Genomic DNA, 72,089 nt, shown 5'->3' with positions numbered 1-72,089 from the left:
AAAGCAGTATTTTTTTGGTAAAAGTAAGTAGTCTTGTCAAATTTGGGGTGCTTGAAAATGGGTGCTAGCATCTTTTTATGTCTCAAAAGTGAACTTTTAAAAAATTTGATAAACCACCCTCATACATGCACCTGCAATCCCAAACACACTTCTTGCCCCTCCTTACAGCACCCCAATAAGGCTAATTCACTAGTTTTTATACTTGTCCCCCACATTTTACTTTTTCACCCCTAAAATGAAAGTATTTTTTTAGGGTGTTCCTATGTTTTTCCTAGTGATTTTTTTTGACACAGTTGTCCTTTGGGGGACTGTCCCAAGGGTTCTGAGTGGTTTTCTCACCTTTGCACCCCAAAAATAAAATGTTGCACTTCTTTTCTCCTGCTATTCTTAGGTGAAACTATTACACCTATTACCGTGTAGGCGAAAACCCGGTGGAATTGAATTTGGAGTTCCGACCAATTCGAAAAGCCCCGATCTGCAATACGTTTCTGCTGAAAATGGCTTATCGCTCCTAATTGAATATGGCCCATAATATAGCCCTGTCACCGAAGAGACCTATATAGCAGGGGAAGTGAATGTTCATGAAGGACTAGTTATAAAGGAACCAGCTGTCAGATTATTTTAATGATTTATCATTAACTGTCGCTAAAAATCCCTGCTCACAAGAACAAGTGAGATCCTAGAAGCAAAGCTGGGTACACATTACTTGACCTGTGTACCCAGCCGACCCACGATGCGATGGACAACATATTGTGGTGAATAATCGCACAATATGTCGTTCACCAGACGCATCCAAAAGCATGAGGTCATTCATTACATTGACAGACTGACTTGCATGTACGGCAGATCTGTCGATGCGACGAAGGACCCTGTGAGGGAGCGCATGGGCCGACAAAGTGTGTACACACTTGATGTCGATGATATATCATCCTGATCCACCAGATTGGGTGACATATTGTCTAATGTATTGTGTCCTAAGCATAGCTAGGGTAGTGCAGATGGTGCCATCGCACAGGGCACCACAGGTCAGGGGGCACTGTTTGGGCCTGTCAAATTTCTGTTTATTATCATTCTTCTTGTAACTTCCTCTTATTTCATCCTCAGCATCTCCTGGCCTCACCTATCTCTTCCCTGGCCCTTCCCCATGAAGCCATGGCCCTTTTTTGGGTGCATTATGTCCCTTTGAAAAATGAGGGGGGCGCCAATGCTCTTTTTGGCACAGGGCACCAAAAAGTTTAGTTACGGCTTTGTATTGTGTACCCACAGTTTGTGCTAATAGGGCTTGTCAGTGAATGGATAAATCTGCCTGGAAAGAAGCCTTTTAGATAAAAACTATACTTCAGAGAACTTATTTCTGGTCAGATGAGAATAAATATGTATGTGCCAGTTCAGCTTCATGCTTCAACAGAGGTAGAGAGAGAAAGTTAAGCAAGATCAGATAACTATCTCCTACCATGCTTCAGAAGACTCAGTTGATGGAAATAACCCTTAGGAGTGAGATTCCTCATTAAAACTAGTGTATATTAGTTCAACACAGGGGCATATCTATAATGGGTGCAGGGTGTGTGGTGCACACGGGCCCCCGAGTCCAGGGGGGCCCACACTGCACACCCTGCATCCATAATTTGTAATACTTACCTCTCCGAAGTCCCACATCGGGTCTCCCAACGCTGTTCAAACGCCGGAAAATGGCCATCGCGGCCATTTTCCGGCGTTTTGCGCATGCACTGTGAGGAGATCTCTGGGATCTCTGGGATCAGTCGGCTGCTGGCCACTGGAGTGAGAGGAGGGGGCCGGTGACAGGTGATGCACACGGGCCTGCTCCTCTCTAAAGACGCCCCTGGTTCAACATCTTAAATTGGAAAAGTGTTCACAAAGTCCAAGGTTGTTTTATGTATGTTAAGTGCTTAAGACTTTGAGGTAACTATATTGCTGTATTTGTATTGATATATTAATTGTAAAGGTACTAGTGTGACATAATACTCTAGGTCAGGGGTTCTCAAATTATTTTACTCTGGGATCCCATCTGACAAAAAAATTATTGCAGGACCCCAGCAAGTTATTGTAGAACTTGGCAAACATGCATGGTCAGCAGACTGCATATGCACAGTTGCACAGTGGAGATACAGAGAGAGGCAAAGGGTGGCAGGGGAAAGCTTAGGAGGCAGAGGGTGACAGAGGAAGACAGGTAGAGGCAGTGGCTGAAAGAGGGAAGCAGAGGGTGACAGGTAGAGGCAGTGGGTGAAAGAGGGAGGCAGAGGGTGGGTGTATGGGCAGAGGGTGGGCGGTAAGGGCAGAAAGTGGCAGGGAAAGTCAGTAGGAGTCAGAGGGTGTCAGGAGGAGGCAGTTGGTGATAGAGAAAGAGGGTGACAAGTAGACACAGAGGGTGGCAGGGGAAAGCAGAGAGTGACAGGCAGAGGCAGTGGGTTTCAGAGGGAGGTATAAGGTGGCAAGTAATGGCAGATGGTGGCAAGTAAGGGCAGATGGTTGCAAGGGAAGGTAAAGATTGAAAGGGGGAGGCAGTGGGTGACAGGTAGAGGCAGATGGTGGCAGGGGAAGGCAGTGGTAGGCAGAGGGTGATATGGGGAGGCAGTGGGTGACCAAGGGAGGCAGATGGTCACAGGGGGAGGCAGAGGGTGAGAGTTCAAGACAGAGGGTGGCAGGGGAAGGCAGAGAGTGACAGGGGAAGCAAGAGAGTGGCAAGGAGAGGCATAGGCTGACAGGGAGATGCAAAGGTTGACTAGGGAGAGGCAGTGGGTGACTAGGTAGAGACAGTCTGTGTTTAAATAATGTGTCGTCCCCCCACATCCAACACTGCATGTACTCCCCTGTTCCCCCTCCACATCCTACACTGTATGTGCTCCCAGTCCACATCCTACTCTATATTCAGTGCCTCCCATCTCATTTTCTACAGCTTTGCCCTCCACATTGATCATCATCCGACATTTTATGCCACTGCCCCTCTTTCAGCAGCTATTGCACCCCCCTGCTCCTATTCTGGTAGACAGGGGCAGGCTGAGCACTGGTGTGAGGGCGGAGCTACCTGATGACTCCTTGGGTCTCTCAGCCAGTGATCCGAGGAGTCTGAAGTAACATACAGTTATACCCCTTTTACACTGCAAACCAGGGTCGCACCCGGGATTTGTGCAAGGTTTCATCATGGATGGTACCCGGCTGAGACCCCTTTCAGACTGGCAGCCCGACCCGGCTTATTGCCATGTTGATGACATCACTGCCATCACGTGCTGAGCCGGCGCTTGGAGATGTGTAGGCTCTGTGTAGGTTCACCTAAGCTGACCTCATTTACCATGGATGTTACTGTAGCTGCACAAATCTACCAGTACCTGGGGCCCGTAGAGAGAGAGGCATGTACAAAGTGCCTGGGTCTGCCTTAGATTACTGGCCTGCTAAGAAACTGAAGCTACTCTACAACCCCAAGATAGTGAGGCCGCCCTGCAGAGGGCTGATATTTATATAAAATAATTAAATAAAATCTTAAATACTTTCACAGACAGAGATAAATCTGTATTTCTGCCATTCACCAAATGTCTGTGTTAATATACAGAGAAAAATCTGTAAAAAAAAATATCTGTCTCTGTTGCTGGCACCCCAATGTGTCAATGCTTTAGACTGTAATCTAAAATATATAAAGTGAATATTTTTAGTCTGCTTTCTGGTGTAGATACTGGTCAGTACCCATACAGCCTGCTTGTGTCGGTCAGTGTTAATGCACCACATATCAATCACATCTTTTATAGACAACTTGATGCTAACAACCAGAGGAAGGAGCATTTATTCAGTGCAGGAGAAAAATGATATTGGGCTTGTTAGGGAATCTAGGTGGGTCGTTAAAGCAATTAACATAAATTATCAGGAGTTAAATGACTGGGTATCAGAGGTGCAAATTTTTGCCATGCTGTTACATTCACACTTTGTTCACACTATTCCAGAAGCCATAACAGTGTGGGGGTCCATCTTTACACATCACCTCAGGACTTTCTTACTATTACTGTCCTTGGAAAGAGATGTGTGAAAGCATGAAGCAGTACGAGTAAAGTAATTGATTTTGAAGAAGGATACTGACTAAATTTTAACTTTGTTACACTTTGTTGGATAAAATAGCTTCTACAATTTCAGCATAACTCCACAATCAATTGTAGAAATAATAATTCATAAAAGAGTGATTGCAGATATATGTGCAGGAACGGAAATGTAATATACTGTAATTAAGATAAACCTGTGGTGGTGGGTGAAGCATTTTTGTTATTCCATTGTTAAAATACTGTACGGTCAACTAAAGATAAAAAGGGAATGCACTTGAGTTCAACAGGCCTGATTCAGCAAGGATCGCAGTTGTTAATACGCACGTAATCAGCCGATTGTTGCGTTCTGCGTATGCATCGCAGTGTGCATCTGTGATCCGGCCACTGCAATCGGGACTGCAATTGCAGTGACTGTGCAGACCAATTGCAGATTGATTGACAGGAAGTGCTGTTTGTGTGTGGTGACGGGGGGGGGGTCGGGAAATCGAGGCGTGCCAGTGCGTTTTAACGCTGTTGCATGGGCGTGCATAAATTAGCCACTGCGATGCCCTACACAGCCTGAGGTCTCATAGCGTGCGATGAAGTTAGCAATTTCTGAGTAAGGTCAGAGCTTGCGATGGTCCTCAATGTTTCTGATGGTTTTGCAGTCTTGCTAAACATTATGGACGTGTGTGAGGTAAAGTGGACGTCCTTATGTTGAGCTGCGACGGCATAGCTCTTTGATAAAGCTTCCATTGGAGGGAGCGGAAATGGTCAGAGGACTGTTATCATTTGATCTGCTACTTGGTGGGACTTTGGGCCTGATTCAGAGCCGAACGCTCTGACCAGAGCGCTCGCTCTGAATCAGTGCCCTTCTCCCTGAAAATGGAGCGGCCTCCTGGCCGCTCACATAGCTGTGGGTGACCACCCACAGCATATGCGAGCGGCCAAAAAGATGGTCGCGATGGTCAAGACCATCGCGACCATCGGGCTTGTGACGAGACCCTTGTGGTAGGGTCTCGTTGCCGTAAGCCCTGGAGTGATTTTGGCTCTATCAGAGCCAAAATCACTCCCACTGACATCACTAGTGATGTCAGTGGGGCCGGACTCAGATGGTAGGCGTTCCCATTGGAACACCTCCGTCTAGCAACCACGCCCCCGCCACGCCCGCTAAAGGGGGTGTGCTGTCAGTCACCATCGACAGCACGCCCCCTTTAGTGCGAGACCCATAACGATGGCTTGGCCGTCGTTATTCGGGTCTCACGCATGCGCACGACGGAGCTCCCTCCACCGTGCGCATGCACATTGGGGGAACATCGACCCGCTTGCGAGCGTCCTGCGCTTGCGAGCGGGTCTGAATGACCCCCTTTGTGCGGCCGGTCCCTGTATCTCCAGCACTCACCTTAAAGAGGAGAGAAGACGGAGATGTAAACTGGCATATTCAGCAAGCCAAGAGAGTGCTCTTTCTGCAGTGTGGTGAAGGGTTGTCACAGACTGACAAAATTACTGCCCAGGAGAACCACTTGCACACTTTAGCCCGACGGATCTCCAAATATACCTGAACCGGAGCTTATTAAACAGAGGAGCAGACATTCAAATAACCTAACCTTTACAGTCTTCTGTGGTGAGATATTAAAGTGACATGCTATGCTCCATTAACATTGTATTGAGGAAAAGAACCGGATATTGGACGCACCCACCTCTGCATATAATTGTGCAAATTTTTTAGCATGTTATAGTGTATAGTACACCTGAATATGTTTGCTTATTATGTTTTTTATAAATTAGATTACGTAATGTAAAAATATTTAAAACTATTCTGTTGTCTTGATCTTATTTGGTTCTGCTGCATTTGGTAATAGTATTGAATAGCATTATTATATAATTTTTATATATATCAAATTAGCATAAACAACCCGTTCATTTTCTAGTTTGGTATATTACCATTATTATTATACACAAGGATTCAGCCTTTTTAGTTTTTCCTTGTGTGTTGCTCATTTGTCCAAAAATTGCATTACCTTTTGTTTTTCTGTTAATATAACATATTCATTCATTTATAATTATATTTGTTATTCAAATATAACATCACAATATTTTTTTCATATATTATTATTTGAAAAGCCCTGTTTGATTTGGAGGTGCTATATAAATGATAATAAACAAAAAAAATAATAATAATTCACATTAAGGAAATTGCAGCACAGAACTGTGGACCTCATTCAAAGTCGGTCGTTGCGGCAGCACGGTCGTACGGCCAATGACCGCAAATTCCGATCGTACGGCAGGTCAATCGTAAACAAAGTGATGCCCATTCGTTAGCACTGCACCTCCTCTAGCTACCGACTGATCTCATCGAACGAACAAAACAATCGTAGTAGGGGTGTGCACCGGCCACTTTTCGTGTTTTGTGTTTGGTTTTGGATCTGGATCTTTCTTCGTGTTTTGGATCTGGATTGGTTTTGCCAAAACCACCCTTCCGTGTTTTGGGTTCTGGGTTTTGTGTTTTGGATCTGTATTTTTTTTTTAAAAAGCATAAAAACAGCTAAAATCACAGAATTTGTTGGTTTCTCTGCTCCTATGCTATTATTAACCTCAATAACCTTAATTTCCACTCATTTCCAGTCTATTCTGAACACCTCACACCTCACAATAGTGTTTTCATGTCCAAAAGGTTGCACCGAGGTAGCTGGATGACTATGCTAAGCGACACGAGTGGGCGGCACAAACACGTGACCCATCTAGGAGTGACACTGCAGTGGCAGACAGGATGGCAGTTAGAAAAACTAGGCCCCAAACTGTACATAATGCAAAGAAAAAAAAGAAGTGCAAGATGGAATTGTCCTTGGGCCCTCCCACCCACCCTTATGTTGTATAAACAGGACATGCACACTTTAACAAATCAATCATTTCAGCGCCAGGGTCTGCCACACAACTGTGGCTGAAATGATTGGTTCGTTTGGGCCCCCACAAAACAAGCTGGCAATTAATGTGTCCCTGCACAAACTGGCTCTACGGAGGCAAGATGTCATCCTCATCCTCCTCATCCACCGATTCCTCACCCTCTTCAGTGTGTACATCCTCATCCTCACAAAGTATTAACTCGTCCCCACTTGAATCCACCACCACAGGTCCCTCTGTACCTTCTGGAGGCTGGTCTCCCTGGAAGAGCTGATAATTCATTTTGATGAACATCATCTTCTCCACATTCTGTGGAAGCAACCTCCTACGCCTTTCGCTGACAAGGTTCCCGGCTGCACTAAACACTCTTTCGGAGTACACACTGGAGGGGGGGCAACTCAGGTAAAATAGAGCCAGCTTGTACAGGGGCCTCCAAATTGCCTCTTTTTCCTGCCAGTACAGGTATGGACTGTCTGACATGCCTACTTGGATGCTGTCACCGATGTAATCCTCCACCATTCTGTCAATGGTGACAGTATCATATGCAGTGACAGTAGACATGTCAGAAATTGTTGCCAGGTCCTTCAGTCCAGACCAGATGTCCAAACTTGGTCCTGCCTGCCCTGCATCACCGCCAGCGGGTTGCTTAGGATACCTAAGTTTTTTCCTGGCAGCCCCAGTTGCGGGAGAAAATGAAGAAGGAGCCGTTGACGTGTCACGTTCCGCTTCAGCTGACAGTGTGTTCACCAGCAGGTCTTTGCACCTCTGCAGGCTTGTGTCGGCCGGAAAGAGAGACACCACATAGGCTTTAAACCTAGGATCAAGCACGGTGGCCAAAATGTAGTGGTCTGATTTCAACAGATTGACCACCCTGGAATCCTGGCAAAGCGAATGAAGGGCTTCATCCACAAGTCCCACATGCCGAGCGGAATCGCTCCGTCTTAGCTCCTCCTTCACTTTCTCCAGCTGCTTCTGCAAAAGCCTGATGAGGGGAATGACCTGACTCAAGCTGGCTGTGTCTGAACTGACTTCACATGTGGCAAGTTCGAAGGGCTGGAGAACCTTGCACAACACGGAAATCATTCTCCACTGCGCTTGAGTCAGGTGCATACCCCCTCCTTTGCCTATGTCATAGGTGGATGTATAGGCTTGTATGGCCTTTTGCTGCTCCTCCATCCTCTGAAACATATAGAGGGTTGAGTTCCACCGCGTCACAACCTCTTGCTTCAGGTGATGGCGGGGCAGGTTCAAGAGTGTTTGCTGGCGCTCCAGTCTTCGGCACGCAGTCGCTGAATGGCGAAAGTGGCCAGAAATTTTTCGGGCCACCCAAAGCGTCTCCTGCACGCCCCTGTCGCTTTTCAGAAAATTCTGCACCACCAAGTTTATTGTGTGAGCAAAACATGGGACGTGCTGGAATTTGCCCAGATGTAATGCCCGCACAATATTGGTGGCGTTGTCAGATATCACAAATCCCCAGGAGAGTCTAAGTGGGGTAAGCCACTGGGCGATGATTTCCCTCAGTTTCTCTAAGAGGTTGTCGGCGGTGTGCCTCTTACTGAAACCGGTGATACACAGCGTAGCCTGCCTTGTAACGAGCTGGCATTTCTGAGATGCTGCTACTGGTGACGCTGCTGCTGTTGCTGCGTAAGGTGATACATCTACCCAGTGGGCTGTCACAGTCATATAGTCCTTAGTCTGCCCTGTTCCACTTGTCCACATGTCCGTGGTTAAGTGGACATTGTGTACAACAGCATTTTTCAGGACACTGAGGACACTTTTTCTGACGTTTCTGTACAGTCTCGGTATCGCCTGCCTAGTGAAGTGGAATCTAGACGGGATTTGGAACCGGGGACACACTACCTCCATCAATTGTCTAAATCCCACTGCACTAATGGCGGATACCGGACGCACGTCTAACACCAACATAGCAGTCAAGGCCTCAGTTATACGTTTTGCTTCAGGATGACTGCTGTCGTACTTCATCCTCCTCGCTAAGGACTGTTGGAGGTTCAATTGTTTAGTAAAAGTAGTGGTGTTCCTACTTCCTCTCTGGGATGATGAACGACTCCCAGCAGCAGCAACAGCAGCAGCGGCAGCAGTAGGCGTAGCAATGCAGGATCCTCCAGAGGAATCCCGGATAGGAGAGTCAGTCATGCCAGTGACATGGCCTGCAGGACTACTTCCGATCCTGACTAAGGAGGAAATTGACGAGGAGGGAGTTGACGGTGTGGTTTGCAGGCGCTTGGATACAACAGGACAACGGGATTTAGGTGTCCCTGGACTGCTTACGGTCTTAGCCAAAGTTTCTGAACTTGACAGTAACTTTTTATGAACGCGCTGCAGGTGCCGTATAAGGGAGGATGTTCCTAGGTGGTTGACGTCCCTACCCCTACTTATTTCACCTTTACATATGGTACATATGGCAAGACAGTTGTTGTCCGGATTTGGATAGAAATATTGCCAGACCAAAGAGGTGGAATGTTTGGTCTTCTGCCCAGGCATGACCGTGATGGGCTTTTTCATCCCACGGACAACAACTGTCTCCCCCGGAGCCTGATTTAAACAAACCACATCACCATCAGAATCCTCCTCGCCAACTTCCTCCTCAGCGCCAGCTACACCAGTATCCTCATCCTGTTGTACTTCAACAGTGACATCTTCAATTTGCATATCAGCAAGTGGACTGTGGGTGCTCCTTTCAGCACTTGCAGGGGGCGTGCAAATGGTGGAAAGAGCCACCTCTTCCCGTCCAGTGCTGGGAAGGTCAGGCATCGCAACCACCACCACACTTGGACTCTCCTTGGGGATTTGTGATATCTTCTTAGAAAGCACAGTTCTTCGCTGTGCTTTTGCCAGCTTAACTCTTTTGATTTTTTTAGTGGGAGGAGGGCTTCCATCGTCATGTGAAGCTGAACCACTAGTCATGAACATACTAGGGATCGACCTTAGCCGTTCCTTGCCACTCCGTGTCGTAAATGGCATATTGGCAAGTTTACGTTTCTCTTCAGCTGATTTAAATGTCTTTTTCAAGGTCATTTTCCTGAACTTTGCCATTTGGGATTGTATGTGCCCTCTACTATGACATTGGGCATCGGCCTTGGCAGACGACGTTGATGGCATGTTATCGTCTATGTCATGACTAGTGGCAGCAGCTTCAGCACTAGGAGGAAGTGGTTCTTGATCTTTCTCTATTTTATTTTTATCGGAGAAAGTTTGGTCCTCCATTTATGTTATATCGATTTGATATATACGTGCGGCTAAACACAGAAAATAATTTTTTTTTTGGTTTGGACTGGAGTGTACTTTGTGGGTTACAGCACCCTTTAACGGTCAAGCCAGCCGGCCCTTTACTTATGACACAGGCGCACTCTTGGCACTACTTTGTTGATGCACGTGCGGCTACTGCGCACACAATTCACAAACACAGAAAATAATTTTTTTTTTGGTTTGGACTGGAGTGTACTTTGGGGGTTACAGCACCCTTTAACGGTCAAGCCAGCCGGCCCTTTACTTATGACACAGGCGCACGCTTGGCACTACTTTGTTGATGCACGTGCGGCTACTGCGCACACAATTCACAAACACAGAAAATAATTTTTTTTTTGGTTTGGACTGGAGTGTACTTTGGGGGTTACAGCACCCTTTAACGGTCAAGCCAGCCGGCCCTTTACTTATGACACAGGCGCACGCTTGGCACTACTTTGTTGATGCACGTGCGGCTACTGCGCACACAATTCACAAACACAGAAAATAATTTTTTTTTTGGTTTGGACTGGAGTGTACTTTGGGGGTTACAGCACCCTTTAACGGTCAAGCCAGCCGGACCTTTACTTATGACACAGGCGCACGCTTGGCACTACTTTGTTGATGCACGTACGGCTACTGCGCACACAATTCACAAACACAGAAAATAATTTTTTTTTTGGTTTGGACTGGAGTGTACTTTGGGGGTTACAGCACCCTTTAACGGTCAAGCCAGCCGGCCCTTTACTTATGACACAGGCGCACGCTTGGCACTACTTTGTTGATGCACGTGCGGCTACTGCGCACACAATTCACAAACACAGAAAATAATTTTTTTTTTGGTTTGGACTGGAGTGTACTTTGGGGGTTACAGCACCCTTTAACGGTCAAGCCAGCCGGCCCTTTACTTATGACACAGGCGCACGCTTGGCACTACTTTGTTGATGCACGTGCGGCTACTGCGCACACAATTCACAAACACAGAAAATAATTTTTTTTTGGTTTGGACTGGAGTGTACTTTTGGGGGTTACAGCACCCTTTAACGGTCAAGCCAGCCGGCCCTTTACTTATGACACAGGCGCACGCTTGGCACTACTTTGTTGATGCACGTGCGGCTACTGCGCACACAATTCACAAACACAGAAAATAATTTTTTTTTTGGTTTGGACTGGAGTGTACTTTGGGGGTTACAGCACCCTTTAACGGTCAAGCCAGCCGGCCCTTTACTTATGACACAGGCGCACGCTTGGCACTACTTTGTTGATGCACGTGCGGCTACTGCGCACACAATTCACAAACACAGAAAATAATTTTTTTTTTGGTTTGGACTGGAGTGTACTTTCGGGGGTTACAGCACCCTTAACGGTCAAGCCAGCCGGCCCTTTACTTATGACACAGGTTCACGCTTGGCACTACTTTGTTGATGCACGAGCGGCTACTGCGCACACAATTCACAAACACAGAAAATATATTTTTTTTTTAGCACTTGGGGGGAGCACCCCTGATGGACAGAGCACCCCCTGGACAACACTACAGCACTCCTTTAGGACTGGGACACTGCACAGGACTTTGGAGTGGACACAGCCCCTATGGAGAACTGACTGCACAACACAGCCCCTATGGACTTTGAAGTAGTGGACACAGCCCCTATTAACAACAGCAGCACAGCACAACACAGCCAGCCCCTATGGACTTTGAAGTAGTGGACAACAGCAGCACTACACTACACTACACTACACAGCCCTAACTCCCACCCTCCCTCTTCACTGTCCACAGCCGAGTGAGAAAATGGCGCCGACGCAGGTACCTTATATAGGATCCAAAACCCGCGAGACTCGGAAGGCGGGATGATGACGTTTTGCCTCGATTTCAGATCCGAGTCAGGCGGGAAAAGTCGAGCCTGACTCGGATTGGACTCGGATCGGGGGGGCTCGGGGGGGTTCGGATTTCAGAAATCCGAACCCGCTCACCCCTAAATCGTAGTCAGGCGCTGTCAGTCGTTGTATGCTAATTATGTTCTGATGTTTGCGGCCGTATGTGTTGTTTTGATGGTCACATGTCATGTTTTCATTGACTATCGATCAGCTTGTTATGAGCTTGTTGTCATTTATCTAATTAAGAGCGTTTAACTCTTGCTGTTCTTGAAAACTAGTTTTTTATCATGTGTCAATAAACTTTACTGTTCATTTCTTGGTTGTTTTCTCCGTTCGGTTTTTTTTAACACAATTTAAAAAACAAAGTAAGATTTCTTATCTGTGAATGTACTGTTGATAAGTGTGTTATCTTTAAAAATACATGTGCATATTGCGTTAGGATCATTTGCACTCTTATGTTTGCAATTGCACACTGCGTCTTGTAGCCAATCAAATGTGACCTTATTTTTCGGCCCACATGATTAAAGGATTGGCCAATAGTGTTTTTTTATGGAAACTGTGTAAATATTTTAGCCAATCATATTTTTTTTAGCCCATGTATATTTCATGTTTTCTGAAAAATCGGCCATTGTCATCATGAGAGCCGCCGCTTTTACCAGGAGAGAATTGCTGATCCTGGTGAATATACTGGACAGGTGGATTACGTCAGCAGAGCCACCCATTTCCAACCGCATAAAGCGGGCGGCCTATGCGGAGGTGAGGCAAACCCTGAGAAGTGCGGGATACAGGTGCAATATTGCGCAATTAGAGAGGTGCTGGTCTGCTCTGCGCCGCCGGTCGCCTGCACTTTTGATGAATTTGCAGGCGCAAATACGCAGACGTAAGTATGCATTTGTTTAAAAGTAATAATTAGTGGACTGTTAAAAATGTATGTTCCTTTGCCAATTATTTTAGTCAATGTTAAAAAACCCTCCTGTATGTTGCCCCTATTGTCCTGAATGTGTAAAGTGTACTTGTATAGTGTAGCCAAAATTGAAAACTAATTTATTTTTATTTTTTTATGTTTACATTTTAGAAGCACAGCGGAGACAGAAAAGGGCACACAGAAATCAAAGAAATGCAGTTGCCAACCTGCAGCCCTCACCCTCACATTCACCATCTGCTGAACCCAGCCCTCCCTCCCCACCACCATACTCCCCCAGTAACAATCCCTCCCTCTTCCAATACTCCACGAGTATTCCTCCCTCCCCTACCCACTCATCCCAAATTTCCCAAATATCCCCTCCCTTGGATATTTCCAGCTCTATTTCCCCTTCCACCATTCCCCCAACTCCAGATTATTCCCCATCTCCTGCAGCATCTCCGGTGACATCTGGGGTTGTGACACACCACTCTGAGGGTATGTGTTTTGTAATATGTTTTTTTTTTTTTGGTGTTGTTGTTATCCATGTATTTGTAAACATTTTTGACCGTTGGTTTTTTTTGGTAATTTCAGTATTGGGGGTCAAAATCATTGCGCAGTAATGCTGTTTTTCACAATTGCGACCTTATGTTTTGTGCCTGGGCCTTTTTATTTATTGGGGACCACAAAAATGTAGGTCTGTTGGGCTTTAAAAAATGTTTTGTATTTTTTGGAAATAATGATTACATTAGGATTAGTATTTTACAATGTAAAAAAAATGTCACACAACTTGGCAAGGTGCTAGAAACCAGACTACCCTTGTTGATGTTGTGTACACTGTGTTTAAAATGTACTAAGATGTAACTTCATTAGGAAAAGTGATGTTTGCCATAGCAAACAAACACATTGTATTTTAGGATTATCAAGAACATTCTAGAAGTGAATACATGCATGTGTTTTAAGGATATGGCCATCATGACTTAAGAATACACCTCCCATTATTTTTAACATCATCATAGGGGTTTTTGGCTTATGCCACATAGTTAGGGTTTCCAATTATTTCTAGTTTTTTTTATCATATTTGACCATTTTTCGAAAAAATATTTTCTTACATTAAAGTTTTTGTTGTTCAAACATTTGTCCTCTTTTTTTGAACACATTAAAGTGTGTAATTCTGCATTTCAAAAACTTTGGGAACAAAGCTGGGTGCCTTTCCATAGTGTAAGCACTGCAAGAATGTATTATTAAACCTTAAGAACATTTGCAGTAATGTTGTATCATTTTTTTTAGGGATTGGCAAACATTATCCACCTCAAAATGGCTTTCCATAAAAAAAAAAAAAAAAAACATTTGTATTTAATTGAAAAAATGTATTAAATAACAAACATGTTGCCAACAGCTTTTTACTTGTAAAAATAATTTCATAACAGATTCACACATAACAAATGTCCTCAGGGTTTGGCCAAAGAAAACATCTGGCTTAGTCAGACATAAACAACAATAGTAAAAAGCAAACAGATTTTTTAATGGAAAACATAAAAATTAATAAAACAAAAGGCAAATTAACAAAACATTTTGGTGTATATCCGTGCTAAATTTGTTAGTTGTCCAAAAACATACAGAGTATTGCCAATGGGTTCCATTAGTTTTGCAGTTTTGGAAAGTGTTGTGATTTTGTTGGTAGGAAAAAAAAGGTACACATTAAAATACATTTGCGATAAGTGTTTAGATAAAAAAACAAGTAAATATTCTTACCTAAAAAAATGTGAAACAACATAATCGTGTCTGGCCCCCCGACAGCATCACAACACCTTCCTCCGGGGGGCAATCCTCTGGAAAGGCCTCCTCTGGCTGCATGGATACTCGACTCCTTATTGCAATGTTGTGTAAAATCCCACACAGGACCACAATGTGAGAAACCATATCCGGTGAGTACATGAGTGCACCACCAGAGTGATGACCCTTTAAAAGGCCGATACAGCACTCCACCACATGCCTGGTGGCAGTAAACGCGGCATTATATTGAGTTTGGGGCCTGGTGTGGGAGTCAAATAAGGAGTCAGCAGCCAGGGCGTGCAAGGATATCCACTGTCACCTGATGGAAATGGGACATAAGAGGAGTTAATATAATATAAATATAATCTTCATGACCCTTATGGGAAACACTACAACAGAGGTATAACACACTTATCATATAAATTGAGGTTTAATATGCGATGTACACCATTTAGCACAAATGTTAATGCTTTTTGATTGATATATTATTAACACTTCTCAATATAACTCTTCTTAGAGACTATCAATCCTATTAATTTATATGATTGCTGCAGTTGATTGTTTATTTCTTAACCCAATAGGCGACACAAAGATTTGTATCAGGAACTGTATACATGTTCCCATGTGACAATATTCCATGAATACAAATAGGTGGCCCTTATAGAGGACATTGTGCATAATATAGCACCCATTAAATCAACCTGGTTTCTTTTCTACATTTAATAGCTAAAGGTGTAATGGCATACCATAACCAATAGATGGCAGCATAATATCACCAATGGAATTTATATCTTGGTTTAGTTTCAACACAGCATATCTAATTACAATTGTGGGTAGTATATGCAGGGCCAATTGATTTCAACTATATAAATATATGTTATGATTAATGACACTGGAGACAACAACATTTAATAGAATCTTTACTCAGAAACATAACTGAAAGGGACACAGAGACAAATGAATTATTAATAATTTAATATCAATTGATGACACACATTTGTTTCAATGTTTTTATTATATTTTTTTCTTGGAATATTTCATTAATAAGGCGAAACATTTTTTAAATAATTTATTTAATAAAAGTTATATTTTATATACAATTATCCTCTATGTGCGCCAACAAAGAGACAATACCCTTTTCTTCTCTTTTTTGGAAATGGGACACCAAAAGATACATAAATTTACCATGAAAACATGATTACACTATTACTATAGATACATACTGGATTTTTGTTTACCAAGAAGCCACGCATCACCAGCTTGCAGTGTGCTTAATTTTGGCAAAATCCCTGACTGCTGGATCACGTACGCATCATGGCTGCAGCCTTGGAATTTGGCATTCAGGGAGAGGATCTGGAGGAAGGCATCACATAGCACCATTACATTTAGGGAATGGAAATGTTTTCGGTTCCTATATATTTGTTCCCTGCATGCAGGGAGCTGAAGTGCTATGTGAGTGCCATCCACTACCCCTATGACGTATGGAAAGCCTGCAATTTCAAAAAACTTCTGCTTTACCACATCAAGGGCTTCTGTATCCAAAGGCATACTAATAAAATGTGCTAGATGATTGAAAAATGCATCTAGCACACGCCTCAGGATCCGTGAAAATGAGGGCTGGGAGAGGCCATCCACCAGCCCCACAGTGGTTTGGAAGGACCCTGAGGCGCAGAAATGTAGCACCGCCAACAACTGTGTAAGTGGTGAGATTGCTGTTGGAATGTGAATCTGACTTTCTAGATCATTCTTTATTGTTGAAAGAGTGTCTAGGATAATATTTGGAGGCAGGCGATTAGTGATTACAACCACATCATCAGGCTTTCCAAAAAGGGTGACACTGTTCTATATATCTTGGCCCTTGCACGCCTCCTATGCCTACGCCCAGTAGGAGGCTGAGGAAGGTTGGTGGGGGGCAACATGGCCACTATTAGCTGTCCAACATCGCTCTGTAAAGTTAAATTTATATTTTAAATTGGTTCTACCGAATGGTTTTTGATTATTTGTTCAAAAATACTTAGCCTTATAATAATGGTGCATATTCTTACAGGGTTGGGCAGTGCCATCTTTGGAAATCCCTACATGTGTATTTGTTGTACACTTGATTTTTTTAGGGAAGAAAAAAATGTATTTTATTTTTTATTCAAAACCAATATTACTGCTATTATTGTTAAAACAAACCTTAATATTTAAATTGGTCAATATGAATTGTTGTTAAATGTATGAATTTACATTTACCAAATAGCAAAAAAAACATTATTAAATGATAAAAAAACACACAAAAAAACAACAATTAAAAAAACATAATTTTAGGTTTGTATAAATAGACACTTACCTGATTCAAGTACAAAATGGACTGTTAAACATCTTTAATAAATTTTAAAATACAAAAAATAATTATTAACAAATAATATAATTTTTTTAGGCTTATAGAACAAAATAAAAAATAAAAAAAATGCATTAGGCTGGCACACTTACTTGAGTCTTCTAATAACGTTGGTTTTTTAAGGCTACAAAAGCACGAGTCAAACACAACAAGTAACGAGTTTTTGTAAATGTCTGCACCAAACAAATATGAAAACCAAAAACCCCACCAAAAAAAAAAAACACCATAAAAAAAAAGGTACAAAAAAAAGCCACCACCAAAAAAAAAAAGCAAAAAACCACCACCAAAAATAAAGGTACAAAAAAAACACCCAACAAAAATAAAGGAACAAAAAAAACACACACCAAAAATAAAGGAACAAAAAACCACACACCAAAAATAAAGGAAAAATAAAAAAAACACCAAAAATAAAATACAAAAAAAACCCCACCAAAAAAAAAGGTACAAAAAAACACCACCAAAAATGTAAAAAAAAAAAAAACCTAAAAAAAACCCCCAACAAAAATAAAACTAATAAAAAAACCACCACCAAAGATAAAGGCAAAAAAAAAACCTTCAAACCCTGCATGATGGTTCAATAACCATCAAAACAAACGAGAAAAAAAAACAAGACACAACCAACACTCAAACAACACACACAAGCAACACTCCAAAAACACATACAAGCAACACTCAAACAACTCACACAAACACCTCTCAAATAACACACACTAGCAACACTCCAAAAACACACACAAGCAACACTCAAACAACTCACACAAGCACCTCTCAAACAACTCACACAAGCACCTCTCAACCAACTCACACAAGCACCTCTCAAACAACTCACACAAGCACCTCACAAACAACTCCAAACAATGTAACCACTAACAATCCCTTCCAGCACCACAAATCACTCCAACTACAAGGGAACATTTGGCATTGCCTTAAATAAAGAAAAAAAAATTATTGAATCATGCAGGAAACCCACGCAGTGATTACGGAATGCAGGAAAGGTGTGCATTTGTAGTTAGGCAAATAAGGATGCACGGGTAACCAATCCAGGGATGCGCTCACATCTAGCACAACCCATGCAATGATTACGGAATGCAGGAAAGGTGTGCATTTGTAGTTAGGCAAATAAGGATGCACGGGTAACCAATCCAGGGATGTGCTCACATCTAGCACAACCCACGCAGTGATTACAGAATGCAGGAAAGGTGTGCATTTGTAGTTAGGCAAATAAGGATGCATGGGTAACTAATCCAGGGATGCGCTTACATCTAGCACAACCCACGCAGTGATTACGGAATGCAGGGAAGGTGTGCATTTGTAAACCCACTGAAACCCAAAGTAATATTCCGGAAATCCTCTGACATTAAGATGCAGATTACCAATAATCATATACCACCAAAGAACACCGACTCCACAGGAAACACACTGACAAAGACTTGGCATCTAAAACAACCAGGGGGATCGAGAGGTTTCTTCTATTGTGGAAAATGCAAGGCATGTACCGTAACTAAACAAAGAAGTACCAAACCAAAATTAATTGTGACATCAACAAGCAATAATACAATGTGGAAAATTAGGGACAGTATAACATGCAACAGTAAAGGGGTTATATATTTATTACAATGTTCATGCAAAAAACACTATATTGGAAGAACTATCCGTCCGCTAAAAACAAGACTACAGGAACACCTTTACAATATAACAAAGGGTAACGACAACCACCCCCTCTCAGCACATTTCAAAATATTTCATCAGTCAGATCCAGCAAATCTGGAATTCTGTACATTAAGGCTAGTTAGGCAGAACTGACGGGGAGGGGATTTTATCAAACATATCAACAAAGAGGAACTCAAAACCATGATTCAGATGGGTACCCTATACCCAAAGGGACTCAATCTAGATAATGAAATCAAGTCCATCGTATGTGACTAAATAAGTCAGTACAAACATGTAAACATCTTTTATGCGACCAACTATAGTCATTATTTGTATCCAAATACACAGGGACAATAACCGATTCATCTCTAATCTGATGTTATCATGATAAAGAACCTTATAATCAGGAACTGTAAAGTGGGTCTAATTTCGTTCATTAGGTACACATTGCCTTAGAGCAAGTAATGTCTAAGTGATATCCATCTGAAATTCTGACTATGTATCAATACTAACATTATTGTCCACTTAATTGAGGTTCATTCAAATTCTGACTATATATCACTACTAGTAATGTTGCCCACTAATAACCCTGATGTTTCCAGTTTTATTTCTGTTTTTATTTAAATATTTTTGGTTATGTTTGGGTTTTCATTTTTATTTTTGCTCCTTATAATAAACACAGCCCTCCAGGTCCATTATAGAGAGTATCCCTCAGTGGATTATAACCATATTATAAGTGCCATAATAACAAGGAAACACGCTACATCACCAGTATAAACAATACAAAGCTAACCAGATACTGGCCTACAAAATAGAACTCACATGTGCAGGATTTAGCACTTTATTCAATGATTTATTAAATTACTTAAATTAAAAAGATCAAGGCTGAATGAGAGACGCTGCTATCATATTAAGCTAAAGACCTGGCAAGTTGGCAGTAGAACTAATCCAGGAACACCTAAGACTGATCTCCTGCTAACCAATTAAAAAGCGAGACGTATCCGGAAGTTGTGTACTTAAACAAACCGAGGACTCAGACACACCACCAATCCCGCCCAGAGGAAGACCCCACGTGGGTCGAAACGCGTTGGCCACATTATCGTGAAAGAAATAAGGAAGCAAGGAACTGGACACCAGAAGGACATCACACGTGAGCAGACAGCGCTGAATAGACATCATTTCCAGCAGCTGACTCCGCCGAGAGATACCGGAGAAGAGGAGGATGCGACTGCAATACGCTGGCAAGGGGAAGAGCGGACTCTGCTGAGTCCCTGGGAGGTGAGTCCACAGCGTAGTAGGGGAGACCGTGCCTGGTTACAGTACCACAGCCATCTCTCCCCCTCTTGCTGCATACCTAACCGTGGACCGGCGGGACGCACCACAGACCACCTGGTATTGCCGGGTGAGCTGCGGAAGCAATCTGCGACTACGGTGAGGTTTGGCAACACACCTCCATACACTTGGTATAGGGTCCGTACTACTTACCCCGGGAAGATCACATTAAGAACCGCCAGCTGGGGAATATCCATCAACAGCCCCGATTATTATTTAATCACAAGTGCAGGACGCCGCACCAACATCCAATTACACTACAATATTGACTGTACACTGTAAGGTCTCCAGTTCCTGCTCCACCACTGAAGCAATATTGCTTCCACAGATCCAGAGTGATTGATTTTGCAATTTTTTTCTTGTTTTATCAAACCTTCTATCTTTGCTTTCAGAGACTGAACATCCACTAGACGGCATATGTCCAAGTAATTGACTGTCATATTCAGCCAAGGAACTACCATCCCTTAGATTTATAGTTATTCACCTTTACCCAAATAAAATTCTTTAACAACATATCGAATATCGATTATCATTTATTCACATATCTATAACTGACACAGACTATTCAGTTACAGGTTTTGAGCGCATTATAGTGATCTATGACCATAGATCAAATATTTGCATTCTAATTAGGAGGGCAGACACCCGTCCCAATAGTGCAGCTCACCTGTAACAATTCCTTCTAGAATCCAGTGCGCAATACCTCCCTATATTTCTGCATTTGTAGTTAGGCAAATAAGGATGCACGGGTTACCAATCCAGGGATGCGCTCACATCTCTAAAAAAGTCTGCACAAGCAGTATTCTTCATGCTCTCTCACAGGTTTGAAAAATGTCAAGCGAGGAGCATGGTGAGCAGAGGCCAACTGAGGCAGGTAAGTGCGAATCACATTTTTTAAACAACACAAGAACAGTTCATATTTCCCTAAAAATAAATATTAAAATTTTATCAAATTTAAACAATGTTGTAGGTGCTGGGAATCCAATTCCACCAGTAGAGGAGGAGGAGGCGGGCCCAAGCAGGCCAAGGCCAAGAAACCCTCCGTTTTCACGGATTGAACTTGAGACATTGGTGACCATGACAATGGAGAACCTTGTCCATGCCCCAAGAAATATGGGGGCTGGAGCCAAAGACAGGATTTGGGAGGAGATATCAAGGGCTGTTAATGCTGTGGGGACAATCTACAGAACCATGAAAGTCGTTAAAAAATGGTATGAAAATTATATTGTGAGTGTACTGAAGTCAAAAGCTTGATCTTATTTAAAAAAACTAACCCTTAAAAATTTCAAAATCACATTGACAGATGGACGGATTTCAAGTACCAAATGAAGAGCAAGCTAGGGAGTAGGGTGGACCATGCTGCGGGGACAGGTGGTGGTCCCATCCCTGAGGAGCTGGCCTTGACGAGGTTGGAGACGTTGGCTCTGGGATGTGTGACGGAAGAGGAGATAGTCGGCGTGTCCACTATGGACACTGACATATCCGACTTCAACGCTCCACATGTGCAAGAAGGTAAATTTTTTTTGGTAGCCAAAAAGTATAAAGCTCAAACGTCTATGCGTTTTTTTTTGGAAAAAATAAATATTTTTTTTTATATTCCAGACTCAGAGGAGGTAGTGCCTGCTCCTGAGGTCAGGTCTGGGTCCAGCACAGATGGAGACTCTGCAGGGGAGGATCCAAGTACTCCATCTGGGGACCCTGTGGAGTCTACTCCAGGCCAACCATCAGACCGAGCAGTGCCTCTCCTCACCAGGTTGGTCTCCCAAACTCAGGAGAACAGATGTGTTCTTCTGAGGATGAAGACCACTCTGGTGAGGGTGGCGGTGGCCCTGGAGATCATTGCTGGGGCCCTAGATCGTTTGGCCAATACCCAGGAGCAGGCCAACCGACCTGCCATGATGGAGCGAGACTCCCCTCCTCCCAGGACCACCACTTCTGGGAGCCCAACAGCCACCCCCGCAAGAATGGAGAGCCCTATGCCTAGGCCAGAGGAAATCCCATCTACCTCTGGCCAGGCCATTCGGCGTATTACACGCCAGTCGGCTGTCCGTAGCTTACCTCTTCCTCCGAGCCGGCCCAAATGATGAAAGTAGCCCTGGATATCTCCTCCCTCACCTGTTGTCCAGTCCCCATATTTCTTGTCACCAATGTCTCAAGCTCTTTTTTTTATTTTAAAAAAAAAATTTTTTTTTACTTTAATTTTAGTTATATGCAAATGTTGCGGTCACAATTAATATTTAAATTGTGCTGAAAGGCAAATTTCAAATAAAAAAACATTTTTTACACCAAAAATGTATATCTTTAACTATATCAATGTATACAAGGTTTAAAAAGTATGGTATCTGAAAAGGCTGCTACGCAAAACACAATGCTAGATGTTTTAAAAACTGATTTACCAAAAAAATGCTTAAAAACCACAAATAAACATTTGTGTTACGAATTCCCTAATGCACACGCAAGTGAAATCATTTACAAGGTAATTAATTAGCAGTGTTAATAGTTACAATGCAGCAATCTTAGCTGCTTGGTTTGTGTGGTTCCAAATAGAAACATCGCAGGTAACATCAGATTAACGATTGTACTGTTGTGGCTTACGGACGCTTCTTGCCTACCTTAGCCTGGACGATCATTCTGTTCGTAGAGTGACGTTGTCATGCATCTGCAATTCTTGGTCGTACGAAGCAGTTCATTTATGCACTCCCCTAAAACGCCTGGAAACGCTGAAGAACGCCTCCGTTTGCAGACCACCACCCCCGTATACTCCCTCAAACGGTCTTTCCTGTCTATCAACTTTAGCAATCCACTTCCATGTCGGAAGACCTACGACCGTCAGTAGTTTTCATCGGTAGAGCTCGTACGCACATGCACACAGCTAGCCGTGCGCAGGTGCAGAAAGAAAAAAATCCTATGCGTACGACCGTGCGGCCGCAACGACTGACTCTGAATGAGGTCCTGTATACCTATAAATCTTTCCAAAATATAGCATAACAAAATTTAGCAAACATGAACATTTCTGTATTTTCTACTATAACTCTGCAAAAAATAATTTAGATTCAATGAAAAATCTGCAGTTTTTGCTTTAAAATTTACAGTGGAGAATCTATGAGTTTGCCTTAACCCAAAAATACATGTATCCACTGCCCTTTAAGTAATTTTAAAGATATCATGTAATTTCCTGCTGGTATCTTCTAAAAGGATATTAATGTTGCTGTCTGGATCTATCTGCTGCCATCATCTAAGCTATGCTGTATTTATGTCATAGTGTGCTAATATTAAAAGTTTGTTTTTCTTACTCTTGCTAAAAAAAAGTAGATTCTTGTTGGCACAATAAACATGCAAAATACTACTTTTTACTTTATTTTTATAATGTTATACAGAATTTTAGAGCTAAATTAACTTTTGTTTAGCATAAAATAAGCAAATTTGCTCCTAAAACTCAGTGCACACATGCACGTACGCAGATCTGTAGCTTCCAGCGCTAGCAATTCCTTCTATTTAGAGAGGAGGGTCAGTGAAGGGAAGGGGCAAGTAAGCGTAATACACTAAGGAAGTACAGTATTGTCATAACTGTGCCTGAGCCATGGACACAGGTGCATATACATATTTAGGAATTGTATCTCTTGATGCTGCTAGATAGTTGGTACAATGATCCATACTGGTAATGATAAACATCAGCATGGACCTTTGAAATGCAATAAACACAGCTCACTCTCGCGTCAATGTTTCAATGCCCCTTTTATTTTGGCATTTTCATCAGGACAATAAGGTAACTAATGAACATCTTACCTTATGTAAGCACAAGCACCCAGTGAATGCACCAGAAGCCGGGGGTGGGACAGCATGGTCACATCATCACAGCAGTCATGTAGGATGCAAAGATGGATGATGTACCAGTCAGGGCCGTAACTAGGGTAGTGCGACCAGTGCCATGGCACAGGGCACCGCAGGGCAGAGGGTGCTGTTCGGCCGTGTCAATTTTCTGTATATTATTATTCTCACTTGCAGTTTCTCTTCTTTTATCCTCAGCATCTCCTGGCCTCCCCTATCTCTTCCCTGGCCCTTCCCCATGAGGCCATGGCCCTTTTTTGGGTGTGCATCTCATGTCCCTATATGAAAAATAGGGGGGGGGGGGGGTGTGCCAATGCTCTTTCTGGCACAGGGAACCAAATAGTCTAGATACGGCTCTGGTACCAGTGTTACCTCTCACCATAGTAACAGTGTCTAGAACATAAACAAACACCAAATGTTATAAGAAAACTAATACAGTACATAGTATATATAAACGAACACCATGGCTTAAACTGTTATAGTACAGTGTCCTAATGTGATGTGATGTGCTATATACTATATCATTTATTTTTTTGGTTTATTTATATCTCAAATCAGTTTTCGTTTGATGTATCTTATCCTGGATTTACATTCTGATGTGGTCTCAGTATTATACAACCCATTTAGTTTGTTAAAAGGTGTTGCCAATGCTATTACAGATTGTTTATTCTGGGCATACACTGCCAGATAAAATGCCTATCAGATCAACAGACATTTTATCAGACAGCCTAATACCCAACAGATATGGCGAGCATACACTTTGAGATTTCTACGCTCTGTCCCGGGGCAGAGATATTTCCCCGTTCCTTCCCTGTGAGGAAACAGGGGAAATGTCTGTTGGTCAGTCGCGGCTGGGCATACACTGCCCAATTCGACCGACATTGAACTTACAAAATATTGCATTGGACGGGCATGCTGGATGAGCTGGTATACCCGATCGATCAATATTTTACCCTTGGTCGCCCGCACAAACAGTACAATTATTGGTGCGATCCGCTGACTTCGGCTGGATCGCCCCGATAATTGGAAAGTGTATGCCCAGCATAAGAGATTTAGGGGTATATTTACTATTGTTTGATTTTGATTTTAGTGTGATTTGACATTCGATTTACAGGGCCGGATGTACTACACATCACATTTTGGAGGTGGCACTTCATAGCGGTGTTAATTAAAATGAAAAAAGAACAGCTCTTCCGAAAAGAGCTTGGTGCATACTGAGAATGCGGCCAGAACTCGGAAAACGTCTGTTTTCGTAATTTTGGCTGCTTGTTGTTTTTAGTACAGCCTGTCCACAGTATTAAAGGAAAATAGCCCATGATGTTGTATGACTTGTACTTTACTGTGTTGTATAAAGCATAAAGAGTTATAATACCAAAACATTTGAAGAAAATTAAAAAAAATAACAGGTTTTATAGTGGCAAGTATAAATGCGATAGAACGACATGGTTGGAAGAGATATTTTCATACATGAAACCATATACTATCGATTCACAGCAAAAAAATATACAATTGTCACACTAAGCATCTGAGAGGAAGGAGCAATAAATAAATGCATGCACTATGCATACAAACTGGCCTGACTCACCTACAGTAATACAATGTGCTATTTTTGAGCATTATAAATGATCACAGTATATTTGTGCTAAGATGTATTTTATTACATATCTTACAGTATTTTGTGGGTTATTCTAGAGATAATCTAATAAACATAAATAATAATAATAATAATAATAATAATAATAAAAAATAAAAATAATGTTCAGCATATTACAGAAACATGGACTCAGGTGCATGGAGTATATAATAAAAGCCTTTCTTTAGTTATACAAATTAAGAAAGGTAAAGTATGGTGTACTTAGATATGCTTCACATACTGTTGCTTTGAAATGCATTAATAAATTTAATGTACTGTAAAGACACATGAAGGTCAACCAGGAATAAATGGAAAGTGAGAGAGTAGGAGAGTGGGGGAAGGGGATGAGAGAAAAGCAAGGATAACAAACTCAGTGATAGTAAACTTGGTGCGAGGTGAAACCAAAAACTTGCTATGGGACATAAAATGTATTATTGCCAATTAGCCAAATTAAGTCCATCAGTTCAGACATGAAGCAATAATCCCTCAAAACTTCTGCTGCAACAGCGGCAAGTAGCTAGTCCCCGAGTAGGGTAGACAAGAGGAAACAAGACACACAAGACAGCAAAGACATGGCAAACAAAACTGATAAACTACAACACAACAATATTAACATTAGACACAGGCCTAATGTAGTGTTTGAAACAGGCCAATTTTTATCATCGCAAGGCCTTGATTTCTGAAATGGAATATCCTGCAGATGTGATGGATGTAGTTGCTCCAATCTGGAACAAATGTGTATCATGAGCCCAAGGATAGAGGCCGACACAAGAGAGGTTGTGCTTCATAAGTCAGCCAAAATTATATTTGGTCATTGGTGAACTATCATTTTGTAAAAGCCAGGGACCTGCAGCAGCAGGTCTGATATCAAAATAATGCTTGGCCTGGGTAACCATGCACATTTGCAAGTCCCCCAAAGGAACTAATTAAAACCAGCATCACCTACTGTACCTAGATGATCAGCTTTTGAGTGCCTGAGTCTGCAAAGCAACAACCTTTCTCCAACCAGAACATCTGACCATAGCAAAGCTCCATCCAGCCATTTGGAGGATGCCACCAACTCCAAACTTCGAAAGGCCCAATGAAAGGCCATCGAGAAAGCCAATCTAAATAAAATAGATTCGAAAGCTGAATCCACCACAGTCGCAGGGATCAAAAGAAGGAAAGAATGTTAATAGGATGCCTTTCGTTGGGTGCAACCGGAACAATGCTAGCCCAGCCTTTCAAGTCCTTCTGATTCAGAAAACTCTTGGTAAGGTTGGAAATGCTTTTCAACTTACAGAAAAATGAAATTCTCCCAAGTAACGAGAAACCATGGCTCTAGATCTGCCAGAAACATAGAGACACCAAATAAAAGAAAGCACCAACTGATGCCTGCTCTTATCTCCATGTCTAGAGCTATGGGAAAATTCTGCCATACAAAAGAGGGTAAGGCACACCCATAGCATCAGCCCCAGGAGCCAAAGAAATTTAGTCGACAGACTTCTTAGATGTCTATGAAAAAAAGTGATCTCAGAAACAGTGAGTAAGTACATCTTTATATCGAAGCCATCCATATCGGTATTTTATACTTAACTGAGAATTCATAAAAATCAGGAAATCCCCCCAGGATGATCTATTGTCACTGGTACAGAATAAAATACTGCAAATTTATTTCACTGTATAGACCATATTTTTACAACCCATGGTCAAAAAACTCCATCATACACCTAGAGATTCCGTTCATGTCATTAACAACCTTATGAGTATTACATGGCAGCCGGATTATATTTTAGTTACAGTAGACATATCTTCTCTGTATACTATTATTAACCATAAAAAGGAGTTGGAGGCTACATCATATTTTATGGACTATGAAAATTGTGAATTAGCACACATAACTGTGACACTCTAAGCCTTATATCTTTCTGTGGTATCCATGTGGTTTATGGCAATTGGAGGACAAATAATATAGAAGAAATGTTGGCCAAAACAAAAAATGCGGACCATCTTCCATTTAGGTACCCTGAGTCCAGGAGGTCTGAACCTAGACTTTGAGACTAAATGGTTCTTGTAGGATATTAACAAGCAAAAACGAAACTTATGGCGCTGCGTTTCATAGCAGCAAAAAAGATCTCGCAGAGTTACCAAACTCCCAAGTCATATACAGAAATAAAGGTCACAATATTGAGCTATGAGGAGTTAAAACACAGTTTAAATGGTTCTCAAATCTCACCACACCGCAGGGATGTTTTATTCTCCCAGTGTTCAGATAGTATATTACATGAAAATACAAAAACAATTGTATCACACATAATATATGTGCTAAAAAAACACCCTTGGTGTAAAAGTTCTTAGAGAAGGTTTCTATTCATGCAAATCCCATAGAGTATGGAGTCCCAGATATTCCAGAATGCTTGCACCACAGTGTATAATCAAAGTAGAATGGTGCTCACATTATTCTTACATTCAAAAAGCATATAACAGGCACATCAAGGTTGGTTTATTATGTAAAATCTTCCTCTGGATCCCATGCAAAAGGTTTTTCTCAGTATCCACAGATCAAACAAAAAAATAGCAAAAACAAGGAATGGGTTAAATCCCTGCTATCGATCCTGTTCTTCTATTCATCAACATCCATCTAAACCCATTCAAGTTCTTCAATTCAACAATATCAGTCTCAAACCGATCCATCTCTCAATCCGGCATCATCTGTCCCAATCTGATTCTACCCATTTCTTCAGTATTATATATCCAGTTCCCATTCTGACCTGTTGTTCAATAAAGACATTTACTTTACTGTCCTTGCCTTCGAATCCATCATCCTCTACAGTTCATATTACTCCTCTTCAGCCTCCCATGCCTGTTCCAACCAACTTCTAACCTCAGACCTTTGGGCTATCTGCCAACCTGATGATTTAGATCCAGTACAAAGATACCTTTATGAGTGGATTATGTATAACCACTTTGTGTATACAGTATGCCATCCTTTATTATACCTATAAGAGTGGAGGATGTAGGTACCGGTGGTCATTTAACTTCTATAGGGGATACACTTTGGGGTGTTTATAACATTAGACTGGACATATTATGCTATATTTTATTTTCCATAAAGATCAATATCTTCTGGAAATCCGATAATAGAAGAACCTGGTTTGGTTAATACATGGACTATGTTTTAACATTATTTATGAATTTACTATAATAATTTATGGATTTTACTATATTTTTTATATAATTTTTATTGAATATGGTGAGCGCTAGAAGCTACTGTATTTTTCTTCTGTAAGTATAAAAGGAATAAAGAGTTACTGAATAAATAAATGCATTTTTAAATTAGGACTTAAAACTCTTGTTTAGAACTTTCTTACTGTACCGAGTTACAATTTTGAGCAATGTGGGCTGCAGTTATTGTTCTTTTATAACCCACTCATTTATACCCATTTATTTTTTATTTTCCAATCCTTTTATTTTTTGTATCTTTATCTATATATGCAAAAAAAAATAATTATTAAAAAAATGTTTATACTGGTTTAGATATGCCATCATTCAAAGGAACACACATCATATAGACTCAAGAGTATACCATCTATACTTGTACTGTCATTCTATTTATAATTTACTCTAATGTACCTCACAGTAGGTTTATGCTTCAATTAAAGAAAGTTTGCCCTCGCAACTTTCTATAGGGTTCCTTAGGTTTCTTTAAAGTATTTAAAAAAGAACAAACAAAACATTTGTTTAAAAATGAGTTAGTGAGTTTAAACAAACCAGATAACTGCATTTAGAGAACAAATAGCAGGTAGGTTGTACATGTGCTGCTGTGGAGGGTAAATTCCATATAACAAAGCTCATCTCAAGTATATTTTTTCGTATATCGATATTTTATTCATGTATGCTTTTGCAGTGGAAAAAACATAATATGAACACAAATGCAAATAGGCTTCTGATATTTACTGTAGATTGTTCTGAAGTTAAATGGGTCCTGAAGGATGATGATAGCTTATACAGTCTTCTTAAATAGGCTTTTGAGAAATCTGAATTCTGGAAAGTTTCAGAGAGCTGACTAAGTCATGTACATGGCAAAGCAAGAAAAGCTCATAATTTGTACAACTGTAACTTCCGTGTAAACATGATATTGTTTTGCTAATTATATGCAGGCCATAAAATTGGTGCTTTCTGTTGGTTTTCTAAGCATACTCTCCTGTGAGAATAATGTCTAAGCAGCTGCAGATACCGTCAATGAATGGAGTGTTAATAGGACTGATGAATAGATCCTTATTCATATTTTACTTTTAGTTGCACCATGCTAGGCAAGCGGCTGTATAGCCTAGCAGGCGTGTGTCATTTTTAAAATAAGAGCCCTCATATTTCCTATTTCTAAATAACCTACTGAATAGTAAACACCATTACTTTAATGTGAACATTGCTTATTAACACAATACTAGCACAAAAATTCATTTTATCCAATCATTTTGTGCCCAAAAAATAAAATTACATACCAAAATATATAGCATATATGTGAATAGATCCTGTTGGTCCTCTACATGCAAATAACATACTATAAATCTGTCAATCAACAAGGGTATATATAGAACTCTAACTCATACAGGGGTCTATTTACTAAGTGTTAGGAGACAGAGTGAAAAGTGATGAGAAAGTGATAAGGTGACAGCCAATCAGCTCCCAACTGTCATTTTTCAAACACAGCCTGTGAGATGACAGTTGGGAGCTGATTGATTGGTACCTTATCACTTTCTTATCACTTTTCACTCTGTCTCCTAACACTGCTTAGTAAATAGACCCCACAGTATTTTAACTGCATTAGACAAAAAGAACAGTTCTTTGAGTACATAAAGAGATTTGTGTAATTTTTTTGCCTGTTTAACAAAATAGCAACAATTTATTTATCACCTCAAAGAAAAATGGGCTAAACGTGAGATTGATGTGTAAATACAGTATGTCATTGCTACAAAATGTAACAAACTATGATTTGGTATAAATGCAAAAGTTCACATGAGAAAAAAAGGAATATACAAAACAAACATATTTATGCTCTTTCATGATATTAAAGGAATAAAGTTAACAGTATGCACTGGTTTGAAAAAATAAAGAACAAATGTTTGGACTGGAGTAGATATGCAATATCTGTTTCTATTTCCCTACATACATCCTGTGGGATTCTTATTATTTGTGGGTACACCCCGCCCCCCCTCCAATATCCCGCAAATATATTTTGATAAATAGGCCCATATAAATCTTGAATTAAGCTGCAGCACATTTACACTTAGCACATGTTGATTGTTTTTTCATTAATCACCTCAATCAAGGTCCATTTAACTATATCATACTGTACATTTATGGCCTTATTAATGTAATACTGCATTGAGAATGTGTATTACATACCAGGAGCATTTTAAGAGAGGAGGGGGCCCGTGTACAGCCTCCGTTTGGGCCCCTTCCTCTCTGTCAGCAAACTGAGCACTATAGATTCTGGCTTAATGCCAGAATCTACAGCGCATGCGCGGGTATCCGGGAAAATGGTGCCTGCGCCTACTTTCCCGGGGGCATCTTTTCTGTGCATGCGCAGATCACTGGGAAAATGACCACCGCCATTTTCCCAGTGAGTGTTTGCTGCTCTGCAGAGCCGTTCCTGCGCTGCGGAGCAGCACTTTCGAATCTGCGGAGAGGTAAGTAGAATTTTAACTATGGGTGCAGGGTGTGCAATGTGGGCCCCCCTGGACCCAGGAGCCTGTGTGCACCGCACACCTTGCACCCATTATAAATATGCCTATGTTACATACAGTATACACAGCTATACCTTACAAAAGCTGCCTTCTGGATTTTTCCTGATAAAGTTGTCATTAAAAATGATTTAATTAATCTATAATATTCTTAAAAACATGTGCATTGTAATTCATAAAAATATATATCTGACAAATCATGAGGATGACAGATACTAAATATGTATGATTCATGGATGTACACCTCCTGGGGTGAAATATGTTTAGTCCTGTGTTGACAATATACAGTATGTGAAGTGGTTTACGTATACAGGTATGTGCAATTCATTTGTATACATATAAGTTTCTATGGTGCTTTTTCCTGTGGTGAGGATGTGCCCTAGTGCAAGGGTGGCCAACCCGCAGCACTCGAGCCGCATGCAGCTCTTTTGTGTCTCCCTTGCGGCTACTGGATCCCAGCTCGGCAAGCCTCCAGTGGCACTGAGAATGCTGGGCTCTGAAGCAATCAGAGACTAAAGAAGCCTCTGATCACTTCAGAGGACAGCGTACCCACTAATGCAGTGCGCGGGTGATGTGCCGTTCACAAGCACCTTCCCCTGTTACCACCCACAAATGGCTCTATCTGTCACTCAAGGTAGCGTTCAGTCTTTGTGCTACAAGCACACGATTCCTGATCGCAATGACTGGCTCACGCACGCGCACTGTGATGCATATGCATGCGCACAAGGTGAACCATCGGCAGCTACGAGCGAATGCTTCTTAGCGTCCGGATCTGAATCATGCCCATATTTCCAACAGACAGGAGTTCTGCTGTGATAGCAGCAAGAATAATGGTTTATGTGTCTGCAGAACACATCAGGACTGGATCTATTTTGGAGCTTATACACTACATACAATCTCATCCTACCATTTATTAAAAAGAAAAAACAATCTACAGTATTACGGAACAAAACGATAAATCAGCTCATTCAGCTATATAAGCATTGGTCTTTTATCTAAAGTGATTTGTTCACTAAAGCAATATAACCACGTCATGTTAACATTATTTCAAAGGTACAGTATGTTGCTTCTAATTAGAAATAAAGCTTGCCTTGATTAAGCTTAGCATTTAATTAGGTAAACTATTTTTCTTTTTGGCAGATCCTCCTTTTCAATAAGTTTTAATTTTTTATCTATCCCTGCTTATATGTGTTAAGTTTGACTCCCTTAACATGTGGATTGTTAGCCACTTATATGTGTTTTCTGCTGCTAGGTTCATGGCTTCCAGTGGTGATCATTCCATTCTGCGGTCAGATTGTGTGCCGTGGATTGGTGTGAGAGGTATGATATGGCAGGCTTTGAGACATAAGCTTTTGGAAGTTGCCAAGCATTTTGGTTTTCCCGTGGTCTTGCTTATTCATCTAAGTGGTAATGATCTTGGAAAGATGACTGGTTTGGAATTGAGGAGCTCCATGGTACTGTAGATGATATAGCTAGGATTTTGTCAGCTTGGCCCTCTTGCAAAATAATTTGGTCATTTATTGTGCCTAGACTGGCATGTTGTCCATGATAACAAGGCAATTGATGAAGCCAGAAAGAAGGTGAATGCCGAGGTCATGAAGTATGTGTTGACCAATGGTGGTAGTGTGGCTGGGCATTCCAGGATTAAGTTTCATTTGGTAGAGTAGGAGCTTTTGCTTTTTGTTCAGGATCTGTTTCGGGTTATTGCTTTGGTGCTTTAGAAGATGTAAGGTGGCGGTGCAATGGCTCTGTAACCAGACCCTTGCTTTGGCAGGAAAGAATGGCAGGTTGCCACTTTGGGTGCAAATTTGGTTGAGTTGTTTAATTATTATAGTCTTTGGCTGAGCTTTCAGTACTCTTGTTGACTTGTTAGTTCACTGGGCCACCCTGACTGGGGCTGCGTCATCACCCAACCTGGTGGGTAGTTATTTTAGAAGGTTTAGTGGATACTTATTGTTGTCAGGTGTTAATCTTTTGGTTTGGGCACACCTTTGGTGGTATCCGCCGGCAATGCTTGTCATTTGTTGTGTAGTGCATTGTTAAAATGGGCTGATTCTGGCCATCCTTTCCTTGCACCCATACTTTCTATCATTTAAGGCTATTTAAAAATTATTTATAAGTTTTAAATAAATAGCTAACAAATGTATTCTCCCAAATTCATATCCCAGTGTCTTTATATCATGGTTCCCTTTTGACTCTTAAAATTATGTGATGTGTGCACGGGACACCACTCAGACGATTGAAGGTTTACAACACTTTGAACAAAACGCTCATGATGCAGCCACTGATACACTCATTAAACATGAGTAACAGACACATGTGATCAGTGACTTTATTCAACATCCAAATACCTCCATCAACAAAGGCACTTTCTTATTTCATTTCTGATTCAGGAGCTGGCAATGTGTGGATAAGTACCTGAGCCAAGGGTGGTTGTAGTGGGGAGGCACTGGAATATTTACCGTTGGGACGGGGTCACATCTAGTTCATCTCTAACTTTCAGTGTGTGTTACATAACGAACCAGACATTATTGTTCCTGCATGAAACAACAAAAAATAAAAAATATTGCATGTGGAGGTTTTGCCCATAGCAACCAATCAGATCCTAGCTATTATCTTCTAGAAGGTGCTAGTTAAATGTTAAGTAGAATCTGAATGGTTGCTATGGGAAACATCTCCACTTCTAAAAACTCTCACTTTAGTAAATATGCCCCCCTGTATTGCAACATTGTTTTGGTGCTAATTTTAACCCTTTGAGGAATATTTACTAAAGTGAAAGTTTTTAGAACTGGAGATGTTGCCCATAGCAACCAATCAGATTCTACTTAACATTTAACTAGCACCTTCTAGAAGATAATAGCTAAAATCTGATTGGTTGCTATGGGTTACATCTCCACTTCTAAAAACTCTCACTTTAGTAACTTTACCCCTTTGGCTGGATTTGTTCCCATCGCTAATCGAGGTTTTTACTGACTATAGCAATCACATATCTGTTTGTGTTTAATTCCTAAAATGGTTTCTATCTTTATAACCATCTGGTTTACTTATCAAATATATTCCTCTCCTGAAAAACAATTCCATCCTGAAGCAAAATGTGTCGGCAGAGTTCGGCCTTATTTAAAATTACTGTGCATCAATTAGCATGGCCACTGTATAAATTCTGTTAATTGAAGTGCAGCAATTTAAAAGAGACAAGCTTTTCATAATCTCAAATGTTCATCAAGTTAATTCTATTTTTAAGAAAACATCTGCACCCAGTTATAACCTAAATGTTCATACACTTTTCGTTGGTCTGAGTAGGCAGACATTTCCTAATGTGGGCATATAATACAATGAGCATCTTGTTAACGCTGTCCTTGTAAATCTCTGCATGTATGCTGACTGTGTTTCTTCCTGGCTAATATGCAAAAATAATTCCAAAAGACTACTGAGCTTTATGGCGAAGAAACCTCTAATGAGATCATTAAATACAATGCAATTATGTTTGCATTTATGATGCTCCATAATTGTAACAGCATGACATTGTTCTGATGATAATGTTCATTGATCATTCATAACGCAGTGGGCTCATGCCGTTAATCATGAATCAATCATGTCAACTGTATTTCAGCTTAAAACTTTCCACAGAGAATCAAACCTGCATTTTTCCCCTAAATGTATGCTGCCGCAAAGCATATGATTAATGTAATTCTTAAAAGAAGTGACATTATGTGCTGCATGACATCACTCCAGGTCATAAAAACACAGACTTGTATGCCTTCAAATCGACCCTTACATTCATTATACAGTAATATTGGATTGATATGTAATCAGAAATCACGGGGGCCCAATACAAACCTGTGACTCTATAAACTTTGACCCTGTTATCTTATTTAGTCCATTTTTCAGCCCCTACATTTTGTATATGCCTTTTCCTATTCCATCTCATCAAATGCAAAACATTTCTACAATTATCTTTTCAATTTTGCATTTGAATGCATTATACACCCAATAGGTCTGACACACACCAGGTCTTCCATTGTACTTACCAGGATGCAGTGTGCATTCTGCAGTGTCCCCAGCGATGCCACCCTCTGCTTCCTGATCCTGCAGGCCCCATCTTAGTTTTCAGTCTTGTGTATTCGCACGCCCACTCTTTAAAGAAATTTGTATTATTTCAGCACAGTATTCAAACCTACTCAGTGCCCCTGTAAGGTTCTAGATCTTCAGTCTGAGTTAGTTTGTTACTCTGACCATTTGGCTCCTGACTCCAGGCTCCAGTTTATTGTTTTCTGCCTGGTAATTTGTACAGTGCTTCTTCAGTCTACCTGTGTCTGGTGTTTTATTCCAAGATCTCTGCTTCACAGTGATGACCACTATTCTTGTTTAGACTGTCGCTTATTCCATTATCATCTGTGAACCTGGGAAGGCTGGGCCTTCTATTGACACAAGTGCAGTGAAGTCCATACCTCCTTGCAGGGGTGCTTGATGAACACCTGCTCCACATTAGACTCTGTACCTCTGATGCGAGTAACACCAAATTGCATCAGATCTGTTATACACCTGTGACTCTCCAAGGGTTCACCTGAGCGGTGTACCTTATGGGCTTGCATGTAGCAATGCATATACAGTATATACAGTACAGTACAGTAAATGGGCATACACAATGCTGGCCCCTCCATCATTTTTATGCCTCCTACTAATATGATTGAGAAAAACAAATAATGCATTCCTGCCTGGTGTATTAAATTGAACATGTGGAGAACCCTAAGGGATTTGTCTAGCTCCACCCATGAGGCATATCTGGTGCTGCAAGATGTATGTCAAGCAGCAGACCAGTATGATCTCATGCTACAGTCAAACTTTTGCCTGCAACTAATGCTTCCCTACATAAACAATTGGAAGAGGAGGTTTGAAAGAAACACACAGAGGGAAACATTGGTATACTTAAAAAATTTGAGACATACACAGGAGACATGGACACAGAGGAAAAAAAATGGAGACCAAAACACAGAAGAAAGAGGGACAGGGGGTGATAGAGACAGACACAGGGGGAAGGAAAAGGGGTGACAGGGAGACACAGACATAAACAAACATGGAGGACAGAAGGTAATCAAGGGTGAGTTTGGAGAGTAGGAGTGAGAGCATGGGTTGGTAGGTATGCAGTCGGGAAGCCGGCGGATCTAATCCCGACAGCCGGCCTCCTGACTGCTTTATCCCGGCGAGGGTTAAATGACAGGTGTCTAAATCTAGACGCCTGTGAATTTACTGATGCCGGGAGACCGGGCCCAGCATCCCGATCGAAGTGATGCCGGGCACCGAGAACGGACTGCCGCGGGGGGGAGGGTTAGGTTAAGGGCTCCCGGGGGGGGGACTTATGGTTAGGCACCCCCCGGGAGCTTAGGGTTAGACTAGGGGGAGGGAGGGTTAGGGTTAGGCACCCCCTGGGGGACTTAGGTTTAGGCAGTGGGGAAGGGGGGGTTAGGTTTAGGCACTTAGAGGGGGGATTAAGGTTAGGCACTGGGGGGGAAGGTTAGGGTTAGGCACCCCTAAGCAGGGTTAGGGTTAAGGGAGGGAATTAGGTTAGTGAATACTTACCTTAGGGATGATCTGGATTTTCACCCATGTCGGACAGCTGCTGTCGGGGTTCCAACCGTCCGGTGGTAAATTATACCGATTCCGGTTGGTATGGGTCTCTGAACACTGACACTCTCTTTTACTTACAGGTTCCAGTGCCTTCCACTTCACATTGAATAACATCATCTGGCATTGATGGGATGGGAGAATGCGTGGATATCATGTCCCTGACTAGAGGGACCAATGGCCAAAGCATTGCTCTCTATAGCAAATGATAGCAAACTGGCAGAGGTTAGCAGACAGGCCAACTTCACTTGAACTTCCTTCTGACTAATCCAGTCCTTACTTCAGTATACATGGTACAAGATATTATGGAACCGATTCTGAGTTAGGAACAAAGCAAAAAAGGGCAAGTAACTCTGCACCTTGGTAGAACAATATGCAATGCAGGTGGGGCAGACTTAAAATGTGCAGAGAGATTTAGATTTAATAGAGTTGTGTCCAAACTCAAATCTAATTTACAGTGTAAAAAAAAAGCTGTCTAGTATTTGTGTGTGGGCTAGATGCAAAAGCAGACAGTATTTGCTCTGCAAGCAAATAATAAATGTTTTTGCACCACTTGAATTGCAACATGGTTTGTTCCAGGTACAAAGTTATTTGCTTGCTTTGCTCAAAACTCAGAATTAGTCCCTGTGTGAGCAGGTCCTTGCAGTATTTCAGCAATATTAATACAAAATCTCACCTTAATTCTAAAATGTAAACTCCCTATTGACAGATGTCAGATTGCTAATTCACTTGTGTTCATAGTAGAAATGTACACGAAGCCTCATGTTTTGATTGTGGTTTTGGTTCTAATTCATCGTCTTGTTTTGGTTTTGCCAAAACCACTCTCATGTGTTTTGGATCTGGATTTTTTTTTTAATTGATAAAAACAGCTAATATCATGTAATTTGGGTCTGTTTTTGTCCCAACAGTATTATTAACCTCAATAACATTAATTTCCAGTTACTTCCAGTCAATTTTGACCACCTCACAGCTCAAAATATTGTGTTCGCCTATATTGGCTAAAGGTTGGCGGGCTAAACTAAGCAACAGAGAAGCGGTAGAAACACATGGCAGTTTAAAACAATATAGCACATCTATGAAACATTGCAGCACAGCAATGTTAGACAGGATGGCAGTTTAATAAGCTACACAACTCCATAGAAAGTATGTTTTCATTAATCAAGAACTAAATCAGAGTCCCAAGGCCAGTACAGGGAAATGGAGGTTGAGTATGTAGTGGAAGGCAGGTAAAGCATTGAGTATGGTAGTGGGGGCAGGTAAAGCCAAGGATTCCTGACAAGGGTTGCAGGAGAAGCTGCCAATACTGTCCCTCCCTTCTTCCTAATTGATTATTTAAAAAAATAAAATTAAGACATGGCCTTGCAAGAGCTGTTTTGCAGCAACTTAAAAGAGAAAAAGCCATAAACGAATATGATGTTGATGGCCAAGGATTCCTGACAAGGGTTGCAAGAGAAACTGGCCATAGTACCTCCCTCTTTCCTAATTTGGTAACATACCCCTGTAGTACATTTATGAGCTGCACTAGAGAGTCTGCGTATGAGGGGAATTATCTCAGAGGCCTGAGGGCAGTACATAGAAATGGAGGTGGAAGGCAAGTAAAAAAGAATGATCTATTGATTAATTTAACACATTAAAATTGACACATGGCTTTGTATCTTCTTATTTATATTACCAAATAATACTAAATATGCTCCATAATTCTGCTAGTTTTTTATATTTTTTGAGGCACTACATTATTTCTGCTTAAAGATGTGTTGCAAATTTGTAATGTATTAGAGCAATAACCAACAAAAATGTTTGTCTATGAATAAAAGACCATCAGCAATGCCCCCAAAAAGCCCATAATGAAAAAAAGTGGTCCACAATGGAATTGTCCTTGGGACCTCACATCCACTCTTATGTTGAATATTAAAAAGAACATGCACAATTTAACAAACCAAGCAGGTCAGCATCAGGGATTGAAATTTTGTGGCTGAAGTGCTTGGTTTGTTTGGACCCCCTTAAAACAAGCTACCAATGTGCTTAAGGTGGCTAACAGCATCGTTAATCATCTCTACTCTGGGAAGATGTCATTAACATCATCATGCTCCTCACTCTCATCAGTGTTAACATAATCATAACACAATATTAGCTCACCCCCACTGGATTCCATCATAACAGAAGTCTCTGTACTTTGTTATAATAGGTGTCAAGGGTCTTTTTCATAGAATTTGTAGTTCACGTGGATGAACTTTCCATATATTTGAGGAAGTAGCCTCCTACGGCGATCACTCACAAGGTTCCTGGCTATACTAAACAGTCTTTTCAGCACACACTGGAGGGCGGGCAGCTTAAGTACACCAAAGCTAGTTTGTACAAGGGGCTCCAAATTTCCCTTTTTGAGTAATCAAATGGACTGTGTGAATTGATAATTTGTACATTGTTATTAAAATAATCCTTCACCATTCTATTGATGCTTAGTGTCTCAGATTGAATCACGGTAGAAGTGTCAATAATTGTGGTAATTTCTTTTAAGCCTGGCCAGATGTGAAAATGGTGTTGCACTTTGGTGCACTGAGTTGACTCATCATCTACACCCCCAGTGGGTCTCTAGGAAAAAGTCAGCTTTTTCCTGGCAGCATAATTTGCAGGGAAACTGAAGCAGGAGAGGTCGTAGTATTATGTGCCATTTGAGCTGACAACTCAAACTAGGACCTGTGTTAGTTGAAAATAAAGACATTACATATGACTAATCCTAGGATCAAGCATGGTGGCCATAATGTAGTTATCCATTTGCAAGATCTTGACTACCCTTTGGTCCTGTCGAAGCAGATAAAGAACTTGATCAACAAGTCCAACATACTTGGTGGAATCACTTAGTTTAATCTCCTTCTTCAGTTACTCTAGCTGATTTTCCAGTAGTTTTATTAAGGGAATAACCTGATTCAAGCTGGCAGTGTCTAAACTCACTTCAGTAGTTACAGTACTGCTTCAAATGGTTTCAGTAGCTTGCATAAAACAAAGCGTATTCTCCAGTATGCTGATCTAAGGTGCATTCTACTTCCCCTCCCTATATTATGGCTTGTTACTGTATATTGTATACTGTAGGTTTGGATGGCTTCTTGCTGTTCTTCCAACCGCTGAAGCATATAAAGGGTGGAAATTCAACTGGTCACTACCTCTTGCATCCGTTGGTGGCATGGCAAAGTGAACTATTCCTGCAGCCACTATAATCTTCTACATATGGTTGCTGAATGCCAAAAATATCTAGATAATTTTCTGGCCATAGACATAATTTTCTGCATGCAGCTTTAATTATTTTTTAAAAATTTGAACCATCAAGTTTATTGTGTGAGCAAAACATGGGACATGTTCAAATTCACCCAGTTGTAACGCTCTTACAATGTTGCATGCATTATCGGAAATTACAATTCCTGAGGAGAGTCCTATCAGGGTACTGTAAATCATTTTGCTATGACCTCTCTGAGTTTTTCTAACAAGTTGATGCTGGTATACTTCCTAGTGAAGCTGATTATACAGAGAGTAGCCTGCCCTTGAATAAGCTGGCATTGTATGATAGATGCTGCTGCTGGAGGTGATACACTCACCCAGTTGGCTGTCACAGTCATACAATCTTTCATTTGACCAGTACCGCTTGTCAACATATCTGTGGTTAAGTGGATATTCGGTGCAATGGCAAGAATTAGTTTTCTTTTAATATTCCGGTACAGGGGAGGAATTGCTGTTCTTGTAAAATGGAATTGAGGTGGAATTTGGTAGCAGGGACAATGGACCTCAATTAGCTGTCTAAAACCAAATGCATTCATAGCAGATACTGGGTGCAAATTTAATGTTAGCATAGCCGCCATGGCTTCAGTGATCTGCAGTGCAACTGGATGGCAGCTGTTGTACTTGCTTCCTCCTGCAAAAGGTTGTTTCACAGTTAATTGCTGTTTAAAACTAGTCTTCTTGGTTTTCTTCTGGGATGAAGATTCACCCTGGCAGCAGCAGCAGCCTTAGCATGCTAGGAATCTTCTGAGGAATCCTGGATAGGGGAGGAGTCATTTAGCCTTAGCAAATTGGATGCAGGAGGACTACCACTATTCATCAATGAGGAGATTGATTATGAAGGTGTTGGTGGTGGAGATTGCATGAGCTAGGAGCTAGGTGATGCTGGACTGCTTTTATTTTACCAGATTTTTCATATTTTTCCCAGAATGTGCTGCAAATGACGTAACAGGGAGGAGGTTCCTAGATGGTTAATGTTCTTACCTCTACTTACTTTAGCTTTTTAAATGCTACAGATGGCTTGACAATTGTCAGGATTTGGGTAAAAATAATTTCACACCCCTATGGTGAATTTTTTGGTCTTATGCCCAGGCATGACAATGTTCTTCTTCTTATCACAGAAAAGAACTGCTGCCACTGGTGCCTGATTTACGCAAATATCCTCCTCATCAACAGCATCAGATACACAAATATTCCCCTTCTCTTGTTGCACTTACACAGAAGCATCTTCAATTTATATGTTACCATCTTTACTTGGGCTGCTCATCTACACATTTGTAGAGGGTGCAGAAATGGTGGAAGGAAGCTTCTCCACCAGTAAAGTATCAGAATTGTCAGCCGGACACATAGCACTCGTGGACACCCTTAGGGGTAAATTTACTAAAGTGTGGGTTTTTAGAAGTGGAGATGTTGCCCACAGCAACCAATCAGATTCTAGCTATTATCTTCTAGAAGGTGCTGTATGAATGTTAAGTAGAATCTGATTGGTTGCTATGGGCAACATCTCCACTTCTAAAAACCTGCACTTTAGTAGATATACCCCTTAGACTCTCCTCAGAGATTTATGACCTTTTAGAACATACAGTTTATTCCTCAGCCTTAGGTACATGTTCAATTTGGAGCGTAAAGCCATTTTCACGTGTTTTTGGTGAAAACTTTTCGCCGATGACGTAATTTTTGCCTGTTTTGATTTTACTCCGTATTCAATTTGGAAGATTTTTTGCCTAGGTGGAAAGGCAATGAAATGTAATAGGCAGAAAAGTTTCGCCTATGAATAGCAGGCGGAAAAAGTGCAGAATTGGAGTTTTGGGGTGCAATGTTGCGGGAACCCCCGTGCAGCCTTCAGACAGTCCCCCAAAGGTAAACTGTGTCAAAAAATATTTAAAAAATACTTAATTACACCCAAAAAAATCACTTTGAATTTGGGGGCAAAAAAAAAGTTCAAAACTAGTGAACTTGACTCTGGGAGGGTCCCCAAGTATGCTCCAGGTGTTTTTTTCATTGCAGGGGCTTGCGGCAGGTGGATTTTTCACTATTTTTTCAAATTAACTTTAGCAATTTAAGAATATGCTGCCCCCCATTTTCAAGTACCCCAAATTTGCTGGGATAAGTTATTTTCTGCAAAAAATACTCCTGAATACTATTCTGCACCACTTATACAAAAACACTATTTAGCAGCTATTGAGCCCATTTAAAAACACCAAATACCTTCAGCAAGCCAAATTGGGGGGTACCATAGTGAACCGCCATGTCAAAGCATCTTTTGGGGGGGTCCCAGGCTGATTTCCCCAAAACTGACAGTACTTTCCGCTTGTTTAAGTTTCGCCGGGTCCCATTTTTGCCTACTTTCAAATTGAATACGGCAACACGCGGGCACTCGCGCGATACTTTTTGCCTGCAAAACATGCGATGTAGGCAAAAAGTCCGGGAGGCGAAAAAGTATCGCAGCTCAGCTCAAATTGAATACGAGCCTTAGAGGGTTTTTTTCTGCACTGAGTAGCCTGTTTTGCATTTGACACCTCTTTTAGACTCTAAGGGGTAAATTTTCTAAGAATCGAGTTTGGTCGAGTAGTGTTTTTTTAAACTCGATTTGCAGCGCCAAAACTCGGTAGAGATTTTTCGTTTTTCATCTCGCAAATTACTAAGAAGTGAGTTTAGGTTAAAGTGAGTTTTTCGATGGTGAAGCAAATTGAGATTTCTCAGGTGAGATTGTTTAAAACTTGAGTGAAATATCTCTCTTCTGTTTCACGTTATTTTTTTTGGCGGGGACAGAGGCCGGTTTTTTGACGACTACGTCTGATTAAGTGCAATTACTCGACCAAGAACACCGGAAATGTTTTAAACACACCTTTCCTAGTTATTTTGATTGGTGGAAGTGGTCACAAGTTTTGGAATGTTCAGACAGAATATAAATATGCCCTGTCACGTACGTACCTCGTGGGTTTGTGGCAGGAGTTATTGAAGAGAGGAACAATGAGGAGTTTGTTGGTGAGTTTTTCTGGAGTCTGTATAAGCGATTGTTGAGTGTATTTTGTCTGGTGCCTATTTGTAGTCTTGTAATTTTTTCTGGGTGTCTATTTTTAGGCCTCTCCTATGTGTGTGTGTGTGGTGTGGTGTGTGTGTTGTACATTGGTAGTGCTGGTGGCTTTTTTTGTGTTTGTTTGTCTTTTAATTTTATTTGAAATTTGTTCAATTGTGGAGAGATGAATGTCTGGGGAGCAGGAAAGACAGGGAGATATTGAGGGTGTGGAGGTGTCGGGTACCCAGTCTCATGTTACATCTAGTGAGGAGAGTGAGGTTGAGCAACGCCAGAGGGGCAAGACTAAAACAGGCAGAAATGTTATATTTACCTTTGACCAGAATGTTGCTCTTGTGGCTGAGGTAATGAAGCACCAGCACTTGCTATTTGGACAACAGGCTGTCAGCACCTCTGCCCGGGGTAAAAGCTCTATTTGGGCCGGTGTTGACAATGCAGTAAATGCGGTGGGGCCGACTAAGCATGATGAGAGCCACTGTAAGAAGCATTTCTCTGACATCAAGTGACATGTTAAAGAGAAGATGGTGGATGAGATGAAGTCTGCCAGTGGTACTGGGGGTGGTTCACCATATGAGGCGGTCTATTTAGATTATGAGGAACCCCTGAAAGTGCTCATACCTCCTGAAGTCGTGCGCAAGAGTTATGTGTGGGACACAGATGCCCCTAAGCACTTAGTAAGCAGACATGTAAGTTTTTTTATACATTTTTATGGTGTGTGTTCTAATAGTAACAATGTATTGTTTTAAACATTCACTTTCCTGTGTTCTTGTTGAAGCTACTGAAATGAATCATGTCTGTTAATGTATGTACACATTTTTATGGTGTTGTTTTTTTTCTTGTTTTTTTATTTTTTATTTTTTGGCAGCAACCAATGTATTTTTGTGTTTTCTCTTGGCATTAGCACATGCATTGTTTTAGCTGGTTTCACAATGCTTGCTGTGTAGTTTCCTGAATATTTGTAAACATATTGTTTTTTTTTAGCCAGCTGAATGTTAATTATATTCAGGCCTTGGTTTTTTCAGGTTGTAATCTACCAACAAATTTTGATTCGAATATTTGTAAACATTTTTGGGCCAAAAAATAAGGACTAGTGTAGTTTAGAAGTTTGCATACAACCTATTCTATCTTGATGTAAAGGTGATGTACATTCCTCACCAACACCTATTAGTAACCATGATTCATTTTATTAAAGGACAAGGTCATTAATTATGCATCACCAGATTATTTGTCATTGTTCATTGATAGCAACAACAAATGGCAGACATATGTGTTATTTTTTTTAATTTTTGGTTTCCTTTCATATACTAGCAAAGAAAAAAAAACAGACACTTCCACAAAGGGACCAGCAGCAGCAGGAGTCAGAGGAGGCTGGTAGACACACAGTAAGGTAAATGACGAAATTACACTGTGAATGTTGCTCTGTAGGTCCTTCCAATCTGCCCCCTAAAAAAGGCGCATTACACCACAGTCATTTGAACAGCCAACAACACCTCAAAGATGTCAGAAAGTGGTTTTGTTTTCTGGAGGACCCTCTCACCTTTTCTTAATGGTGAGTTTGTGTGGATCTGAAATGGAATATATATGTGTAGATTATGAATTTATGAATCTAGCATTTATACTTTGTGTGTTTTAAGCTACTGTACATCTAGGTTTTTTAATGCGAAGGTAATGTATGTTTGCTCACCTTGTAAAGTCTTTGGCTAGTTGCATTTTTCAAATATTTTTATGGGTCTATTTAGAAAGTACATGTTTGTTCTGGTTTTTCAAATGTTCTTTTTTTGGGTTTATCCCACTTTCCGCATTTTTTACGTTTTTTTCAGGTATATATGTTCCTTGATTGAAAAATATCACATTAATTGTGCATTTAATGGTTACATCAGTAATACTCAATTTAGAGGCTTTAAGTTTCCAAATTCACTCTTCTCTTGTTTGTAAAAGGAAATCTGACTTGGTTATGAAGGCATCTCAAATTTGCATAAATATCAATTTAGGCTAATACAATAATTATGAATAAAAGAAAATAAACAATTACTGTACATATTGCCTGCCTGAGGTGGTTCTGTGTTACCTGTTGGAATTGTAGTTGGCCTACAATTAAGTTGTATGTCCTGCACACTACATCACGCATTGTTTTGTGGTTTTTGAAGTACTGGATGTCATGTTCCAACTGTAGAGTTGTTGTTGTTTTTTCATTTGTCCTTTTTATAATGATAAAAGACTGGTTTCTGAAATATAATGAGATTATAATATAATGGTGGTTAAGCAGTACTAATATAAAATGTTTGTGGATGGTTTTTGAAGATATGTTTTTAGCCTTTAAAAAAAATAACTTCAACATTATTTTGTGATTAATCCAAATCTATCCTTGAGGTTGAGTTTTTTAATGGCCTCTCCTAAATTAACAACCAGCACAAACCAACAAACACAGGCCAACAGTTCGTGATAGTACAATTAGTCAATGAAATTATAGTCAACACAGTAATTTGTAAACATTAACAAAATATATGGTGTAATGTTTTTATATTTTGATTCACTTGAAAATGGTATACATTGTTAAACATGACAAAACACATTAACTACCCAAGTGTCTCTTATAGATTCACCGGAACAACCTGGGGCCGTATTCCATTTGAAGCGAAAAGCCGTTTTGCGTGTTTTTGGTGAAAACGTTTCGCTGATGACGTCATTTTCGCCTGTTTGGGTTTTACTCCGTATTCAAGTTGAAAGACTTTCCGCCTAGGCGGAAAGTAAATGCAATGTAATAGGCGAAAAAGTATTGCCTATGAATGGGAGGCGGAAAATAGTGCAGAATTGGGGTTCTGGGGTGCATCGTTGCAGGAAACCCCGTGCAGCCTTCAGACAGTCCCCCAAAGGTAAACTGTGTCAAAAAAATAAAAACATTTAAGGACACCCCAAAAAATAACTTTGAATTTGGGGATGAAAAAAACTATTGGGGACAAAGTTAAAAACTAGCAAACCTGACTCTGGGGGGGTCCCCAAGTATGCCCCAAGTGTTTTTTTGATTGCAGGTGCTTGCAGCAGGTGGATTTTTCATGATTTTTTCAACTTTACTTTAGGAACTTTTAAATATGCTGGCCCCCATTTTCAAGTACCCCAAATTTGCTGGGTAACGTATTTTCTGGGAAAAATACTCCTGAATACTATTCTGCACCACGTAGAAAAATGCTATTTAGCAGCTATTGAGCCCGTTTAATAACTCCACATACCTTCAGCAAGCCAAATCGGGGGGTACCATAGTGAACCCCCATGTCAGAGCATCTTTTGGGGGGTGTCAGGCTGATTTCCCCAAATCTGACAGTACTTTCCGCCTGTTCAAGTTTCACCGTTTCCCATTTTTGCGTACTTCCACATTGAATACGGGGACAGCCGCGATACTTTCTGCCTACAAAAGACACGATGTAGGCGAAAAGTCTGGGAGGTGAAAAAGTATCACATATCCACTGTAATTGAATACGGCTCCTTGCCTTACCCAAGACACATTTTTGGATGTTGAAGGCCTCTACGAAAATGAGGAACAGAATATATTATCAATAATCCCTCCAACTCCAACTATGCCAACAACAAACACTGTGCCAACCACTCGACCCATTTTACTACCTACACCACCCCAGCCAGAATCAACATACCGGCAAGATATGTTTGCATTCCACCAACGACAAATAGATTGACTATGCAGACACATCACTCAAAGTCAAACAATAAATAAAATAGGACACTGACACAACAAGAACCAGATGGCTCAGAGGGTAGAGTTAACACGGATGGCCAACACTATGGAGTAAATTAGACAAAGCACTGTGCGTTTGGAGGGCTCACACTTACACCAAACTGATAGTGGTAATCGGTTTAATGATAATTTTCTGCGGCTAGTGGAAATACAAAACTCTGCATTTAGGGATTTTTTGGGAATCTTACAAAGTTTAGGTACACAGATTTTAGGCTGCTTACTTGAAAATACTGCAAGCATCACCTCAAGCAGCACTTCCAATGCACCAACCCCAATTGCTACACCACCCCGACGCACACCACGAACACGAGGTGGCAGCCAAACAAATCAGGGTGGCAGGGGTCGTTCTAAGTGAGATCTGCAAAATTAAGAGATAGGAATGTGAATCAACATATGCAGGTAAAAAATCACATATATTGCATTTTTAAACATTGGGCAAAAAGTTATTTACAGCAAAGCGTTCAACACAGAATGTTTATTTTGTAATAGTTTAAAGCATTGTTAAAAATAAGTAACAAATAAAAAAAAAAAACACATTTATCAAGTACCTGATTAATGTATTTAGTTTATTTGAAACATATTCTTGGTGAAAATATTGAGTTAACCAGAAACTAACCGTATATTGTTACACTTGTTCAGGCATACTTCTTAAAATGTGTATTTAATTTTCACGAAAAAAGGATGTCATGTAAGTTATAAATGTGTTTTTCAAGGTAATGTTATATGTCTGTTGTGGAAGAAATACATGACACAAGTGTGTATGTTTGCTAAGTTATGATGTATATTTGGTGTGTCTAAACCCACACATTTTTCCAGAGTTAATGGTAAAATTGGTCCCTGTATTTCCAAAATTAGGGCTTGTAGAAGCATAAAAAACAATGCATTGTACATTGTTGATATTTTTGTATGCAAATTATGCATTATCAGTGTGGTTTTGAAAAACTATACATAACCAAAAGTTTGGATACTAAACACCATAAATAAATGTGTTGTAAAGAGAACACATGCCTCAATATGTTATTTTGACACATTTGTATGTGATTACGTTTTAAACAAGTAGTAAGTATGTTTTTATGGCATAAAGTTTATCACAAACCAAATAATTGTCAAAAGAACAGTACAAAAATCAATGTTGAAGAACGTGCAGAAAACAATCACATAGTAAACACAGATTCTTGAAAAACAATCTTCATTATACAAACATACAGCACACAAGCAAATTTGGCTTTAAACAAAACAAGGCTAAAATGGCTCTAGTTTTTTAGAATAATTGAGTTGGTGTACAGTTTATGTTTATGAATGCAACATTCTGGCATTTCAAAGGGACAAGACAATGTAAAAACATCAGAGCCCAGTGAAATACTAATTCACAATATACACTTAGTAAACTCCACATTCAAAATGTTTTGAAAGACAAATCCCAAAAAACATGTGATGAATGACACTTACCAGTAAAGTGCTCCACAATGAGGTTCTGCCTCACCTGTCTTCCAGCTTCTGTGCTCACGCTGTCACCTGAAGCATCCAAAATTCCCGCCTGCTCGCTGTGCTCCACATAATCAGCGGTTAAAGGCTGCTGCAAACACATATTATGCAAAAGACAGCAGCAGAGCACAATATCTGACACTTTATTGGGTGCATACAATACAATTTCACCAGATTTAGCTAGACAATGGAACCTAGACTTTAACAGACCAAAAGTACATTCTATCACACATCTGGTGGACTTATGTGCATCATTATACTTGTGCTCAGCTGGAGAATTTGGAAGCGACAGTGGAGTCAGTAACCAAGAGCAACACCCATAGCCAGAGTCACCTATTTTGCAGCAGAGAAATGAAAAAAATAGTCAAAATTGCATATTTAAATTTTCAAAATAAAAAGTATGGGAAAATACCATCCTTCTGGCAGTTGACCAGACTCAAATTTGTCATGGAGGGATGACTGACTGAGGACAAAGGCATCGTGACATGAGCCAGGGTAGCCAACTACAACACTCATGATTTTGAGTTTGGCATCACAAACCACCTGTACATTTGTAGAATGGGCATGGTGCGCTATTCAAAAAAATGTGCAACCTATCCCGAGGTCTATTGCACCAAGGATATTTGGCATGCCTGCAATACCATAAAAATCTACCTTGACTGCATGCCAGTGTGACTCTTGGTTAGGGAAGCAGATTTAGGCATGGAGCAGAGGCTGAAATGAGGCCATCACCTGGGTTAGATATCTAGAGAATGTGAACTGAGATATCCCTACTATCCTACCAGTGACAGACTGGAAGTTTCCTGTTGCAAAAAAGAGCAAGCTTATGCATTCCTGAGACAGCACATGAGCGACCTGTCTCAGGGTCTATGTCAAGTTTGACAAGGTCATACAGATGGAATATGTTGGAACAATTGGGGCTGAACATCTGTATGACCTTGCCATCGACCAATGCATTCAGGTTCAAATGCCCCCTAAAAAAAACGCTGCCTGCGCAGCCTTCATGGTATCTGCATATCCTCTTTAGCCTGCTCAGTTTCTTGCTCCAGTTCACTTCCAGCCTGGTGGTAGAGCCTCTGGTATCCCAGCCACACACCAAACACACCAGCATTCATAAACAGAGCCATATTCCCTCACTACAAAAAAATAAAAAAAAATTGCCTCCTTTTATAGTCTCCCTGTGAGCGTCCTCATTAATGGAATTGGAAACACATGCTAACTTATGAAAAACAGGTGCAAGTTTCAGTGTGAGTTTGCAGTTTCAAAATATTTTACACTGCCTTGGCTAGAACCCACAGCTAGCAGGCTTGTCTGTTTGAATCAGGAAAACTTGCCCGAGATAATGTAGTTCATGGGCGAATTTGCAAACTCAATTCTTTGTAAATTTGCAAGATGTATTTCTTACATGACCAAAAAATCTGAATTTTGCCGGTGGCAAGTTAATGCGAGATTTACATCTCTCCCAAGTTTAAAAAGTGAAAAATGAAAACTCACTTCAAAACTCACTAGAGAATTTGCAAGATGAAAAACATGCTTAAACTCACCCGAGATTGTCATCTTGACCAAACTCGATTCTTCGTAAATTTACCCCTAACTGAGAAGGTGCTGCATCATCATGTGAGGTTACAGAAGAATATACCAGACTGACAGCAGTTCTAGAATCACCTCTTGCATATAAAGGCCAAGGTGTGAGCCTTTCCTTGCCACTGCATGTGGTGTATGGCATGTTGGCAATTTTATGTTTTTCGGCAGTAAACTTTCCCTTTATTATTAGAGCTGATGTTTTTTTTCTTTAACATTGTAAAATATTGTTTTAATTTCAGGTGTCCTGTCTTAAACCTTCTATGTCCTTGAGCACCGACTTTAGTAGATGTTGAAATAATAGTATCATCTTTTCTGGCAGCAGCTGCAGCACTAGTACTTGGTTGCTGCTCCTGCTCTTCTATTGACTGATTGTGAACCATATTGACTCAAAGCACCTATAGTAATGGTGGCACTGCACCTACTGAATGTTATTGTTTAACACAGTGCACTGCGACTCACAGCACTATGGTGACACGGCACCTCTTGAACGTTCATTTTTAACAGTTCACAAGTTTTAGAACAACAAAAAAAGTTTCATTTTCTTTTAGCAAATGACACAAGTTCACACTGCTACATGCTGGGCTTATATTAATAGTGGCAAGGCGCTTACTGCTCATTATTTTTTTAACACAATGCACTGCCTGACCACACACAAGTTTTATAACAAAATGTATTACTTTTTAACAAATGACACAAGTTCACACTGCCACACACAGTGCTTATATTAACAGTGGCATGGCACCTACTGAACATTATTTGACAGTTTTAGCTTAGTTTTTTAATAAAGTGCCTGCACTAAACACAGTGCCCCACAGTGCTGCATCCCACAGCCCTTCACAGTCTGACACAGCCACAGAAGTGCTTGCACCCCACAGCCCTTCAGTGACACAGTCTTTAGTGCAGCACCATATAGCCATCCACTGTCTGACACAGCTACAGCAGTAGTGCCATAGTAGTTCTTGCATCCCACAGCCCTTCACTGACACAGTCTTCTTAGTGCTGCAGGCAGTCCACAGCCCTTCACAGTGTGCCACAGCAGTGCTTAATTGAACCCTACAGGATTATTAAAGGTAGTGTCAGCACTTAAGATATAAGTGGTCAAACACCTTACCCAAACATGAAATAAGGGCTACATTTGACAAATAAGGGATGGACCAATAAAAATATATAATCAATAATCAAATTATATATTAGTTAGATTAATGGCATCATAATACAACTAACTATTGTCATGGATAAACAAAATAATTTTAACTATTGTAGACAACTATAAGAGGATTAATTAAAAATATAGATAATTAAAAAATTCTGTGTCACAAGTTAAAAATCAAGTTTAAAAAAAAGCATAAATGAAAATGAAAATTCTCACTTATAATTGCATAACACATCAATTGGAAACACTCAGGGGATGTTTCCCCCTATAGATGCACTTATGATGCGAAGGACTCACTTCCCTCATGGGCACGGCCCAATTGCTTCCACAATAAGAAGTGCCCTGGTCCCCCTGCACTGAGTAGGACAAACTCACCATGTAAATAGAGGAAAAGCGATCCTCACATTGATTTCTTGCATCACATAAAGCCACTGAGATGCAGTGTTCCCCCACCAAAGCTGTGGCTCCCCTAAATGGAGAAAGAAAAGTTAATGATAAAACACAAGGCAGCAAAGGTTATGGGCGGGATGGTGGGTTCCAAAATGGAAAAGAGGCTGTCCTCTGGAAATAAAACAACTTATATACTAATACTATAAACACACCCCTGAGTAAACCATGGGCTGAAGCATAAACCAGGTGACCCAAAACATAAATTAGCCTGCCTAACAACATGGCTGTCATACCTGCCAATCAGCAAAAAAATAAGATTTTTTACATGTAGCGGCCGCTCATTGGCTGGTTACAAATGGGTCCCAGCCAATGAGCATCCACTACATGTAAAGCGGCAGCTGATTGGCTAGTGGCATGTGGAAAAAACAGCTGATAGTGATCATCTGTCATTTCGTGAGGTGTAAGTATATGTCACAACATATACTTGCACCTGTTCACCTTGGATCGGGACACTTGGTTTGTAACTTTAACAAGTACGGGAATGCTATGGAGAGCAGCGCCAGGATGTGGGTGAGTATGGGATCTTTTTAACAGGTACACCCATGGATTCTATGGGAGAAGTGAAACTAAGGCAATAAGGCAAGGAAGATGAGAGAGGAAGTGAACAGACAGTAAGGAAAGGTTTAGGCACAAAGAGAGCCAAATGGCCAGGCTACTTATCCACAGGGAAACTCCAAAATTTTAAAAGAGGCTGTCCTCAGTAAAAAATCCAACTTATATACTAATACTACAGTATATACACACCCCTGAGTAAACCATTGGCTGAACCATAAACCATGTGACCCAAAACGTAAACTAATTTGCCTAGCAGCAAGGCTGTCATGCCAGTCAATCAGCAAAAACCTTAGGATTCTTACCTATTCTCAAGCCTAATCAGCTTTTGCCTACCAATACATTTCACAGTAACTGTCTGCTTCCTCAGACACTGAATTTTTATAAGGGCACTTTTTCAGTATACCTATGTTATTCTGATAAATTTTAAGCCAGAAGCATCAAACAGATTGGCACATGGATGTGATTTGTGTGGCTCAATGATTAGAGAGATTTTAAACAGGCACCTGGCACAATAAAGGACATACACCAGACACTTCTGCAAGTCATCTTTTATACAGAAACGCCTGGTGCTATAAAGGACCAAGCACCCATTATTGCTGCTTCTAGGTCCAGGGTACTTTTTCTTTTCAAACAACATCTTGACTTAGTTTACATTTTTGTAGCTCTTATCTTATCCTATGTGCTTTCCCAGCTGGAGTTTCATGTAGAGATGAGCAGATGTGAGTAAATCTGAGCCACGGCTTTGGTTTTCCTGCCAGGCTCAGATGCCAAACCGAGGCAAAATGTCATCATCCTGGCATCGGATTCTCACAGTTTTGGATTTTATATAAGGACCCAGCAGTGGTAAATCAGTGCCTTTTGACTCCAGGCATGTTTTTATCTGCTGTGCTCTGCTGTGTCCATCCTCAAGCTGATAGTGTGTCCAGCTGTGCTGTCCTGCCACATGCTGATAGTGTGTAAACCTGTGCTGTCCTGTCACTATGTACATTAAGCCACAAGCAGTCACAGTGTTCCTGTGTCCTATCCAGCCATTAACCAGCTGTCCTGTCTGTAATGAATCTCCCCTGTATTTGCATAAGTCCCCTAGAGTTACTCTAGGGAAGGTTTTGGCCTATAACAACCACCCATTGTTCCCATAGAGTATGGTGCACTCACAGTACTTAGGATGCTACCAGGTCTTAACCTCTGGACAGCAGGGGTATATACAACCAGCAGGAGTTTGCAAGGAAAAACTGGAGTAGTAGTACAAAGGTAATATTAACCATGGAGCAGCCTGCAGCCATGGACACAAGCAAGATCGCAGGGTAAATACCACAGAGCAGCAAGATGGTATAGCAATAAACTCAGATACACATGCAGCTGGCAGTATGGAATTGCAGCATAACATATAATGCAGAATGGAATAGCAGTATATTAACTAGCGTGTGTTTTTCAAAGTATAATAGCAGCAAGAGATATGTGCATATATTGCAAGGTGGAGTATACAACAGCATACAACACAAATGGCTTGCAGTGTGTATTTGTAGCACAATGAATGTTCCAGTATACTTGCAATAGGTACACGTAACATAAGGAAGAGCCAGGTCAGGAACAAGGAATACCAAACATCAGATACAGGAAAAGGGGCCGCATAGCACAACTTTCACAAGAAACTATCTCCGGCAAGGCAGCAAAGGGCTTACTGCCCTACAACAGAAGCCAGAGCCAATCCCATGTGAGCAATCTAGATCAGCTTCTGGTAATTACCACTATGAGCAGCTAAGTGCTGCATGTTCACAGAGGCTTCCCAGCTAGAAGCAATCAGCCTGTACTAAACCTCACGGTGGTTGTCTTTACCTGTTAACCCTCTCAGCTCTGGCCAGAACCTTCAGCTGATATGAGCTGTCAAGACGGCTCATAACACTGTCACTGTGTCTTTTTATCCACAAGTTGTCACAGTGTCCCTGTGTCCTGTCCATCCACAAGCTGTGCTGTCACCGTGCATTTTTTGCTCACAACACATACATATACAAGTTGAGTCATTGCAGTAGTCTGCAAATTATAAAATTCAACATATATATATATATATACATATATATATATATTGTTCTATTGTACTGTTGTGTGGACTGCTATATCCCAGACAGTGTTTTTTTTTTCATTTCCATATACAACTTGAATCAGAATTGGTATGGGAAGCCGGCAGTCAGGATCCTGGCTGTCAGAATCCTGACACCGGCATCCCAACAGGGCCAGCATACCGACACTTGTTGTTTGGTATGCTAACCCTTCCCCTCTCCTTACCCTAACCCTCCCTCTTTGGTGCCTAACCCTAACCTCTCCCCCTAATGCCTGAACCTATTATCACCATTCCCACACCCTAAACTTAACCCTCCACCCTTAGTACCTAACTCTAACCCTCTCCATAGTGCCTAACCCTAACCCCCTCCCACCCCGCTACTTACCTTCAGTATCCTGGTGGTCGGGATGTTGGCACCGGGAATGTGATAGACATCAGGATTACAGCTAACAAATAACTAAAGAAGGTGGTATCTATCCATGCGCCAAATAAGCAGCCCATAGTCCTGTGGTATAAAGTGTCTCCAACACTCCATCAACAATAATACATAAAACGTTTACCACTGGATCTTTCAGGCGCTTAGTTCAATATCGTCCAATCAAAGGTTAGATAGTTCAGAGTTACAGATCCTCTTCAGTTCAAATAAGTACACTCTAGAAACTCAAACACATTAATATTATTATTATTATTATTAATATTATTATTATTATTATTATTATTATCATTTATTTATATGGTGCCACAAGTGTTCCACAGTGCCTTACAAAGTACATAGACAAAAAAGTAACCATTGACTTACAATACAATACAATACAGGACATGAATAAACATTGCTATATTAGCGACCTTAACGTCCGCATAAGCAGCCAAGTGTTAGTTGCCCTAGTGGGGAGTAAGAGATAAATTAAATTACAGTAGGGAGAAGCACAAGAGGGTAGAGGGCCCTGCTCGAAAGAGCTTACATTCTTTAAGGGAGGGGAAGACAAACAGGGGTGACACAGAATGGGGTGGGCAGGGAGAAAGTGTCGAAGCTGAATAATTGGCTAAGACAATTTCAGTTTTAAATTTAATCGCAGCGACGCCATCTTGCGAATGGCCACAAGACTCTATCTTGAAAATGAGATCGCAAGATGCCATTTTGCGACTGGCCGCCTAAGCGCCATTTTAGATAAACTCACATTTTAGTACATGTGGCGATAATACTAATAGCACCATGCAATTGCATTTTCGTCATTTCCCATATGCACATTAATACATACAATAGCGCTGTTAAGTAGTCGCATATTAGCAAATGCATAGGACTTTGTTTGAAACCGCTGTTTTATTAGCTTTATGCGCACGCATCTGCCCCGGGTTAACTAGCGTCCTTATATCAAACCCTCAATACCCACACATTACATATCCACACATAAGGTTTAATAAGCTTTAAAGTGTATGACTTAAGTTGGTTCAGTTAGTTTAAATGCTGAGAAATAAAGATATTTGATAACTAAGGAACCAATGATATTAGCAACAGACTTCCTTATTGTCCTGTTTATTCTGGGGGGGTATAAATATGAGTGCACGAACGCTGGTTCTGAGTCTTCATGCTGAATGCTGAATGATGAGGGGTCTCTTGCTGATGCCTATCTCTGGGTCCGGAAGCGCCTGCGTATGTATACTGTACTTGGGGTCGGTATAATTTCCTTTTGCGCCTAAATTGTGTCTTGATCAATTGCGAGTAACTGTCTGAACTTTTACCTGAATATCACTTGTGCTTTGGAACCACAGATTCTACGTCTAAGTCTTTATTTATGGTATGACTGTGTACGCAAATTAGTGTCATCCTTAGAAGGTATAGGCAGGACATTAGAAGGTATAGGCAGGACATCAGAAGGTATAGGAAGGTGTGTATAGAGGTTCTGATCCAGTATAGTTAGTTGGGGGCTCGTAGTGAAGTCACTTACCTGCTAACACGGTACATATGGCCATCGATATTTCAGCAAAGGGTGGAGTGGCCACATGCAGGGTTTGCCTGCAACCGCTTTGTGCTGAAAGATCGCTATCCATCTCCGTGTGAATCAAGGAAGCTGACTAGAATCCAGGGACAAGAGAGGAAAAAGTTTGTTTTCCTTTGTTGATAGAACCTTATGTTTAAAGGGGTGTCGCAGTACTGGGTACGCGGCTAAGTCGCAAGTTTGCGCATAGCAAAGACGCACTTTTGCGTACGCAGTAAAAAAGCCATTATACGGTTGTGGGGTAGTCGCATTATTGTGTATATGACTGGTCGCACAATAGCGTATACATACTTCCGGTTGTGCTGCCACGTGTTTGAACAAAGCCATTGAGGTTTTCATTTTTTTTTTCCTATTACCAATATCTGGGTTAACGTGTATTTTTCTGTGCAGGAAAAAAGTGTGTAACAGTGAATATTTGTTGAACAAAGTTAAGGGTATTGTATGATCCTTAAAGGCTAGGTGCAAGGGTTAGTCTAGCTGCTCGGTAAGCAGCTTTACTGTTCTATACATAGTAGCAGGTGTACATGTTGTCTTTGTTGTAGAGAGGTGTGTGAGAGTAGCCGACATATAAACTCTCATAGGTGTGGAAGTTGCCTTACTAAATCTTATCCGGGTGTGGAAGTTGCCTTTTTCAAATCTTATCCAGGTGTGGAAGTTGCCTTACTAAATCTTATCCAGGTGTGTGGGCGCCGCCGACTTAAATCGTCCACAGGCAAGTGAAAGTGTCTTGATTGTCTTTCACCGGTCTAAATCTTTATTGAAAAGCGTAGGAGTTGTCTCAGAAAGGGAGCCATGCAAACAGTAGAGATGTTAGGCAATGATGTGCTGCTAATGGAGGCGCCGATCGGATCGGCCCGTCGTATCATGCAAACCAAGTACGGTACTTATGCAATAAGGTATTGTGATTTATGGTTTAATATGACGAGGAAGAGTGTTAGACCGTTTCCCAGAATTGGTAGTTTTGATAAAAACGTGTTAGATAATGTCCGGGAACACATCAGTTTGATGCGCTCCCGAGAGAAAAAGGTTAAATATTTTGAATGTTTAAAACTGTGGCAGCATGAAGGGGATGCGTGGCTTAACAATGTGCAAATGATGCAAACTAGCGTCGTGAGCACATTGCCAGAAAATACATCCGTGACGCTGAATTGCAATACGGGCGAGCCGCAAAATGGCGCACACGTGCGGTAAGGTAGCGTTGTGGAGAGTATTGCCAGCAGTTCACACTCACCTTTCCCACCTTATGTGGATGGAGGTGCAAGTACAGTTACCAAAAATACCCATAAAAATGTAACAAGCAACTTGTACCCTCTCTTAAGCAACTATAAAGAAAATGTTCATGATGCGGATGATGAGCCTATTGTAATGTCTGCCATTTCCCATGCTGTACAGATGATAGATGCTGCATCACCACAATCATGAGTGGTGCCGCCATCTCCATCGGTAACAGCAAGGGAAGTGTTAATGCCCTCTGCACCCGTAGAGGAAGTTGTTCATACCATACGCAGCAGCAGCAGACTAAACCCCCAGCCAGGTAACCAGGTCAAAGGTAGCAGCGCTACCGGTCTGCATCCCATTCAGACAATAACTGTTCCAAATGGAAATGCAGATGCGAACGGTATAGTGCCCACGAGGGAAGTAGTAATGCATTGTCCTTGGACAAGAGCAGAACTAAGGGCCTGATTCAGACCCACTCGCAAGCGGCTGTCAACTTGCAAGTCGGTCGATGGTGTGCACTGCGCATGCGCATGACAGAGGGAGCTCCGTCGTGCGCATGCGCCAGACGCGACGAGCGAAGGACTTTCCTTCGCTCGTTGTGTCTGATCAAAGGGGGCGTGCTGTCAAAGTTGATTGACAGCACGCCCCCTTTGGTGGGCGTGCCAGGGGCGTGCCTCACAGATGGGGGCGTTCCCAAGGGAACGCCTACCGTCAGAAGCCGGCCCACTGACATCACTAGTGATGTCAGTGGGAGTGATTTTTGCTCTGATAGAGCCAAAATCACTCCGGGCCTTGCGGTTGAGAAACTCAACCGCAGGCTCTGGCTCGCAGTGGCGATGGTCGCGATGGTCAAGACCATCGCGGCCATCAACCTGCACGCTCGTATAGGCTGTGGGTGGTGACCCACAGCTATACAAGCATCCAGGAGGACGCTCCATAATTATGGAGGACGGCCCTCATTCAGAGCGTGCGCTCTGCTCAGAGCGTACGGCTCTGAATGAGGGCCTAAATTCCATCATAAATGATTTCCCCGATACCAAAAAGTAATTAGCCAAATGTCAAAGATTTTAGAGAAATTTGGGTAGTTCACATGAGCCCACTAATAAAGATTGGTGTGTGGTGTTAAGGGCCTGTCACGGATTGTGTATTGGATGGTGATGTTCCCTTAACAGACCAAGTAAACCAAGGTAACATTTCCCGCATTGTAACTCAATTCGGTATATATTTTCCAGTAGTAGTTAACTGGAACAAAATTTTCACCATTAAGCAGAAAGAGAGTGAGACTGCAGAAGATTATTGCGATCAGGCTCTGCAGGCTATCTCCCAGTACACTGGGATAGAGGATATTAAAGATAGCACTCACCACCGGGGGATGATAGTCACAGTACTTGAGGACGGTCTGAAAGAGAGTTCAAAAACTCGGGTTCAGACCTCACAGCCTGGCTGGCAGGGTCTCACACTAGATACCCTCATAGAAACCGCCATTGAACATGATAAAAACATCTCCAAAAAGAGAGAAGCCCAGAGCGAAAAACTAATGGCTGTCAGTATACAAGCTCTGGAGGGAATGACGGTAACATCACAGCCAACAGACACACTTGCACTTGCACACACACTCACTTCTGAACAAGTATGTGCTCTCACTAACCCCACTCAACAACAAACACAACTCTATCCCACTAACCCAATGCAATCACAGGTCCCAGGATATCCACCAACTTCTTATCCCCCACAATACCCTTACCCTCCCTATCCTTACCCATATCCACCACCTCTACTCTCGGCACAAACCTCACAACATCACATGTCTTCACCCGAAACACGAAAATGTTTTAACTGTAAACAAACAGGACACTTAAGTACAAACTGTACAGTAATAAGAATAGGGATCCCACATCAGGGAAGACCTAGATATCCCCATAAGGGATATGCACAGAGGCCAGCAAATGTTCAGCAGGCATCAGCTCCAATTGTAGCCGTAAATGCTTAATTGGAGAATGGTAGCCAACGCTAGGGGTCAGGTCATACCTGTAGTCTACAGATGGTTAGGTTAACGGGAAGTACTAGGGAAGAACTGGTCATGATGGTTGATGTAGCTGGTACTGAATATCCTTTTCTTGTAGACACAGGGGCGACCAGGTCAGTGATAAAATTTCCCGTTAATTTGCAGGTGACCAATGAGACAGTACCAACAATGGGTGTAACAGGTAAAGTGAAACATTATCCTTTAACAAAGACCACAGAGGTTACTATTGGGTCGTTGCATACCAGGCATTCTTTTCTCCTGACTGCTGTGGCTCCTACTAACCTACTGGGCAGAGACTTGTTATGTAAGATGGGATGTGTTATATATTGCACCCCTGATGGTGTATTTTTAGATATCCCAGAGAGAATGGTATACGAGGTGCGAGATATGTTAGACACTCCAATACACATGGACACGATTACCCCAAGGTTTCATAGACAGCCCCAGTATCTTCTCCCAGGCATTGCACGACTGTTTACAATCTTTTCAACCTGACAATGGATCTGTTCTAATTCAATATGTGGACGATTTATTGCTATGTTCTGACTCGTTTATGTCATGTTTGAATGATACTAAACTTTTGTTACTTCATCTCTCACAAACAGGACACAAGGTGGCTAAGGACAAACTACAGCCGTGCCAATCCAGTGTAAAATATTTGGGACACTGCCTAACTCAGGGGTTACGACACCTTACAACAGATAGAATCCAGGCCATACAAAACATGACACTGCCGCAGAATCAACAGCAAATTCGTACCTTCTTGGGAATGTGTGGATACTGTAGAATGTGGATACCAGGTTTTTCTATTTTAGGCCTTACCTTTACAGGAATTAGTCTCTTCCTCAAAGCCCGATTGTGTCATACACACAGAGGAATCTGAAAAGGCTTTCCTCAATCTTAAGGATAGTCTGACAAGAGCTCCTGCATTGGGAGTACCTGATTATGAAAAACCTTTTGATTTGTATTGTACGGAAGCCGATGGTTGTGCTGCAGGTGTCCTTACACAAAAACATGGTGATGCCAGTAGACCCGTAGCATACTACAGTGCCCAATTGGACACGGTAGCAAGATCACTCCCCACCTGTTTGAGAAGTGTAGCAGCTACCGCTTTATTGGTGAGTAAAAGTGAGGACGTAGTATTGGGCCATGATATGATTGTCTACACTCCCCATGCTGTATCTGCTCTGTTGAACTCAGCTCAAACCAGACACGTCTCTTCGGCTAGGTTCACCAAATGGGAACTAGCTCTAATCGCTCCTGCAAATATTACAGTTAAACGTTGCAGTACGCTGAATCCAGCAACATACCTACCATATGTACAACATGATGTACAAAGGGTGGAAGGAGAGGAGTTGCTGGCGGGAGGTGAGTTCGGCAGACACAATGATATGCACGATTGTATGACATATCTGAATCAGACCTTTACTGCTAGACCTGACATACATGACACACCTTTAAAGAATGTCGATGTAACTTTTTATACGGATGGGAGTTGTCATAGACAAACAGACACAGGTGAATTATGTACAGGTTATGCTGTTGTAAATGACACAGACACCATAGAAGCTAAACCTCTCGGTCCTCCTCACTCAGCCCAGGTGGCAGAGTTAGTAGCACTGACTAGAGCATGTGAACTGGCAGCAGGCAAATCTGCTAACATTTACACTGACTCGAGGTACGCGTTTAGGGTGGTGCACGATTTTGGGGCTCTATGGCGTCTGAGAAATTTTATGACAGCAGCAGGCACACCAGTTGCACATTCCTGACACATAAAACATCTTTTAGAAGCAATCCAACTGCCCAAAGCAGTGGCAGTAATTAAATGCAAAGCCCACACATGTGAGGATGACCCGGTGTCACTGGGCAACAACAGAGCTGATGAAGCTGCAAAATGGGCAGCAGGGTTAAAAATGTGTCCTCCAACTGCAACAATTATGTCATTTCAAACTATTGATATGCTAAAATTAATTGAGATGCAAAATTTGTGTTCAATTCAGGATAAATCCATTTGGAAGTCCAAGGGGTGTGGGCAAGAGTCCTCGGGGCTCTGGAGGGATGGACATGGTAAGCCAGTAGCCCCCAAGGCATATTACCCAAGCCTGGCTGAGGCAGCACACGGTCTGACTCATCTGGGTAAACAGGGTATGTGCAAGTTGGTGAGGGCATACTGGTGCACACCAGGTTTTTCTTCACAAGCAGAAAAGATAACAATGTCCTGTCTGACCTGCTTGAGAAAGAAAATAGGGAAAGTGATCCCTACCGAACTGTCCCACATTCCACCGACTGATGGACCTTTCCAGGCAATACAAATTGATTTCTGCCAATTACCACCCTGCAGGAACCTTAAGTATGTATTAGTGTGCACAGACTTATTTTCTAACTGGGTTGAGGCTTACCCAGCGGCCACTAATACTGCTGCATTTACTGCTAAGAAAATAGTTCAGGAATTTGTATGCAGGTACGTTATCCCTAAAATCATCGAGAGTGACAGGGGAACCCATTTCACAGGTGATGTTTTTCAAAATATGTGTAAGCTGATGGGTATTAATAGTCGACTTCACACCCCCTACCGACCGCAAGCCAGTGCCAAGGTAGAGAGGATGAATGGGACTATTAAAAATAAGCTAAGTAAAATCATGGCAGAGACTGGACTAGGATGGCAAGAAGCTTTACCTTTGGTCCTACATAGCATAAGGACCACTCCTAGACCTCCTCTGAATCTGTCCCCATTTGAAATATTGTTCGGTAGACAGCCTCATTTGATTATAAGTCCACAGGAAGATCTAAAGGGTAACAACGAGGTAACTGTGAAGTATCTTATATCAATGAGTAAGCAGTTAAAGCAACAGCAACAGAAACTGAAATTGTTGTCTAATGACATGCCTGAAATGAACTGTCATGATGTTCAACCAGGGGAATATGTAATGATCAGAAATTTCATGCAGTCAGGTTGTTTGACTGATCGGTGGGAAGGTCCGTACCAGGTGCTGCTGACGAGTACTACATCTTTGAAGGTGGCCGAGAGAGATACCTGGGTCCATTCCACTCACTGCAAAAAGGTCAATCAACCGGAGGAGAAACAAGTTGGAGACAAAGCTGATAGCGTGGACCTGTCGATCGCGAGCTTGTTCCGGGAGGATTGAACAGGTTGTAGTGAGATACCTGAACTGAGAGAAATTTGGAGGTCTTGTTGTGACAATAGATGGGCCTGCTGTGTTCATTTTCATATTCTCTTTTAGAGTGTTCACCATCCTGGTCAGTCCGGGGATATCCAGTGTCTGTGATGGGGGACCAATTGAGGAAACGGGAGCTGATGGCAGTGCTGATGGAGTGGAATCAGGAGGAGTGCAATGCCAATCAGGGGAGTGTCTTTCCAATGTTAGTACTGTTATTGTTAAAAGAGCTGTCATTCCGGATACTCGGGGAAGGTGTGGAGGGTTATCGTCTGAAGATTCCTGTATTTGTGAGCTTTGTGGGTCCCTAGTTGATGAGAACTGTATCCAACGGTGCCAACCTAAATATTATCCGTATTGGGGTGGGTATCCTCTAGAGGATTACCATAGCATGGTAGGCAAAGTGTTAAATCAAACTGATTGCTGGGTGTGTTAACATGTGCCCCAGGGACAGCATAACGTAGGGTTGGTGCCATTTCCGCTGAATATCACGGACATTTTAGAATTACAAAAAGGGAAAACATTGGATGGAAAATTCCTCTCATCCAAACCACCTCATTTCAAACTCTATCAATTCTAAGTAGATAGATCACTTTTGTGTTTAAACATAACCAACCCCAATAAACCCGGGAGTTGGGTGATGGGGAATAATCAGACGATGACCTTCTCACAAAGAGCTGATAATGAGTCCATAAACCATGATCTATTGCGCTCCATTAAGCCTGGTGGGAAACATTTTAGGTATCGGTATACATTGAGTTCCACCAAAGAAATTAATGGTAAGGTGCCAAATGGTTATTGTGCTAAAATAATACAGCCAGAAACTTGCATGTACCAGATGGAAGAACCAGAAATAGGATTGTTTGCAAGGGAAATGTGCTTAATGATAATGATGCATACCATTCCTTATGTTCTCCCTGATAATGTATATTTCATCTGTGGAAGAAAAGCGTATAAATGGCTCTTCCCGAGTTCCGAAGGTTTGTGTTACCTGGGAAGAGTAGTCCCAGAAGTTATGACCCTCACACATGTTGAAATGTTGGGTATACATAAAAACACACCGTCACCATATCTTCACACACAATATGAACACAGAGGCAAAAGAAATATGGTACCTGGTAATATATATAAAGCCACTCAGTTAATCAGTGAGACAACTGGCTTTCAAGTTCTGTTCGCATTGGACCCCACCAGGATCGCTCGGGGTACATTAAATTTTAGATATATCCAGGAACTTGCTAAATTAATAGATAATATTACCGAGATGTACGATGACACATTCAGGTATACAGGGAGAGAATTGCAAGCGTAGAAGAAAGAACTGGTGCAACACAGGCTAGTGTTGAATTATTTAACTGCTGTTACAGGAGGGTATTGCGTAACATTGGCCACCCAATATTGAGTAAAATGTTGCACCTATGTCACCAATGATACCAGCAACCCTAAGGAGGTGATAGACCGGAAGATGGATGAAATTCTGCAGCTAAAGTGGGAATTTTGCAAAAAACCATAACGCTTCAGTGGCTGAAGTAGGGGAAATGATAGAAGGATGGGTGTCATGGCTGAACCCAGTAAAATGGTTCTCAGGTCTAGGGGAATGGGTCCAGGAAGTGATCACCAGCATAGGCAAATTCTTAATCCTTACTGACTGATTGTCATCATAATAATTGGCATATGCGTCCGGTGTGCTCCTATTGTGTTGAAGTGTGGAAAATGTAGAAACAGAGTGAAACAAAAGAATGAAACTATGATGGTGGTCAGTAATGACAATATGTATACTGAGGTAAATATAGAACAGCATTACAACCCTGAACTAGGAAATACAATCGTTTGATGTATTATATTTAGACATGCATAGAATGTATTATTGAAATGTTATTCATATATTCAGATGATGTAAAGTCTCAATTCCCCTTCAAGACTGCTATTATAAGACTGGTGCATTCCCACACCTTTCACATGATCTTCCAAGATCTGCGGTGTGCATATAATAGTAGTTTTATGTCCCCACCTAGAGACACATTATTGATGGATAAAGAACCACCTTGTGCCATCCCATAACACCAAATAATATGTAAATGTAAGCCTAAATTAAATTCTAATAGCAGATTGTGATAGCATGTTGTTTGCTATCAAAGGGTGGACTGTCGAAGCTGAATAATTGGCTAAGACAAGTTCAGTTTAAAATTTAATTGCAGCAATGCCATCTTGTGAATGGCCACAAGACTCTATCTTGAAAATGAGACGGCAAGACGCCATTTTGCGAATGGCCGCCTAAGCGCCATTTTAAATAAACTCACATTTTAGTACATGTGGCAATAATACTAATAGCACCATGCGATTGCATTTTTCATCATTTCCCATATGCACATTAATACATACAATAGCGCTGTTAAGTAGTCGCATATTAGCGAATGCATAGGACTTTGTATGAAACCGTTGTTTTATTAGCTTTATGCGCACGCATCTGCCCCGAGTTAACTAGCATCCTTATATCAAACCCTCAATACCCACACATTACATATCCACACATAAGGTTTAATAAGCTTTAAAGTGTATGACTTAAGTTGGTTCAGTTAGTTTAAATGCTGAGAAATAAAGATATTTGATAACTAAGGTATTATACATGCTTAACAAGTCATGTTTGGAGTTGTACTGATGCGTATCCTTTTTACAGTATTCCGGTGTTATCGGTGGGGAGATCGCATCATGCATTCCCGAGTTATGGATCGCAGAGCCTACAAGCAACAAAATGTATATTTTAGAAACAACTGTTAGGATGCTGCAGGAGGCATGAAGAGGAAGACCCCCATCTGTTAGAGGCAGGGAGAGTCTGTTTGAACCAGCCTGTTAAATGTGCTGTAACAGATGCTTCACCCTTGGGTACCAATGATATCAGCAACAGACTTCTCTATTGTCATGTTTATTCTGGGGGGGTATAAATATGAGTGCACGAACGCTGGTTCTGAGTCTTCATGCTGAATGCTGAATGATGAGGGGTCTCTTGCTGATGCCTATCTCTGGGTCCGGAAGTGCCTGCGTATGTATACTGTACTTGGGGTCTGTATAATTTCCTTTTGCGCCTAAATTGTGTCTTGATCAATTGCGTGTAACTGTCTGAACTTTTACCTGAATATCACTTGTGCTTTGGAACCACAGATTCTACGTCTAAGTCTTTATTTATGGTATGACTGTGTACGCAAATTAGCGTCATCCTTAGAAGGTATAGGCAGGACATTAGAAGGTATAGGCAGGACATTAGAAGGTATAGGAAGGTGTGTATAGAGGTTCTGATCCAGTATCGTTAAAAGGAAGATGTAGCAGCAAGTTAGGATGAGAGCTGGAAGGCTTTAATGAAGTAGTGGGTCTTAAGAGCTCGTTTGAAAGATTGTAGAGAGGTGCAGAGTCTGATAGGGAGAGGGAGGGAGTTCCAAAGGTGGGCAAAATCTTGCATCAGCATCTTGGATGCGGGAGTGGGAGGAAGTAATCAATTGGTATGATTGGTGGCGTGTATTAAGTGAATGAAGAGGGCGGACAGAAGAGTGAAGGGAGATGAGATCAGAGATGTAAATGGGAGAGGAATGAGTGAGGGCTTTGTAAGTGAGTGTGAGAGCCTTGAATTGGGTTCTGAAAGGGAATGGGAGCCAGTGGAGGCCTTACAAAAGATGGGAGGCAGATGTAGAGGTTTTGGAGAGGAAGATGAGTCGAGCAGCAGCATTGAGCACAGACTGGAGAGGAGAGAGATGGGATTTGGGGAGGCCAGCTAGGAGAAGGTTACAGTAGTCCAATCTGGACATGACCAGGGAATGTACAAGGGTTTTGGTAGCATCCTGGGTGAGAAAGGATCTGATCTTGGAAATAATCTTGAGATGGAAATGACAGGACTGCGAGAGGTTCCGAATGTGTGGTTTGAAGGAGAGGTAAGAGTCCAGGATAACTCCAAGACAATGCACTTTGGGACTAGATGAGATAGTAATGCCACCTATTAATAAAGAAATAGTGGGACATGATGTTATGTGGGAGGGTGGGAAGACTATCAGCTCAGTCTTAGACATATTAAGTTTGAGAAATCGCTTGGACATCCAGGAAGAGATAGCAGAGAGACAGAGATACGAGTCAGTACAGAGAGGGAAAGATCAGGTGAGGAAAGGTAGATCTGAGTATCATCAGCATAGAAATGATAATGGAGGTCAAAAGAGCTGAGGAGTTTACCTAGAGAAGACGTATAGAGAGAGAATAGGAGAGGTCCAAGAACAGAACCTTTGGGAACACCTACTGTAAGAGGCTGTGGGGGGGAGGAGTCGCCATAAGAAGAAATAGAGAAGGACCAGTCAGAGAGGTAGGAGATAGCAGTGTCACGTAGACCAAGGGAGTGAAGGACATGGAGCAGTAGAGGGTGGTCCACAGTGTCAAAAGCAGCAGAGAGGTCAAGGAGTATGAGCAGGGAGTAGGGGCCCTTGGATTTGGCAGCAAGGAGGTCGTTGCTGACATTTGTGAAGGCAGTTTCAGTGGAGTGGAGAGAATGGAAGCCAGACTGAAAAGGGTCAAGGAGGGAGTGGGAGGAAAGAAATGTGGTGAGGCGGTTGTAAACAATACGCTCAAGGAGTTTGGAGGCAAAAGGGAGGAAAGAGATTGGTCAGTAGTTAGAGAGAATGTTAGAATCAAGGTTAGGTTTTTTAAGAATGAGAGAGACACGAGCATGCTTGAATGCAGAAGGAACAGTGCCAGAAGAGAGGGAGAGATTAAGGAGGTGGGCAAGATGGAAGCAGGCAGATGGAGAGAGGTAGCAGAGGAGGTGGGAGGGGATAGTGTCGAGGGGAGAGGTGTAAGGGGTGGAGGACTGGATAAGGGCCTTAACTTCCTCTCCAGTCACAGGGGAGAAGGATGTCAGAGTCAGTAAAATCGATACACCATTGTATATTTTTCAAGGTATCAGGAGACATAAAAACTTATCTGCTATGTATACCCCTTCTAATTACTTCAAATGAAAACAAGTATTGCCTAATTCCAGACATACTGTAGATCATCTACCTAGTTTAAAATACATGTAAAAACCTAAAGTTATCCAATCCATGTCTTTGATTCCTCATTTCTGACTCACTTCCGGGATTACGGCACCGGTAACATCAGTGCAGGCATCGCGGACGCCAGGATACTCACTGTATCCCATTGAACACTGCAGTAATCTGCAAATTAAATTTTAAAAATTATGTATATTGTTCTATTGTACTGTTGTGTGCTCTGCTGTATCCTAGACAGTGTGTTTTTCTTCAAGTTCATATACATTACAACTTGAATCACCACAGTAATAGGCAAATTAAACATTTTAAAATATATATTTTGTTCTATTGTATTTGCTGCTGTATCCAAGACAGTGTATTTTTCCTCATGTATATATACAACTTGACTCACTGCAGTAACCTGCGAATTAAAAAAGGAAAACAAAATATATATTGTTTTATTGAACTGTTATGTGCACTGCCGTATCCCAGACAGTGCGTTTTTCTTCATGTACATATACAACTTGAATCACTGCACTAATATGCAAATTAAATTTTTTTAAAATATATATATAGTGTTCTACTGTATCCCAGACAGTGCATTTTTCTTCACGTACATATACAACTTGAATCACTGCAGTGATCTGTGAATTGAAGAATGGATAATGATCAGTTTAGAGAAGAGCAACCAAATACTATCCCTGCAGCTGCTGCCACCAGTAATGATGATGATACTAGTTCTTCAATGCCATCTACTAAAGCCGATGTTAAAAGGCATAGAAGGTTTAAGTCAGAGCATCTAAAATAAAAACTATGGCCCTCATTCAGAGCCACTCGCTAGCGGCAGTACGCTCGTTCCGAGCGATGTTCGCACATCTGCGCATGCGTACGGTTTTTAGTACGCATGCGCGAACCAGTCAGTGCGGCCGAAAATCGTTGGTACGCAATATAGCGAGGGCCTGCTATTTTGAGTGACAGAATGAGGCGTATGTGGGTGGTAACAGGGGAAGGTGCTTGAAAACGGGGAGTGGAGATCCGAACGCAGGCATGCTTAAAGGTCAAAACGGGCGTTTTAAGGGAGTGCATAATTAATACAGCAGCGTCATTGACCACGTCACTTGTTTTTTTTTAACTCAGAACTGCTCGCAAAATAGCGGTTGACAACACCAACCACAAGAATAGCGAGCAGTTCATACGCTGTACGATGTTCTCGATTAATCTAATAAATAGCGGACATGACGTATGGTGCGTGCGGCCTGGGGGCGTTTTTATCAAATAAACAAGCGTATGTTTTGCTCGCTCGTTCAGACTTAGAGGTGGGAACAGACTGCAATTTGCGAACGGATCATTTGAATAGCCACCCCTTGTTTTTGAACGAACGACCACAAATAGCGAACGGCTCTGAATCAGGCCCTATATTTTAAAGTTGTAAAGAAAAATCACCTCTATTAAAGAGAAAAATTTGTGCAGAAAAACATAAAATTACCAACATGCCATTCACCACATGGCATGTTGGAAGACTTAGGCCTTGGCCTTTAATTAGGAGTGGCGGTACTGCAACTTTCAGTGAGGCATCGTCTTCTGCCTCTCATGATGATGCAAGACCTTTTCACTAAGAGTATAGAAGAGGTGTACAAAAAATGAAAAACACTAAGGCAGTAGAACAAAATTTGTATTTGTATTTCACAAATCCCTAATGAGAGTCTAAGGGGTATATTTACTAAAGTTAGAGTTTCTAGGAATGGAGATGTTTCCCATAGCAACCAATCAGATTCTACTTAATAATTAAATAACAACTTCTAGAAGATAATAGCTAGAATCTGATTGGTCGCTATGGTCAACATCTCCACTTCTAAAACTCTCACTTTAAATATATACCCCTAAGTGTGTCCATGAGTGCCATGTGTGAGCCTGACCTTTGTTATACTTTACTCGCTGAGAAACCGCCTTCCACCATTTCTGTACCCTCTGCAAATGTGGGAATAAGCAGCAGAAGTATAGCTGGTGACAGAAATATTGAGAATGCCATCGTGGAAGTGCAGGAGGATGAGGGGGATACTTGTGTAGCTGATGCTGGCATTAATGAGGATATTGAGGATGGGGATGTTGTTTTTGTAGGTCACGCACCAGTGGAAGCAGCTCTTGACCATGACAAGAAGAAGGCCATTGTCATGCCTGGGCTATTTTTACCCAAACCCTGATAACAAATGTTAAACCACAGCAAGTTGAGGTAGGGACATTAACCATCTAGGTACCCTGTTACGTAATTTGCAGTAAACTCATGAAAACATTTTTCAATATCAGAAACTGGTGCTAAAAAAATACCAGCAAGCAATCCAGCATCAGCTAGCTCTCTTCTCTCAACTTGATCTTAGCACCTACAATGTCCACCGCCAACATCTTCATCCTCAATATCCTCAGAAATTATCTAAGGTAGTCGTGCATCCAATTTGTTAAGGCTATATGACACCTCCCTTCAAGGCTGTAGGGAGGGTGGTGTGGCCAGTGCCTCCGCACAGGGCAGAATCCTCCAGTGGCACCGGCCACACAATTCCTGGCTCTGGATGTCTGCAGGAAGAGACCTCCGGCAGTGGTGCACGGCACAACAAGAATGTTGGTGGAAGATCCCACCCTCCCTCCACCCCTTGGATGGAAAGGTAAGTGCTCAGGGGGAAGAGGGGGGCAGTGGGGGAGCAAGAGGGGTGGCAGTGCTGCACAGGGTGCACTGCCATCCAGAAACAGTGCTGCCTCCCTTATCCAGGAATTCTCAGAAGAATCCTTCAACGCTAGGCCTGTTGCTGCTGCTGTTGGAGAAAAGGATCAAGAAAACTAGTATTTAAAAAAAAATATTAACTGTGAAACAATCCTTTGCAAGGGAAGTATGACAGCTGTCACCCAGTCACACAGCGAATTACTGATGCCTTGATGACTATGATAGTGTTATATATTCATCCAATATCTCTTTGAAAAAACTCTCACTATATAGGAGTGAGAAGCATTACAGAAGGAGCCTGTTACCCATATATATTGCCCATGGAGGACCCCATATGATCTCTAATTTGCCCCGGTGAGATAATTGCCATTTGGAGGAGATTGAACCCCAGTTGAACAGTGAATACTCCATCAGCCAGGAGAGCGGTGAATTTGATGGCTAACAGTAGATGGCACACTTTTTGCTAGCGGTATGCAGTGGGAGAGTGATTAGCGGTGTGTGGCTGCAGCTGCCTAACAAGCATACCTCATTTGGCACTGGCAGATTGAAAAAAATGGTGCCCAGTCATCCTGGGCCATGGACCTTTAAAAATATATGGTCACACACAGAGTTATCACCATTCAAGTTGGACATTTCCCAAAGGAGGGGTAAGACACCCATATGAAAGACACATGCATGTGCAATATTAAAGGTGACTTTACATCTCTCTAGGATGTTAATACACTAAGGAATGTTGGTAACAATACATAGAAAAACCTGAAGGAGTGGTTTTAACCCTTGATTCAACCAACAGATATTTATAGCATTTTATGTTGTATACTTTATTTTGGTTAGTTATATTCATATACATTTTTATTGTGTTTTTATGCAGAAACCAGTTGCTATGTAGTATGATGAATCAATAAATTAAAAACATTTGCAATTCACATTTCAGACTCTGTTGTATATTAGCACAAAATCATATAAATTTTCTGCATCCAATTTCTGCCAGTAATGCAGTGGGTTTTACACAATTAATTGAGGACCTGTGTTCCCGGTTCCATTTTACCCAAAAACCATTCCTTGGCTGCACCAGGACATTAAAAAAAACTAATTATTTGCTGACAAAATGCCATTGTAACCACTGTCCACTTAACAAAAGATATGTGGACAAGTGGCAGTCTGCAAACTAAAGATTACATGACTGTGACAGCCCACTGAGTGGGTGAATCACCTTCAGGAGCAGCAGTAGCTAATAAACAACACCAGCTCATTCAGATGCAGGCTACTCTGTGTATTACCAACTTAACTAAGATTCATACTGCTGACAACTTCTTAAGAGATTTCATAGCAAAATGGCTTACCCCACTTGGACTCTCCTCGGAATTTGTGATTTGTGATAATGCCACAAATATTGTGAGAGCATTACAGCAGGGTGAATTCAAACATGTTCCATATTTTGCTCACACAATCAATTTGGTGGTGCAGGGTTTTTTTAAAAAAAATTACAGGGGCGTACAGGAGATGCTGTCTGTGTCCCTACAAATTTTGGGACATTTTTGGCATTCAGCCACAGCATGCAGGACATTGCAACACTTGCAAGAAGAGTTTGATTTGCTCTGCCACCAACTGAAACAAGAGGTAGTAACCAGGTGGATTTCCAAACTTTATATGCTTCAGCGGATGGAGGAACAGCAAAAAGCCATCCACAGGTACACAACAAGTCATGACATTGGGAGAGGAGGGGGAGAGT

The sequence above is a fragment of the Taudactylus pleione genome, unplaced genomic scaffold, assembly GCF_031769625.1.
Source record: "Taudactylus pleione unplaced genomic scaffold, aTauple2 ptg000129l, whole genome shotgun sequence".
NCBI lineage: Eukaryota > Metazoa > Chordata > Amphibia > Anura > Myobatrachidae > Taudactylus > Taudactylus pleione.
The sequence above is the reverse complement of the archived record's forward strand: the minus strand, read 5'-3'. Positions refer to the sequence as shown.